Genomic DNA, 70,914 nt, shown 5'->3' with positions numbered 1-70,914 from the left:
TTTCAAACTATCCAAATAAGGTCTTTTAAAGCCTAACTATAATGCAAGAAGAACTAGAATTTTCACTTTTTTAATGCAGACTTTTTTTGGTGACTCACTCACATACTAAGAGAGTTCATAGAGACCATAAATGCGTTCTTAACAACACCTTAGCATCCTGAAAGCAGGAATAATAGTGATACCTGAAGAGTAACAGTTTAAAACACAAATAGTTTATAAGTCTTCCCCTCATAAAAGTCACAAAGAGTGGGCCCAGTTACAATCAAATTTAGAACAAAATGAGGGTTTTACAAGCAGCAGCATTAAAGGGCCATGGCATAAGACAAAGCACAAATAGAGTGAGTGTGTACAGTGAAAGAATGACACAGGACAGAAGACTGAAGCATTGAGATGACCCAAATACCAAAGCCTCTGATGCACATTCAGTAAACACTACACTTGGATACTTCAGAAGAGTTCCCAGCATCATTTCTCAATCTGGCTATTCCAGTTGAGCACCTGGGCAGGATAACCTTTGGCACAGAGTGTTCTGAGGTGCTGTTTTCTTTGGCATCTTGTCTATTTCAGGAGGACTTAAAAGAAGATAATGTTAAAATGCTGTAGGTTTGAGATTTGCAGGATTCAAATGCTATGTAGTTCAGTTTTATAAAGGCTGGGCTGTTGTGCATGAGTGCAGCCAATGATTTAATCATCTTGCTCTGGAAGACAGAACTACAAACAGGCACAACGCTCACTCACTGTGATGGGATACTTTAAGATACAAAATATTATGGTGTCCTTTTCCATTTCATGGATTTGCAGTTGAACTGAGGCCTCCTTTTCTATTTTGTTTGTTTTGTTAAAAAAACCTGTTTCTTCAAATGCCCATACCATGGTATTTTGGGAAATATTCACAACATTCATTATGCCATTAATGAGATGACTAAAAAGTTACCACAAACAAAAGTTACCACAAACAAAAGTTACCACAGCTTCTGGCCTTAGGCAATTTCCATAAAGTGAGTAGCGTCAAGCACCTCTGCTAGTTAAATTCTACCAAATAATTTTATTGATTCATTACCCAATTATTTATACAGTGAAACCTTAAACAGGTATGATGTAACAATTCATGTAAATTGGAACATGATGAAGAACTCCTAGACTGCAGAGAGCTTAGGGACCATACTTGTTCCAAGTGCCCTAGTCCTCATCCCAAGCAGCTGTGATCTGTTTTGGAACACCATGTCCTAAAGAGTGTTAAGACAGGGTGGAGGAATGCTAAACCTCCAGGTCTGTCAATTATGTACCTGCAGATAAGTAGTTCTAGTGAGCTAATGATGAAATAAATGTCAGAGGCCTGCATTGTGCGACCTTGCTGTGAATGTGTGGCTTTAATCAACACCTTTCAAAGCCCTCACACACACCAAGCAAAACCCAAGCTCTTCTAGGCAAAGACTTGGTGAACACTCCCTTGGGCTCGCTCCCTAGGGATGCCTGTCCCAGGGTGAGGAATACTGCAGCCATATTCAGCAATCCCCAGAAGAAGTCTTTCCTCTAGGACAGCATAACACGAATATATTTTCCAATGCCATGCCTGTCCCCTGGATTTTTCCAGCAGAAAGTGGGCAACATTTTAATTGGCTTGATTCTGAGTGTCGCCTTTTCTCTACCTGGGAATTCTGGAGTGTGAAAATATGCATCTGGGCACAAATTGTCAACAACAACTTTTTTAAAAGTCTGACCTTGACCAAATTCTGTCTTTCAGTTGCAAGGCTGATTTGGTTTTTGGAGATTTTTTTGTTTGTTTGGGTTTTTTTTAAAGTTGCAACAACATGTAGATTAAAAGCATCTGAAACATACAGATTGCTACCAATTTCCTGTAAGTGTTGGTATAATCAAGCCTGCTTGGAGGCCACTTGAATGGAGTGCCATGGAAGAAAGACTTCTGAATGGCTGCAGTAAACATCAGTGGGCTTTCAGTCATCTAGGAAAACACTCTGCTTAAGATGAAATATATTCTTTGAATTTGGTCATTAGCATACTGAACTGGAATGAAGAACACTGCCAGAGAAGAAAACTTCATTCTCTGCTGTGGAAAGCAGCCAACTGACACAGAAGACATAAAAAGTGGACAATTTACCTTGGTTTCCCAACATTTTTCCCACCACCAGTTGTATAACCCTTTACAGACCAAAAGAGCCTTTCTCAACCTTAAAAATTTTACCTGGGCTAGAATCCAGCATGAGTGAAGAGACATGAATCCAGCATGAGTGATGTGACGAGACAGCACCTAAAAAAAAAGTTCTGCTTATGGAACCTCAATACAGTTCAAAAATTATTAATAAAGTACTTCTAACAGATCTTGCAGTAATCAAGAGGCTAAGTTTCAGCTTTCATTTGGAGGTTGCCAAATCAAAACCATCTGAAACTCTATTCATTACAGACCCAAAACTTTGGAAGACAATGAAAAGAACACAAGGCATTGTTTATTACACATGGTTCCATCAACTGCATATTCGTTTGAATGGCTGAGTTTTTGAATGTTTGAGCTGGTAACATTGCAAACAAGGTTCCTCAGAGGAGGGTGAACATTGCAGTTCTTTGATTTCTGCCTGGCACTTACTTCCAGTACATTTTTTCATGGCTCAGTCCGTGGAGATCACTGTCACTTCTCCTGTGGAAGTGATGAGAGAACAGGGACACACACAGCAGGAGGGACAACAGGCAGTGTCCAAGCAGGCTGGAGAGCCCAGTGCTGTGTGCCCCGTGCTGCTCTGTGCTGGCTTTCTTCGGAAGGCACCATTTCATCTGTAGCAAAGACACTGGAGCCAAAATATACTAGTAGTCCTATAGTTTGAGAAAATGTTGCAGTAATGCAGCATTATCTTTTGGGATTGATATTTTGACTCTTTTAACGTGATCAGTCCATTTTAATACAGGCAACCAGAGGTCACTGAAAAGTAAACAGTTCTAATAATATCGCTGGAGGTACTTTTTTGACTTTTGCATTTTAAAGCTGAAAATAGCAGTGTGGCATGAGTCAGAATAGCCTCTACTGGGTGGACTTTGTTCTAGTGTGTTCTTTCCAGGAAGTGGCAACAAAAATAAATGACCTGTTGCAAATTTCCCGATTGTACTGCAAGATACAAAAAAAGCCCCGGGGCTTATCCATGTCCTCAAGTGACATATATTCCCATTTCCTCTCAGCTGCAGTGGCACAGGAAAGCAGGTAGCAAAACAGGCAGCTCCATGGCAGACGTTGCAAAGGAAACATTTTTAATTCATGCAAAAGCTGATAACCCCTCACACTGGCAAGCCTGGGGAAAAGCCCGTGGTTGTCCCAGGTTACACAAATGCCAGCTGTAGGCTCAGGTCCTTGATTCTGAGGAACAACTGGCATTAAGTATATTTGCACATCTCCAGGGCATGTTTTCCTCTTAAAGCAAAATACAGCAGCAGACATTTGGCAGTGTGTACACCAAACTCAGAGGCTCTCTGGATTAATAGGGGTGTGCTGCCCCTCAGAAGCAGCTCAGGAGAATGAAGGAAGGCACAAACAGAAGTCAGTGAAGGTCAGAGGGGAATGTCCAGTGCCACAGCCCAGAGGGTGTGGGAATATCCCTGGGCACCAGTACATGCTTGGGAATATCCCTGGGCACCAGTCCATGCTGGCAACAACCAGGTGGAAAGGAGCCCCGCAGGAGAGAACTTTGGGGTGGGAAGCAGCTGAATGTGAGCAGCAAGGAGCCTTTGTGGCAGATGATGACAGCCATCCCGGGCTGTGTTCAGAAAAACACTGCCAGTCAGTCAAGAGAGATCTTGCTCAGCGCTGGTGAGACCACATCTGGGGTGGCATCCCCTGCTCTGGGCTTCCCTGTGCAGGATGGACATGGAGTAAATCTAGCAAAGGGGCAGGAAATTGGTCAGATAATTGGATTATCTAACATGGGAGGAGAGGCTGAGAGAATAAAGATTGCTTAGCATCATGATAAAGTTCAGAGGGATCTTTCTTATGTATTTAAACACCTGATGGGAGGAAGCAAAGATGGAGCAAGACCCGATGAATGCACAAAAAACAGTAAGAAGAAATTGGAAGTACAGGAAACTCTTTAAACATAAGAAAACACCATAAAGGTGATTGAACAGTTAAACAGGTTGTCCAGAGAGGTGGAAGTCTTTAGAGGTGTTTAAAACTCAGCTGGACATGGTCCTATAAGCACAGATTGATTGAATTCTTTGGGTTTTTTAAAAAAACAACTTTCTGTAAAGTAACTGTGAAGTTTTGCTTTAAGAAAGGATGTGACATCAAAGACTTTCCTGTGCAATGTCCAACATTGTTTTTAGCATTGCACAATTAGAAAAAACCTCCACTGGACCTGTTAACCCCATTTGACTTGAATTCTTAATATGGCTCCATCATATAACCAAAATAAGCTTATCTAACAGCTTTATAAATGTTTTTTCCTGCCCCATGACATTATGAGGAAATTGAGGTCAGAGGCTCATGGGTTTCATCACTACTTTTTCTTGCTTGCCTGTAGAAAACAATTGCTTAATTTTCTTGTCCTGTATCTCTAATAGGATCAAAAATTACTTGTGCTATACCTGGTCTTGCTTAGCAATGGAACTGGTGACTTTGCTGTGCTACTGTAACTGCAAAAACTCAGTTCCTGACACTGAAAGAGAACCAGCTGATTCTCTCGGCAGTGAAATAAAAAGGAATAAAGCTATCAGAAGTGGTGATGATGGGAATAGACAGAAATGTTAAGTCCTGACACACCAACAAAGCAGCTGAGGGTTTGAGCTTAATTCCTGAGCCAGTGGGCAGAGCACATGGGTGAAGTCCCAGATGAGGTTGATGAGGACTGGGGGATTCTTGGTGCTCTCAGGCCCTGACAGAAGATAAATCCCAGTAGTCACAGCTTATCTTCCCTTAAAGGTAGGCTCTTTGAAAGTACTGTGTTTGTATTAAAAGGTTCAGTGTAGATTTACTAGGCTGTAATGAATTTTTAATCTGTGATTGTTTAGTAGGCTTTGGTAGGATGTGTTTCTGAATGTCTAACACTAATCTTGAAAAGAATAATTTCAATAGCACTGTAAACCATAATGCTGCTTTCTTGCAGTTCTCATTAGATGTTGGCCAAAGCTACAGAATTCAATACTGTTATCTCTTCTGAAAAAGTCTCTGATTTTAGTGCTCAGGCTTCTCCCTTCTCTTTTTGGTGATAAGCCTAAAAATGAATATTTTGACACACTAGTGAATAAGTTTTGTTCCTTTTAGCACAGGGAGTGTTTCACTGACATTGGAAGCTTTGTGTCTGTAATTTCCTTCTAGAGAAAACAGTTATATGATTTATTTAGAGGAACTTCATCAGCTGGCAGAAAACCATGAGGAAAGTATCAGAGAAAAGACGTTTCTGATGATAGTTTCTGATAGGCTTTGTCTGAGCAGGCTTCTTCCCAAAGCAGGAGTTAAGTCTCTGGAGACCAGGAGATGACGTTTTTGTTCTGGTACATGACAGTAGGTCAGGTCAGTGTGTAAAATCACAAAACCCATGCCTAGGATCAGGTTTGATGTGAGAATGGTGTCTAGAAAACTCTTCATGTGACTGTTTAGCAAAGCCATCTCCAGACTTCAGTGCTGCTTGGCAGATGGAGAAGAGCTGAAGGATTCCCCTGCTCAGGAGCCTCTCTGTGCAGGCACAGTGGCCACTCAGTGGAGCCTGCTGGCCACCACTGACCTGTGCTGCTGGAAGTTAAATACTCCCTGTACAGGATGAGTATAATCAAATAAAAATAAGTACTTAAAGGTGAATAAAGATGCTAAAAAATAAACTAACCTTGCCATGTGAATATACTATATTGAGGTTTAGACATATTATATCCCATTTGCTACTCTGTTTTTTCTCCAAGAAAATACTTTGAAAAATCAGAGTACATGCTGGATCTCAAAGACAACAGTGCTTTACTCTGATGAGGTCACATATGTCAGTTTGAGAATTAAAAACTTTGCTTATTTTTTCAAGCCACTGAGTTCCCAATGTTGCAGTCCACAAGAATAAAAGGTGTTGAATGAAATTTATTTTACCTCCTTGCAACTTGATGTAATTTAGTTTTGTCCAGCTGCCACATTATACTACTTCACTCTCATCCTTTGAGTACTGGGAAAAATATGGTTTTGTTTTTTTTCTGATATTTCATAAGTGGGGGTTTTGGCTGAATTTTTGTAGCCTAACTTGCAAACATCCACTTTCAGCATGTGGGAGGTAATTTCAGTTTCACTTCAGAGGGATAGCTCTCCCTTTCAGCATAGGGGAACATCACTGCTTTTCCTTTTTACCAGCTCCACTTACAAATTGAATCTCAAGATGCTTAGCAGTGTTGTCCATGTAAGGAGGAAAATAAGGACTACAGCAGTTTAAAAAACCAGTTTGGAAAACTGTTGGTTTGTTTTAGGCAGGCCCTGGAGCAGTTCACGTGTTGAGAGCAGGGTCTCCCATTCTGGGCTGTATTGAGTAGCTGCTGCTTTCTCTTGCTTCCCACAAATTTGCTTTCTCTTCCCTGTTTTTACCTCATTGCCTGGGAAGATTATAAACTCTAGCTGAAGCAGGGCTGATCTGCATTTACAGTGCTCAGCACAGGGAGGTTCTGATGGAGATCAGAGAGTCCCTGCAGCAGTACTGAACAAAATGAAAATTACAGAGATACACCAAGTTGTGTCACTACCAATAATGATAACAACAGTGAGATTTGTAGGGGAGTGGGGGTGACATGGTAAACAAGAATGTGGTGTTTTCTAGCATTATCTAAGGAGATATTTAAGCAGGGAGGCTCACGTGAACTGCATTTGGAGCTCACAGCAGAGCTGGTAGGTAAGGAAGGGAGCAGAAATCATCACTTCTGAGGTCAGAAGAGATGATTTTTGTAAGGCTGTAGGAAGCAGAAGGATTAAAGGGTTCCAGCAGGCAGCTGGGAGGGTGCTGGGTGTGGGCAAAGGCTGCACAACAGCAGGAGCCTTAAGGGACTGCAAAGTGCCAGATCAGCACAGGCATGAAGGATTCTGAGGAGAACGTGTCCCTCCCTTGTCTGAGTGTTGGAACAGCTTCCAGGGCTCTCTCAGGTTTGTCAGACACAGCCCCTGCCTGTGGTACACACATTCCCAGGGTCAGGATGGAAATCATCCCCCTGTGCCCCCAGGAGGTGCTGAGGAGTGTGCTGTGCCTCCAACTGAAAGGATGCATCCAGGCTGCTAAAAACCCTCTCCATGTGCTGCAGGTTGGATAGGACTGCTGGGGTGCCAGCTTCAACCTCCCTGACGTGATGGGCACTGAGGATGAAAATGGTGCATTGCTTTGTGTGATCCAGAGCATAAAATAAAAAAAAAAAATTAAAAGAAAAGGAGGAAAAGAGCAGGCCTGTTTCATTTTAGTCATGGGGGGGGGTGGGAAACTTATTTGTAATACAGAAATCTAAAACCTATGTACAAATCAATTATTGTGTATTGATGGTGAAAGCAGGAATCTGATTGCCTGTATAAGCTGAGGATGAAAAAACACATTAATTGTGATGTAGACATAGAGACTAATAAGCAACATCAGGTGTAACATTCTTCATTTGGCTGTGAATCATTTGCCACCAAAAGTTCTCAACAAAGCTGCTGAAGAGATCTTGAATCTCCAGATGCTTCATTTTGCCAAATCTTAGAGAAATGCATTTGTTGTCTACGAAAGATTTAGTATTTTTTTATTGTTGTTTCGAAAAGTCAAGCAGCCATTTACTGAGTTCCTAGATGAAAGATATAAGCTGAAAAGCCACCACTTTATCTGTTACTCCTGGAAGAGGGATGGTATCACAATTGCTGCTATGAACACCAGGCTGACACCAGGCATGAAGGAGACCATGGATCCAGCAAGCTTAGCAGGCACATTTGGAACTCATTTAGGGGACAGCACTCAGGAATGCTATGTGAATTTACTTACTGGTACAGAGTACATGCTTAGTATTCTTAAAATAATATATTCATCCCAGATTTCTGGGTTATTTTTACACTGAACCCCAAGGAATGTTACAAACACAGTGCCAGTATGGCAGAAGTACAAAGCATTCTAAACACATAAATCCAGATTATTATTTGGCTCAACCATGAAATATGTTGCAAGCATTAAATGTTTTGTAAAAATTCCAGAATTTTAAAGTGTTGGTGCCAAGATTTACAAAAGGTGAATCCTGACTGACAGGATTAAAGGGAAAATGTGACTACAAAGGAGTTTGGTTGATGTAAGTTTTGAAAAAAATCACAGGGAAGTGAGTAAAGGATTCAGTGAGAAGCAATCAGAATATGAACTCACAGAGTAGCTGCATAGATAAACCTTGTTAAAAGTTTCACTATACCATGACATTTCAAATAAAAGGTTTTACAAAAGTAAAGAGATCCTTTATAGCATAAAGCAGACATGAAGGGGAGGATGAGCTAGTTTGCAGGAAAAGCTAAGAAAGCAGCTGCTGGGGAGAAGTGCCATTTATTGGATTTGTCACTAGTGGAGCTTCACAGTGGTTTGTAGAAGACTTATTATCCCTGTCTTCTAATCTGAGAATGTGAAAGCTAATACAATTTTGTGACTGATACAACAAAAGTGGTGAAATATTTAATACAGAAGAGAACTAGGTTGTTTGCTTGCTGTGCTCATTCTGGCAAAAGACATTTGTTGTAAATGTAGGGCTGAAGCTACTCCATCATGCAGGAAAAAAAAAAGTGAGCTTGCCTGGACAATAAGACTTATCCTGGAAGTCAGTTCCTCCAAAACTGAAAGGAAGGCAAGGGAGATAGAAACAGGATGGTGATGTTTGTGTAGAGAGCACCAGCAAGGTGGAAGTCCATACACAGCTCCAGCACATCTCTGAAAAGAATGCCAAAAATAACTAAATAAAGCAAAGAATGGTTTGCCAGAAACTTTCAGGTTCAGCAAAAGCACTTCACAACAAGACACTGGAGAATCGTACACTTCATTTATCAAAAAGAGAACAAGAGCTTGTTTAGGGGGTTAAACTCTTCCATAAGAAAGGCAAATGGAACTTTGACAGAAAAAGTAAGAACACAATGATGAACAAATGCCTGAGACAGAACCACATTGTGAAATAGGGACACACCATTTTAACACTGTGATTGATTACAGGAATCTGCTTTGTTTTGTTGCTTGTGGCTGGGGGGCTTGGGTGCAAGTTGGCTCTTGCTGCAGCCTGGTTTCACCACCAGGGTCAGAGTGAGAGCACACAGCTCTGCTCTGTGCCAGCAGAGCATTTGTTCATTACAATTGAACAGTAATTGAGCAGTAATGCTGGGCCAGTGCAGGGCCAGACTCAAATCCCTCATCATGAAATACCCAGTGCCGTGGAGGACTGAGTGGAAAGAGAAGATTTAGTCATGGGAGGGAAGGAGAAGGAACATTTTCCTTGCTGCCTCTGCTGACTTAGCAGAATTTGTGGTTGCTCATGAAGATGCTTTAGGACTCTGTATTCTTACATGATCTGGTAGAGTCACAAGCCTCCTGTTTTTCCAGTTTGTGTTGCTTTTCCTTGCCACATGGATGGTGTGGAGCATAATGTACAGGCATTCTGCTTTTTACAGGAGGTTGATGTTCTTCTGATCTGGGACAGGAAAGGGAAAGTGTCACCCTGTGGTGAAAGAATTTGGCTTGAAATCATTATGTCCCCTGAAACTGATGCCTCTGCCATAGACTTTGGGTGTGACTGTGAGCACAGCAGGATTTGTGCCTCAGGTTCCTTCCCAGCAAAATTAACAGAATTGTTTTTATGAGGGTAGTTCAGGGTTCATTTAATGCTAATGCTATGCTCGATAAGCAGTGAAAACATTCAAAATAAGTTGTGGTATCTTTATGCCAGTAACTTCAAAAAAAATCTTCTGGGGTTTGAAGCCCTCCTCTTTATTAGGAAAAAGAGGAATGTTCTTAACTTGAGGCAAGTATGCTTGTTTTTGAAAAAAAAATAGTTTTAACTTATCTGAAAGAGTACTAACAGCAGGTTTAATTTAGCTGTGAAATAGCATCAGCTGTGCAGCAGAGGTCACTGCTGCATTACTTGAATAAATTCTACCATGTGCCTGATAGGTCTGATCAAAAGGATTTCTAGTCTGCAAGAAATATTGGATTTCAATGAAATTAATATCCCCTGAATTTTTATTCTTTGAAACAGAGAATAAGCACCAGGCGAGCTATATGTACACAACTTGTACTGCCAGGATTCTGCAGCTATTTGAAAAACCCTGGACAGTTCACAGATGTGTAAGGAATTCTCACAGGCAGATATAGCACAGGCAGATATTTTCACATCATGTCTTTTACTGTTAACACACAGAAAATTGGCGTGCTGAGCCAGGTTAGTGTTAAAGTCAGTTTCTGGGCTTCATTACACAGGTCTGTGTAATGAATTTAATTCTGGCTCCAGCCTGGGAGGTTATTTAACTGTGTCCCCAATCTCCCTGAGGAGGGTGGTGGAATTCAGGAGGTGCACTGTGAGATCAAGAGCTGAGCTCTCCAGAGAGGCATGACCAAATCTGCACTCTGCCTTTCTGCATCCCATCTCCAAGCAAGATTTTCCTCCTGTGACTGATTCTCTTTAGGTACTGGTCAATAGAATCATATCTTTGGGCTGTATTTTCCAACAGGAAGCTCTGGATTATTGGATCCTTAGCCCTTCAATACAAGGCACAGGCTTTCTCTTCTCTTTGAGTTAACACTTTACAGCTCTGTTTGGTGCTGTGAGTTCTCAGGCTCTCTGAAAAGCCACTCCAAGTTAATTATCAAATGAGCCACCAGCACCAACAGAGAAAAGTATCAACATAAAACTCTAACAAATGTGGATCTGCTCATACCACTGGTAGTTCTGCAATGGATGCAGAGGATAGACCTCCAGTCATTATGGATCTTGCTGGATTCAGTTCTAGCTGAACATTGCTAAAGCAGGATTGAATTTGGATTCCATCATCAGTTTATACACGGAGCTTGTATAACTCTTTCCTGGAACTTCACCAGATTTTAGAAAGTAGATTTTTGCATACTAGGATCACACATAAGTGTTGGCATGAGATAAAAATTCCTACAGTTAATAAATAAAACCAAAATGTCCCAGGAAATCATAACATAAGCACTGTTCCAGAGTGATTCTGGCACTTGTCCCTGGCCTTAAAAGTCCTTTATACTGTTCCATTATAGTCTGTTCTGTTCCTAATTTTTTAAGAAATGAAACACCTTGGATAAATTCCCACCTGATGCTATAAGGGCTGTGGAGACCCTTACATAACTGTCCTTCAGCTGTGAAAGACAGCAAGCCATTGGCAGCAGAGGCTGAAGAGCAGAGTAAGAGCTTTAATCAAGAATGGGAGTAAGTGCAAGAATGTGTTGGTGATTCAAGCAAGTTGCACTGGAGCTGTGCTGCAATCACACTTCCAATTAGCCAGGAATGTCGGGAGCAGATGAAGTGTTCAGCAGCACTGACCCTGCAAAGCAGCAGAGATGAGCTTTTCTAGAAGCATCCAAGGGACCCGTGTGCTTTCCAAAACCTTACCCAGAAACTTCTGTGTGTAGGAAATGAGCTATTAAAGATTATATAAAAACAAACAAACAAAAACATTGCTTTAATATTTCAGTTAGCGCTTAAGTAAAGCAAAAAATGTGAGATATTTCCTGAGTCAATAGTTATTCTTGCCAAAGGCTACTATCAGCACTCAGCCAGGAGTGGTACTTCTTCCTCATGATCCCTGACCATGCTGAAATAGTTTTAAAACCTCCTGCTCCTTGCCTGTGGTGTTTTCCTGCTCATTCCCCTTCCTTCTGATCATTCCCCTCAGCTAACTTTAGTAGTTCTTCCAAATCTTTTCTCCACTTTTCTCTATGTGGGAGGCCCAACTGCTTTTCTGCTCTATTTTTTGCTATGATTCATACACAAAATTATCCACCATCACCTGTTGAGGACTAAGAAAGCTACCTTTTAATTTCTGCCTTCTATCCAGATGAGAGCCTTAGCTAAAAGTTATACCTGTGAATAATTTAACCATGTGTGAAATTCAGCATGGCTGAGCAGAATGATTGAGGCTGAAAGGGTCCTCTGGAGTCCATCTGGTCCCACCCCCTGCTTAAAGCAGGGTCAGCTAGAGCAGGGTACACAGGGCCATGAGCAGTTAGGCTTTAAATATGTGCAATAGTCTACAAAACACATTCCAGTGTTCAGCCACCTTTACCATAAAAGCAAGGCTTAACTGTCTCCCACCTTCCGAGAGTAATTTTATTCAGGTCCCTGTGGAGGTCGTTGTCCTGCATGTCAAAGAGCTCATTTTGGGTTTAGCTTGGTCTCTGGGTTCTCACTCATTCTTGCTGCAGGACAAATGGAATAGCTAAGTCTTCACCAAGACTCATTCTCCAGCTGAATTCTTAGACTGAGATATTTTCATCCTTTCCCTGATAAAAGTAGGCCGGGCAATCCAGAAGGGTTTATGGAAGTGTGTTTCTTTCAAAGTCTTCCTGCTAAGTTGACTTAGTCTTACTCTTTTCTGTCAGTTCCTAAACTGAGTCTGCTTCAGTAAAAGTGCAGAGTGCAGAATAAAGAGCCAAATCAAGAAGCTTTGATTTTACAGCATTGTCCTGTCTGGTCTCCACAGAGCTCTGCAACAGCCTTTAATGTTTTAACACTCATAATCATGCCTCAGCCCCTTCCTCTCTGGAACGAGCAATCCTAATTCTTTCAGTCATTGCCAGTGTCACACCATTGTCAGCTTCCCTTCTCCATGGACTATATTTTCTGTGTATTATTATGTAGAAACTAAGCACGTGGCCTGGTTCTTGAAAGTGGGAATAAATCACTGATTTGTCTCATGTTTTCTGGGTAGACTGGAGAGGATCTGAAGGCAACTTTGAGAAACCAAGTGAAAGGACAGGATGGAAATTCTTAGGGTTAAGTTTGGGAGACCATTTCATTATTCTTTGTTCTGCACTAAGCACACCAACTATTCCAGATTATCACTGATGACATCTAGAGCAGAACTGACCTTTTCATTCCTACTGGAAGTTTGTGGTGTTTTACTTTGAAACCAGCATATACTTAAGTCTTTGTGGTATCCTGTGCATATCATACTGGATGGAAAAGGCTTGCACTAGCATGTGAGTGAGATCATTTGTGTAGTTAAATGCCAAATTCATGTCATGAGCTATAAGCACTAATAACAAAGTACATCCACGGGCAGATTTATTTAAGTTTCTCTGGACAGGTTTAATGTTGGTTTGCCTGCTGTCTACAAAGTGCTACATACTTGAAGTGACTAAAAGGACTTTTTAAACCCAAGTAGTGAATCTATGGCATATAGAATACATATTCCTAATCTGTTTCTGGACCAAAGTCCCAAGCAGAAAGGTGGAGAGAGCAGGGCAGGAGCAGTGAGGACTAAGCTGTGCACAGCTCAGGCTAGGGCTGACAGCAAGGGCTGGAGCTTAAATGCAGCTCCTGGGCCAGTGGACAGACAGCCCCTGGATGGACTCCCCAGATGATGTTGATGAGGGAAATTAGGACCTGTTGGTGCTCTCAGGATCCTCACCCAAAAAAAGGTTTTGCTTTTGTAAATGGAAGTCATGTGTTTAGCAGTGGTCTAAAGGAATGTGGGTGCAGCATTAGCTGAGAGAGCAGAACCAAATCCGCTCCATGGTGCCAGAAAAGTTTTGTACAAGGGGGATTTGTAATTTAGAATGTTCCAAGGACACATGGTTTTGGAATGCTTTGGAACAAGAAAAATAAGTTATTTTTCTGTGTGGTGGTTTTGTATTTTGCAGAGTTTCTTTCCTTCCCTCCAGTTACCTAATACTGTTTTGAGCAGGCGAACTTAAATTACCTTTTTCACTATCTAAATTTCTGCAGGAAGGTCTTTTTTCATCTACATTTCCCTTTTTGCTATATATCTACATTATTATAAGTATATTTTCAGCTTAACTCCACAATGCTTTTACTTGGACACTGATCTTTGAAAACAAAAAGGATAGTGACTGTTATTTAGCACAGCATACTAATCTGGGTGTCTTTTATCTTCCACTACAGTAACTATTTAATGGATAGCAAATAAGATTTCTGACTAAAAAAATCCTTGCAATGAGGAAGATGTAGAAGGATAAGGAACAAATTGAGCTGAGACAGAAATGTCAGTTATTTAAATGTTTGTGTGTTGTGGGAAAACCGTTCCTCGATCTAACAAATTTTATTTCTCAAAATATCTGTTCATACTCTTGTCTCATTTAGAATGAGTATGAACCTTCTTCAACATAAAACAATCCATGATTTCACTAGTTACTGGAGGGTGCAAACACATCTTGTAGTACTGTGCTGAAGTTAGTAGACTAGAAGTTAAAGAAGCTGGCTATCAATTTCCCCAAAACAAAAGGCAGAGATAATTTCAAAACAACTCTATGAAGAAAGTAAATTATTGGAGGTGCCAGTGAAGGAGTCTTAGGAATTCATAGTGCCAGAAGAGCTTTAGAGGGTCAGACAAGGTGACAGGGAACAGCTCATCCTCCCATGAGGCCTGAGGCATTTTGTGTCTCTTGAGAATAACTGAGACCTTCTTAGTGTTTGCTGGCTTTGCCATGTGCTCTCTGCTTTGCCCAGAGCACATGTCAGTGGGAACCCGTGGGAACTGAACTCTGTTTTAGTGTTTGCTGGCTTTGCCATGTGCTCTCTGCTTTGCCCAGAGCACATGTCCCATGGGAACTGAACTCTGTTCTATTGCAGGAGCTCTACAGCCAAATTCAGCCTCCTCTTGCCCAGAGAATGAGACCAGGTTCTGCTGTGCCAGGCAGGCCACAGCCCAGTTTTCTGCTTTTCTGCTTCAGGAGAGTGATGTGATGAGGTAATGAATGCTAACCTGAAATTCAGGGACCTGTCTTACCTGTCCCAGAATCCAAACTTCAGAACATCAGTGTCAAGTTTATGTTTAAGGTTTTTCAAACCCCAAATTACAGTTATTACATTGTTCAGAGCACTGGCAGGACAGCAGAAAGGACTCACTAGAGATCTTATTTCACACAGAAGAAAATTGACTTTATGTTTGACTTACATGGTATAAGCTGATCTTTATGCCTATTGGTATAACCAAATTTTTCTGTAAGATCTAGAACTGTTCTGGAGACAGTTAAATCTATCTGAGCTGAAAGAAATATTAAAAATGCTGAGTTGTTTCTGAATCCACCTCCAGCATGCCCTAGTCTCTGCCACAATTATTCCTTCAACAACTTCTGCTGCTCCTGAAAACCATGTTGTCTGTGCTGCTTTCAAGGGACAGCAATCAATACTCAATTCCACACTGCTAAACTTCAATTTTTTATTTATCTCATGCTGTGAAATTTTTAGGGACTCTTACTCAAGAAAATCTTATATCTTTCCTTCCTTTTGTTCTTCCTTTGAGCTTTATTTAAGAGTTCTGAGGCATGATTCAGACTGAAGTGAATAAATTAATTTTTGTTGATTTTATTGTCCTTCAGTTAGGGCCTGAGAGCTTGAGTTAGATGCCAGTCTTTCCAAATGCATACATGTGTGTGCATTTATAAAAGCAAAAGCTTATGCAGTACATTAATAACCATGGAGATGGAAATCATCTGTTCATCCATACAGCACACAGCAAAATGAGGAAAAGTTAGCCACATTCTCCTGAATGGGCTTATTTTGGTGTGGAAAATGAGTTTCAGAGTATTAGGGTGGTTTTGCTGAAGTGGTTTATTTCTTTGCCCTCCTGGACAGACTGAGAGGAGTTACTTTTACAACTGTGAGACTCTGAGGGCAGGTTTAATGCCTGGGCAGCCTCAGCTGGGATCTCCACAGCCCCAGGAACCTATTTAAGCTCAGTTCTGGGCCCCTGGTCCCTGCCTGAGCTGTGCTATTTTCTGTGCCTATCACTGGTGCTTGCTGCTCCTGACCTGGGCAGTGATTTTTTTACTCTGCCCTTGTCACTGTGGTCCTGTTCATCAGCCACTGACCTGCCCCTGACCTTGGTTATCCTCACCAGAGCTGAGCTGCAGATTGAATTCTGGGCTTGACCTCGGGCTGGCCTGGTTACCATGAGCCTTTCTCATGCTCAGGGCTCTCAGATGGCCCTGCCTGTCCTCCCGCGTCCTGCTCAGAGGTGCCTTCAGGCAAAGTTTCGAGATCATTCTTACAATTAACTAGAGATTTTCATGAGCACCCTTGATATTTTACTGCTCTCACTCAGGTTGGAGTCAATGAAGTATTAATCATGAAGCATAAAGCAAAGTAAAACCCCAGCTTGTGCTCTGGTGACTAATATTGTCATTGGAGCCACAGAACAAAGTTAATTGCTGTTCACTGCCTTGGAGAAGGTGCAAACAAGGTTTTCTTTCTAAAAAGGTGTTTGCTCCTATTCTAATTGACTGTCACAAGAAACAGTGTGTTGACACAACTGAAGGCAGAGAGTGGGTAGGGTGCAAAACCACTGACAGGAAAGGTGAACAAAAAGAATGTCAGCTTTTTCTGTTGCTGATGGTTTGCATTATTAATCATGTTCTGAGAATTCTTTTCTTAACTTCAGCATGGCTTTGGAGGAACATAGTTTACAGAAATGATTTCTGAGTTGAGATTTGAAGGTTGTTCACTGTGGGTATGGATGTGTACAATAAAATTAAATTCACTGCAGGAGCACAAGGAGGTTGTTTCTTCCTCTCAGTGCCAAGGCTTCTTCATCATTTAACTGCAATGATGACTTGATTTTTAAATATAAACATTAATTGAAAGCAAATTATTTTAATGGGTTTTTAATAGCACTATAGTACAAGATCAAATATAGGTCAAATAAATATAGGGCAAATAGCTCTTGAAACTCCCCTGGAATTGCATAGTAGTGGCAAAATCTGTGACAGCGTAATTGGATCTGAATCTTCTGCTGAGTGATCTTCTCTATAAATAAGTTCTTATTCCAGATGTCAGGAGCTGAAATCAAGCCTTAGATAGCAGTGTTAGAGTTGCAGTAACATCAGCTGTAGGTTGTACTGTTATCATAGGTGAGACAAACTCTCCTATGTGAACACTCCAGTTAATCTTTAAAGCAATGTCAGGCAGCTGTTGGGAACAAAGTTTTGGTTTTCTAATTGTACCATTCTGCCAAAAACCTGGAAGTGTGAAGTGTTAGCAACTTGAAACTCTTGCCTGTGTTTTTGACTGAGAATGCCATATGACAGCACTCAAGTTTTCTTTTGGGCTATTTTTAAAAACTATTTATTCAGTGATTCTCAAAGCACTGATTATACTGGAATCCATAACATCTGCCAATTTGTAATATCTGAAACCAGCTGAGGATTTTCCCAGTTAGGTGACTTGAAATCACATCTTTAATGTCTTTATGCACTTAATAATGACAAAAAGCAAAGGATTTCTGGTAGGTGAGAAGTGAAATGTGAGATAATACAAAGATTCTCTAGTGTAAAACATGCTGATCTTTCTAGTATTTCCTTAGTGTCTGAGGTAAACTAGTTAGTTACCTTTGGAGTGGTGTGTGTGTATATTTATATTTGGGAATCATAACAGCATTACGGCTGTGCATAAACAACAGTGCTATCACCCAGAAATGAACACTCCTCATATTGGACTGGAATGTTACAAAGTGTTTGCCCTGTAGTACAGAAAAGCAGATATGGTAAAAAAAACTCCTGCAACATTACTGTTGTCTCTGTATATTTTTTAAATCATAAATTTAATTGCTTTTCTTGCTTGCACTTATGCTGCATGGACTGGAGATGAGTTTATTATTCATGCTGTAGTTGTGGAGCCAGTTCCTGCATTGGTGTTTTCTTGAGAACATTGTGGTGTAGTGTGGGCACAGGATTTGTTCTGTCTGCTGCATCTGATGCTATATTATTAATATAATTTCAAATGCAAACTCTCCTACATAGTACCTGTCATCCAGAAAGTACTCCACAGCAATCTAGAACTGTCTTGTCACACCATATATTGTTTTAGGGCAGGGGTTAACTTTTTGGCTGCAGTGGAATGGTTTCTGATTAACTGGGCTCGGGAAACAATCTTCACAATATTTATGTATCTATAACGCAAACAACACTGGAGTGACAGCCAGCATCTTATTGAATGTTGCTGTATTTTACTAATTCCTCAGGCTGTAATGCCAAAATCTGAATTGGACCATGATATTATATCTGAGCTTCTCTTGTAACTGGACTTAAAAATCCTTCTCTGGTTCTTTTGGTTGCCAGTGTCTCCCAGGAGCTCAGACTGACCTTCCACAAGATGACCTCCCACCTCAAGTATCCCCATGGATTCTTTTCACTACTTAAAGCCAGATACATTATACACCTCAATTTATAATGTGCTGCCTTTGACCTTTGATATTTCAGTGTTTTCAATCTGGAGTCAGGATGGACATCTTCATCCCCAGGTGCCAGCTCTCTGCATGCAGATACACTGTGTCATCTCATCCTGCTCAGTTTTTATGCTTGTGATGCTGTTTTTCTTGGAAATTGCATCTAGACAAGGTTGGTCAGTCCTGTTGTGAAGCTGTATGAGGTGAAAGCTTCAGGAGATATGGCTGCAGGCCACTCAACACACATGTCAGTCCTCTGAGGGTGCCAGCTGGAGTTCACAAGGACCACGCTGGGTTTAGAGGAATGACAATGAAATACCACTGGAAAAGAGGCAGTGTTTTTATGGAGGGTAATGTACCTCATTGCTCCAATACTAATGTAACTGTATATAACTTTAAAAGCCCTCAAGAAACCATGAATATATAATTCTGAAATATATCAATTTCTTTTGTGGTGTTAATTTACCAAGTGCTGAGATTTTCAGACTACCCAACCAGAGGCATGAGTAATTTTTGAAAAAGGCCTCTAATTATGTGGTAAAAAATCAGATGCTCTTCATTATATGTCTGTAGAAAGGATCTGTTTAAACTGTTTATGTTAGCTCTTGAAGCTGTAAAAGGAGTTGTGATTTTTTTTCTCAGTGCTGTACAAACACACTTTGAAAAATATTCCTTGCCCATGCAATAGAACTGCAATCAGAGGACTGGAAATTCAGAGAATTCAAGTGACTTCTAAAATGTCACTCAAGTGTGGAAATAACCATCTAGGTTGTTTTTATCTATCCAGGTAATGCTTTTGTTAACTAACAATGTAAACTCTTCCTTTCACATAGATTCAAGAGCCTTCTGTTACTTCTCTTCATCTTTCCACTGGTTGTGGCATCAGGAAGTAACTCAATTCTAGAGTGATTTTGTCAAGACATAGGACTTTAAATCTTTCTGCCCATTGCTTTTAAAATCACATTCAGAGTTTAAATTAACACATTTAATATCCAGGTATAGCTGAAAAGTGCTCTGGAAGGCAGGACAGACAGAAGAAAAGCTCCTTCTGCAGCTGTGAGGGGTCTGTGGCAGAGTTTGAGTGCTGGACAGTGAGCAGAAAATATCCAGGGAGTTGTAATGAGCTGTGTAGCTGAGCTAACCCCTGACAAGGACAAAAGCCTTTTTGTCCCTCTCATTGCTTGGTGCTGATGTTTCTGAGGATGCACAGGTCAGTAAGAGACCACAGCCCTGGGCAGAGCAGGTGCCCAAGTTTCTGTCTGACACTGTCCGCTCTCTTGGAAAGCTGGATGCCTTTGCAGAGCAACAGACCCATTCCATTTTTGAACTCTTAGATAGGAGTTTTTAATCTTTGATTATGTAGTGAAACTGAACTTGGTAATGAGGGGAATGTGATTGCAAAACTGTAGATACTGTTGTCTTTATTGAGTTCAGCACTGCTTGCAGCTGAGCTTCTTATCTGAGTTGCCTTATAAAAATTTTTTCCAGGCCTTTTTGCACACCATTTTTTTTTATTTTTTTTTTTTTTTAGTAATAAAACACCCTGAATGGGGCAGTTAGAATAAGGGTAAAGGTAAATGGAGCTTGCTGGCAGACATTTAAGGAGACAGGGAGGAGGAAACCAGACAGAACACACCTGACCAGTATGGTCTCATCAGCATGGGTGAGGGCAGCATCCCAGTTTTGTCAGCAGGAATAGAGCCCTGGAGCTGAAAGGTGAAAAATGTACCTGCCAGTCTCAAACTGGCATGTCAGAAGTTGCCTGCCCTTCTTTTGTGAGGGGCTAAAAATGTGCAGATGCTAGGGTGGAGAAATTAGAGTCCATCTGTGCTGCTCTCAGCAGCAGTCAGGGAATTGAAAGAGCAGCTGAAGATGTTTCCAAAGCAAGAAAGGGATCTCTGAATGTCTGTTAGCACATAAATGGACACAGCATGTGGTGGGCTGAAGCAGACTGTTCAGATCAACTCTAAATTATTTGTGCAGGCTGCTGCTGTGAGCCAGAGGAAGAAAAGACTTGCAGCTACAACTTAAAGAAGCTGCTACCATAAATACAGCTGCAAGCACATTGAGGTTTCTATAATCTATTTGGTTTTATTTACTAACTCAATGTTTTGCACAAACATTTCATATTCTTGCATCATGTAGGGCTGTGTGTTTACTGTGTGAGCAATTGTGCACCTTGTTTTAGTTCTCTTGGTTTCTGAGAAGAGTCTGAAGAGGTTATTTCAGGACAGGCTAGGAGTACATCCATAAGAAATGGAGAGGGACTGGCAGTCCACAGAGCTGTAGGATGTACTTTTTTAACTGGTTAGTGTGACTGTGTTTTACCTCTGCACATGGGCTTATAAAGTTTCTGGACATTCCTTTGATAAATGTAAGATGGAGAGAAGCAAGTCTAGCTTAAAGCTCTAGTAAAGATGTATGCCCATGTTTAGTATTAATTTTTTTTCCATACTTAGAAGCTCAAGTATTGTTATTTAGGAAAACTGTAAAGTCTTACTATAAAAGCAGCAATCTGATCCTAGTTTGATTAATCTTCTCTTTACCAGGTTTCTTCCTAAAACTGTGAGATTACTGCCTTGGTGCATGGAGAAGCATTGTACCTTTTCCTATATTACAAAAACATCGTGACATGTCAATTATACAGGAAGGCTAATCCAAATGCCCTTGAGGCTGGTTGGAATGTTTACCTTGCTTCGACAGGCCTTTCTGTTTATGGTGGTGTGATTTGGCTCAGACCCCTTCTAAGAGCAAAAACCACAAGATGTTCCAAAAGTAAGGTATTGGTGATGTTGACAGACACCTTACCCACCAACATCCTCCCTCTTGTTAGTGCTTCAGATGAGGAGATTGAAGTGAGTAATTAACCTGTATGAGCTGTATTTACATGCTGAAAAACTTTATTGTTTTTTGCTTTAAAGACTGACTGCCTTGCTCAACAGTGAATGAAACCTGTAAGAAAATGATCCTAATTTTTGTGATAAATGGAAGGAACTAACTAGGTAAGGTTGTATGCAGTTCTGGCAAATATCTTATGGTATCTCAGCTAACAAATTCCCTTTCATCCATCACTGATACTCAGCCAGAATGAACCTTTGTGATACCTGATATTAGATTGCTATCATGAAACTCTGTAAAGCTGAAATTCAGGCTTGTTTTCATGTATTGCTCAGACATCTCTTGTATGTTTTGGAGTTCTTTCAAAACAGCCTCATGTTTGCAGGGTTACATAAACCAGCAAGGTTTTGTACAAGTTAGAGGGAGGTGGGACATGCTGGTCTCCCAGCAGGTGATTTCCTCAGTGGACAGGAAGGCATCTCTGGAGATGTGGGGTGGTGTCATTCAAATGCAAGACACCCTGATGTGTGTTTCCAAGTTTTAGAGTGACTGTGGAGAGCAGTGTCCTGTGGAACAGGATGTGCCGTGTGGCACCTCTGTCTGCTGGTGGAAGCTGGTTGCTGCTGAAACCAGCAAATTTCCTCCAAGGAGTTATTGCACCTAATCAGCTGGAGAGATGGGTTTGTTTCCCCCAGGCTCTTTTCTCCCTCTGCCAGCTGTACTCATTGAAACTGCCTTCCTGTGCAGGCACATTCTTGTGATGCACCAAACACTCCTTCAGCAAGTTGCTGAAATATCCGCTCTGCACCGGTGGATGTGCCAGTATTATTCCCAAAGAGGTATTGGGCAACTGATTTCCAAAGACCTTGGCAGAATCTACAGAAAACTGGAGCTGATATCAGGCAGGAGAGGCTTGACATGGAGTTTTGCCTGACTCAGTTGTTTCATTTCCCAGCACAGTCCCAAATGCAGGCTCTCTGCTTCATGCCATGTTACTTTTGACAAGCTTGTACCTGTACCATGGCACAAAGCCCTCTTTTGCAAGTTTTAGAAAAGAATGTTGCCTCTTGGATGAAGAAATAAGGAACAAGAAAAAAAAAACAATTTGGCAAGTTTAGTGAGGAATTTTTGTAAGGAAAAACCCTTGGAGGCAGCATAGTTGCCGTATATGAGTCATCTGAAACACATAACATGAATTGGGTAGTAAAGTAGTCATCCCCATCTCAGAAAATTAAGTTAATTATTATTTCTAGATGATTAGAAAGAGTAGGGGAGAATGGATAGATGTTTAACAAGCTGACCTTCCAAAGTTCATGGGAGTAATTTCTCTGTACAGGCTGAAGATAAGATCAGAAGCTGTGAGACAAGCATGTCTCCAGAACAAATGCAGCATACAAAGAGTTTTAACACAGTCCAACAAATATGCTGGAACAGACTACTTGTTTTAGCTATTCCCACATATACTAGGAAATAAATGCTTGTATATTGGAAAATATGCAAATTTTCTGTAGAAACAGCAATTCTGTAGGAAATTGCAACATGTTGGAGAGATGTGAAACTGCGAAACAAAGATGCAGAATATCTGTGTCACAGGCTGTGCCTATAGAGACACAGGGGTTGTTGGGGGTTTTGGCAGGAGCTGAGTGCTCTGAGGTGCACTCTAGCCTAGTGGTGCTGGAGGGTTTAGCCACTGCAGCAGAAGAGATGCCCATGTACAGAACATGCCTGAGCAGAGCTTGGGTGTGTTCCAGGGTGTTCCATGGCCGAGGGGACTGGCAGATGTCTCGGCCCAGAACGAACCCACTGAGAGCTGGGAAATGTGAATTCTTTCCTGGGGGATCATGTGCTACAACTAAAAATGAAGCTGTATTGTAAATAACTATAAATCACCTAGTCTATTGACTTAGAAAGATTAGCACTTTTTAACGAGGGGCTCGGTACTTGTGATCAGGCACAGAAAGGTGTGACACAGGTTGGTCACCTATAGCACAGCAAGAAATCTGGATAACTTTTGTCCTAGAGCAGCCCTGTGGCTGAAGCACAGGCCAGGAGATATGTGTTCATTTCTTGCCTCTGTTACGGCAATTAATAAGCAGACATTTAATCTCTGAACTTTTTCTGTATCTTTAAATGATTAAAAGTATCTGTTTGATAACCAGTCACACCTAGACGTGAGTCAGATGGGACAGATTAACACCCTGTTAAGATTAAAGCTGTTCCTTATATTATATAATTCTCTTATTATTTTGTAAGAGTATTTCTGCTATTACATGCTCATTTGTGTGCCACTTGGTTATTTGATTGGGTGTTTTTCTTTTTTGGACTAGACTTCTGTGTGTTTGAGGGGAATGGTGCAAGCTGAGAGCACTCTCAGGATGCAGCTCAGTAATGACACTCCAGCTTTTTATTGTGTTCCAAGACTAACAGCAGTTTGGTGACAGCTGGGCAAGTTTGTTTACACTTTCCCAAATGTCAGAACAAGGAGAAAGCCATCAAGGCTTTATACTGAATGCACGTCATTTGAAAAATATGAAAGCACTGCAAAGCTGAGTGGACTCAAAGTCCTCTAGCAAGGCTTTATGGGAAACTAAAAAATAAATTTTAAAAAAAGACATTTTCTAAAATTGTGTTCCATTGCAATAGTTTGTATTAATAACACATTGAAAGGTGTAAAATTTCAGAAAAAATTGAGGTATGTATGGCAAGCTTGCATAAATAAGTACAACTAAAATTATTTTCTAAAGTTACTTTTTTCTCATTCTGTTTTGAGATCATTGACTAGCATAATAATTGACCTCATGGCTGATATTTTTATTCACAGGCTGAGCTGATGAGTTGAATGAAGCATCACGTGTACTCAGGCACACAATGGTAGAGCATCAGGGGGGTCAGCACTGCAGTGTGGTGGCAGATAGAGAAGCTTTGCAGTCCCAGGCCCAGGAGTCTTGTCTATGTTTCCCAGGCACACTAAGCACAGGGAGTCTTCTAGAAGTCGAGGACATCACCTTTGTGCTGCTTTATATCCATTGTCCCCATTCCAGGTGAGGGAAAGGTTCATTGCACTCCTGGTGGTGCCTGTACTTTGTCTCTTTCAGAATAACAGCCACTCCTGAGGCAAACCTAGCAGAGGCTTTGCATAAGCACCCCGTGAATGCTTTATTCAGGTGAGAGGATAAGAGCAGATCAAGATCAGGCCGGGGATGGAGTGCAATGAGAGCTCTTTGAGCTTCTCTGCTGTGTTTACCTAAGGCCTCCTCCCTGCTGAGGTACCAGGTGAGAACTTGCTTTTTCCCACACACATGCCCTTCAGTCATTTTGTTGAGGTTTCTTTGTGAACAAGGAGTATCCAGAAAGTCTCCAAGGTTTGCCACTTTGCTTTTTATCAGGCAGGTGGCTGGCTATATTGGTTTGAAGAAAAATCTGTGCAATGCTTCTCTACTGTCCTATTACTTCACACTTTTGCACAATTCCTTTGTGTTTTCTCATCCTCTGGCACAGGTCCAGGCAAGGAAGCTCAGTCAGAGCAGGGACAAGTCTGAACTTGAATCTAAGGTGAAGAGAAATAGTCCAGCTCAGTGCTAACTGATGGTGAAATTAAGTGCTAGGAAAGGATGGAGGCCAAACCAGACAGCTGATGCATAAACCTATGGTTCATCTGTCCTTAGATTGCTGGATTACATGCTGTTTTTCTCATCTCAGCATACGAGATGAGCATCTGGAGAAGATAAAACAGGTTGATATGGAGTATGGAACAATTTCTGTATTTGGAATAAGTCAGAGGACTGAGAGAAATAGAATAGAAATGTATAAATATGGTGCTGTGGAGAGGGATCCCTTGTGTAATCTCTCTTTAGTACAAGTACTAGAGGCCACATGTGAAATCACTGGGAACCAGATGAAAACAGATGGAAGGAACTAGCAAGGGAACAAACCTCATCAGACTTGAGCCACTTGGCTCAGCTGCACATACCTGGAGGCAGGGGAAGACAAAAGACAAGCATCACATACATGTCCTGCTCCATCCCGTGGGTGACTGCTGATGGCCACTGCTGAGGCTGGGACAGGAGGCTGGAGGGACCTTTTGGGTCCTTCTGGCCTGGCCTGTGCATGTCCCAAAGGCAGAGCAGCCACTCTGAGCTCGGGTCACCCAGAGCAGCTCAGGCACACGCTCAGCACAGCGAGCTGCAGCAGCAGAGACAAGAGACAAGGGCAGAAGTTTGTGTGACACACCTCTGATCTGCAGTCATTGCTGACAGCCCTGAGTGTGCCAGTATAAAAAAGGGCTGTGGATAATGCCCCAGTCAGAGCTGCCAGGGACAGACACCAAAGATAGCCCACACTCTGGTCACCTTGGTGCCACATCGTTCTGCCGTGCCAGGCACATTTCAGGCTGGGCTGATAAGCAGAGCCACTCAGGCTCTTCTCTGTCACAGCCCTGAGGTAAAGGGTCACTTCATATTGCAGTCCCCAGGCTCTTTGGCAGAGGTTTTGCTTGATGATTCAAACTTAGCATTTTCACAATCAAGACAAATATTGACCAGGCAATGAGAAACACCTCCTTCTTTTCATCTGTGCTTGGGACAGCTCCTCTGTGGAAAAAAATAAAAACTGCAGCTGGCCTGACAGCTGCCAAAAATGTGAGTGGATTAAAAATAAGTTATTTCACATGATAAAATAATTATTGACAAGGGTGTAAGATTAATCTAAAGTCTCTCAGCTCTCCTCTAAAATAAGCTGCTCGAAAGACAAAAAATAAAGCACACTAAAAAAAACCAACAAAAAAAGCCACCACAAAAACACCCAAACCAACCAGCCAACCGAAAACCCAGAACAGTAACAACAGAATGTGAGCTAAACTAATTCAAGCCAAAATACACCTGCAACAGAGATGGTAAGTTTTTTGTAGAGTAGCTGGGAATGAGAAACATGGAAGATATCTCTAGTGAAATTTCTCCAAGAAACAGAAATACAACTTGAACAAGATTTTGGGGAAATTGGATTTTAATCTGGTACAAGCTGAGTATATCTATTGACAGATAATTCAGCACTGCACACTTGTTTCAATGACCTATGTTCAGCTTTAAGCTTTGACATGGGCAAAAATGAGTGTCTATCAGTTAAATGTGGAATTACACAAATTGCAATGTATTTCTAAACCAAATGTTTTGGGAATTACTTACTGAATAGGTTTATTCTTCTGCAGAAATCCTGCCTCTTTCTCACCTGTAAATCCACTGTGCAAAATCTTTACAGGTGAGAAACCCTGACCTCTGAAATAATTTTGTTACACTTCAATGCATTACTGTTATATTGTGACTAAGTGATAAGATTATCTTTGTAGAAGATACTGGCTCACCCAGGTTTAATGCAGAATAGTCCCAGGAGACTTTAGATTTCACTCCTGCCAGTCAGTGTTGGAGCTACTGTGAAGGGAAATTGGTGTCTAAGAAAATATCACTCCAATTGACCTTTTAGTGTGCATGAAAGGACTCTTAAGAAGGAAGGACTTGCCTGCAAAAAGCACTTTAAACTCAGACTCTTAAAGTTATGGCAGAAAGGAAATGTTGCAAGTCAGGGATATCAGATTGGCTAACCTGGATCCGAGCAGCTGTTATCTCTGATAGCATCAGGTGCTTAAGAGGAAAATGAAAATAAACCCTGAGGGTAGGAAGCTGCAGGATAACTCTAGTCCAGTCCTCTTCTAAACCTTCACAGCTAAAAACTATTGTGCTCTGCTAGAGAAAATCTTATTTTTCTTTGACATAATTGAGAATGCCGCCTGGCTACCTCTGGGTGCCCTTAGGTGTACATGTTTCAAAGCCATTAAGGAATGCTACAAAATCTTTTATCTTGATTAAATGATTCTTGGCAAAGTAGAGAAAACTAAAGTTGGATTAAAGACCTGCAGAATGGCTTTAGCTGTGGCAAAGAAATGAATACAAGAAACTCCAAAGGCTTGCTGCAACCCTGTTTATGAAAGTTTGTGTTGCTGAGTTAAACAAGCTCATAGCATCACATGCTCCTTTTCCACCTTTGAATTACTCACTTGTACTTGGAAACTGCAGTTTTGCCCTAAGGGAAAGTACATTCAGAGAAGATGCTCAGTGCTCACAGTTCAGCTGCACCCACTACTTCCAGTTTTCTTCTCTGTTAGTTATTCCACTCAAGAAACTATGAACATTAACTTTTGAAGGATATTTTGTGGCTTGGGACATACACACACACCATAGTATTCTACAGCAGTTTATTCAATTAATCAGTTGCTAAATGCTCATGTAGACTAAAAGAACATAACTAAACCATGACTGTATGACTGTAGAAGCTAAAGGCTGTATCTTCAAATCATGCAGCTCTCCAGAACTCATGTAAATATTTTGAATACATTGACATTTAGATAAGAGGAAAATTCCCAACCAGTTTAATGTGTGGTTTAATCTTTGACTAGGTCATGGATGCTGTTTGTTTACATGAAAGTGTGTGTGTTTACTTTTCCCCAAAACATCGATATTGAGCTCACAATGGAGCTCTGAGGGCAGAGCACATGAGCTGAGCTTTCCTCTGCCTGTGACATTTGGGAATGAAGAGCCTGCAATGATCCACTCCTGGGAAACCTGCGTGGCTGTAGTCCCTGGAGCCTATGGACTGCACCTCTTTGCATCCTACTCATTTCTGAAAGGAAGCACGTGTGTTGGGGAGTAGAAAGCACCCCAGATTTGGCTACCATCCAGCCATCTGAGGAGGGAAATGGTGATCCTGGCCCGTTCTCTGAGGAAATGCCTGCACAGCCGCTTGGCACTCTACTACTTCTCTACACGGATACTTCACATGTAAACTATTCTTGCAAAATATCCACAGTTGGCTCCCAGTGTAGTACTGGGAATGTCTCTTTCAGGGTGTGCTTATAGGGACCCTCTTGACCACTGCAAACGCTCTCTGTTCTTGCTCCCTAAGCCTGGACAGACAGTCTGGGGAATGTCCCAGTGAGGCACTGGCCCTAGGGCACACTCTGTGTGCTGTGCACAGGCCCTTGCTGCAGAGTGGCCAAGGGCATGGTTAAATGCAGCCAGGAAAGCTTTGTAGCCCTCCTGGGTATTGTGATTGATTTTCACCTCCCCAAGTCTATTTTTTAACAGCTGTTTTTAAGACAAAGTGGTGGAAGTGGCTGATGCCCCTGGCCAGTGAAGGATGGTGAAATTCTTTGGTTTCATCTCATTGCTTTAGGAAGACAACCCTCTCTGAACAGACAGGGAATGATTTCAAGGTAATGAATTGAAAGCAGGGAAAAGAAAAAACCACCATCTTACAATAGTTCCAGCAAAATGTAAAGTTTTGCTTTTTACATTCCTCAAACAATTTAGCAAGTTACTAAAACAAAACCATTTCAATCATTTATGTGACTGGGAGGTCAATGTTCCTGTGAACAACAAAAGGGTGCAGTGAACCTTTACTTCTCTTCCTTTGGACCCAGCTGCCTAAACAGTGCAAAAAGAGGTATGAACACATAACAGATATTACTTTGGCAGGGACATGGGAAAGTTGGGACATGTGGTCTGGGCCAAATCTTTCTTTAGAGGAAGCCATGTGAAAGCACAAACACATGTAGGAAGTCACAAGTTTAACTGAGAGCAGAACTGGGTCTCATACTTCCAGCGTTGCCTAAGCTGCTTTTTCTGTCAGACCTAGCAATTGTCTGGGAGTTCCAGCCTTTTTTACCTCTGTCATTCAGCAGAGCAAGTCACATTATCTCAGACGTCCACCTGCTCTCAGAATTTGTAGGGCCACAACTTGCTGCTTCTGACTGGGGGCTGCCACAGCATTCACAAGGAACATCTTGCTGATGTGGTCTGGGCTGTGGTGTTGGTGACAAATGTAGGTTTTCTTAGCTGAAGCAAAAATAAACCAGGTAAACTGCCACAGTATTGATGTCAAACCATTTATTATCATTACATATGTGGGTCCTAGTTTGGTATCTAAGCTCACATGTAACTCTAAGTGTAAGCTTTTCTTGGTTACAAAAGTGGAGATGCTTTAGGCAGCAACAAAGTGAAGCTGGGTTTTAGGTTCTGCACAGAGACCGTGTGGAACCAAGATACTTGATCAGATTTTCCAACATTTGATTTTGTATTTTGTCTTAGATTAAATGATGTGCATTCTGTGTGTGAGTGAGTGAATGGAACACTTAATATTCTCTTAAGGCAGAAAACATGCAGAATTTTAGATTTCTGGTTTGCCATAATTGAGAAGAACACCAAAGCATCAAAGCAGTACTGTGGCCCATGGAGGATCACACTGGGAGTGCTCCCCTCTTTATGAAAAACCAACAGAACATGAAGTTCTAATGAATGAAACAATGTAGTTTGTCAGGATAATTTAGCACAGTCTGGCACACCTTAAGGCTGGCTAGAGGGAAGGGTGGATGCTGGAGAGGTGCTGTAGGAAAGGTTCTGCCATGAGCTGTCAGCAAGGAATTCTGACACCAGAGCTTAAGCTCCCCCAAATCAGGAGACAGCAGAATCTGACAGGTTTCATAAGCAGGAGACCTGTCAGATTCTACCTGTTCTATGGACAGGTAGAACTTACATAACCTGAGGTGAAAAGTCAATAAGTAACAAGGAGATTTCTTTCTAAGGAAATAGGGGTTGGTTCAGGTGCAAAGTATTCCTCAGTACAGTGTTATGGCTCTGATCTTAATTCTGTGCACCAACAAAATGGCTTTGTCAGTTCAGGAAAAAATAGAAGTGAATTGCATGAGTTTGTAGGTCAAGGGCTGGCTGCAAGGCCAACTACATATTGCTCAATTACCTCTTCTTCTGGAAAGTTTATCCAAAGAGTTGGGCTGAATCATTTGTTTGCGGTCAAGGTACACAAGGAGAAACAGTTACTTTGATATATGTCTATTCTCTGTGATGTGTTCCTTGGGATATCAATAAAAAAGAAGCCCCCAAATTACTGCGTTCAATGGTCTTATTGTACCAGCAAATAAAGGGCAGTGGGTTATTGTACATAAACGTTTTCCTGTAAAGAATTGTACTGTGCACAGAACTATATAGAGCTTGTGGTGTTGGGAAGCCATCCTGGCTTTATTTGCAAAGGTAATAGAGATTCTAGTTTTACAAATTCTAGTAGGAAATGGACAGGATCTCCTATTTTTTACAGAGAAGGCAACTTTATTTCTGCAGATTTGCACACACAAGAAGTACTCCTTATATGCCAGCCAAAGCATCATATATGGTTTTGTCTTGTATCTATGGTATCAGCAGGTATGGACTTGAACATCTTTGTTCTACAATGTTTGACATGCAACACTCCAGTGTATTGAAGACAGATTTGAAAAACCTAGTAACAGGGCAGTCTTAAATCACCTAAGCAAACAAATGCCTTATTTTCTCTGAAAGCTTAATTTTTCTGTGGCTGACATGGACACATTGGTTACATGCCAATAAATATCTGAATAATGCCTATAAAAGCCCTTGCTGTCAAAAAATCAGTGTGAGTTATTCAAGAGCTCTGTGCAAATGCTACCTTGGATAAAGGCCCAGGAAACTGGAAAGAGTCCTTACCCCTCTCCCCCCACCCACGTCAGTCTGACAGCATTTACTGAGTCAGACTTTTTAAAGGATTGACTGGTAAACTTTGAGTGAAACAGTTGCTTCACATTAATTAAAACAACTTATTCTGGTGGAATTAAAACAGAGTTTTATGTTAAGTATTCTGCTCTGATGGGAGTCATGAGAGCAGAGAAATCCTTCTCATGAACTGCTTTTATCTTTTAGATCACATGAATGAAAGTACGCATTTTAACTGCTATCAGCAGTCCTGATTTCCTGGAAATTGTGGTTTCCAAACAGATGGCCTCAGAGATAAATATGTGCTTCATTTACTACTTGAACTGAACACTTTGGGATAAAGGTATTTAATTTGTGAAGGGCATTTTAAATTTAGCAAACCAGATCAATTATTCTCTGAATTGAGTAAAATACCTTGGATGAAACCCCTGGTGGGTTCAGAGTTTTATGCAAGCAGTTTGACTCATTTTACTGCTACTGTGCAAAAGGCTTATAACACTTTATCTCACTGATTTGAAGAAAAAGAAACACAAACTGAAATCAATCTTTTCAGACCCACTATATATCTGTGTTGTCCTGAGGGTTAAAAGTGGAAATATTTGTTCAGTGCAGGACTTCTGGCAGCCAGGGGTCCTGTAAGCCTGCTTTGGCTGTAGTCACGTTAGTCAGCTGAACATTACTAAGGAGGTTTCTCTGCATTCATTCAGGAGCTGGGAAGGGAAATATTCCTGCTGACTCATGCTTATTGGTATTTTCCTTGCTCCACCTCCAGTCATCCTGGCTCCTCCTCTCCTCTCTTGCTGCTGGTTGCCTACTATATTTAAACAGCTGTCTTGGAGCAGAGAGAGGATTCCAGGCTTTTAGTGTGGTTGGCTCTCCTGACTGTACAATCACTTTCATAAAGATTCCGCCTCTCATCAGACCTGCAGCTAAAGGTAAGAAGGCTCCAAATAAGCACAGAGAGCTCTGTCTGGTGTACCCTAACATCAGTTTCTGAGTATCACAGGGGTGTTTTTGGAAAGGTGTTATTACATACCACAAAGTTGAATTTTTTCCACATAGTTTAATTGTGTTTGGGGGGTAACTGGCCTGACATGCAAGAGTGATGATACAAGGAGAGAACAGCTTCTGAAACTTGTAGGGAAGTATAAAATGAGTATAAAATGTAAAAGCTGTCAAGATCTCTGGTTTTTTGTTACTTTTTTTTAAAGTACTAATTAATTAAATAGTAAACTGGTGAAACAAGTGAGTTAATGAGGAAATTAAGCTGAAGAAAACTATTGTTGCATCTGTGTTAGAATTGTTCTTTAAAACTGAGTGTTGTGGTACCTTTTTTAACCTCCCCCAGTGTTTGTACCCCAGCTGCATTGCTCTCTTGAGCTCTCCCCATGTGCTGCTCAGGCCACACTTGGTGATTCTGACTTCAGCAAAATCTCCTGGCTGTTACAGGGAGAGCTACCTGCATGTGGCTGATGTAACCTGGCTTTCCCTTTCTCCAAGGATCACAGGGTCTCCTTGTCTTGCTCAATGTGTCTTTGCTTTTTCATTTGCTCACTGAAAACCTGTTTCAGGCTTGCAGCCTGGAAGGAGTGAGAGCCACACTGGCCGAGTTTGTGAGTTACAGTCCCTGCAGACAGAGGCTGTGTCAGGAAGGTATGCAGAGCCTGGCCCAGAGTGAGCTGGGAGCTTTCCAGCCAGAAACAATTATGTAACATCACACTGACGCTGGAATGCTTGGGAAGGAGCAAGAAGCCAAGTTGTGAAACTTGCTGCACTCTCCCAAATGAGGAGAAGGAAAGGGACATTCATTTCCAGCAGGAGGCTCAAAGCAGGAGCCAAAGCCAGTGTCACTAAGCTAAGTGTGAGTGCCCCTGAGCAGTCTTAAGTTTCTTGCTATCTCAGGCTTTTTCCTGGACCTAACTAGTTCAGTGTAGATTGGCAATGAACTTCAATGTCCTGCTGCTTTCCAACAGCCTCTGCAAGAACAGGCTTTCCTCTACACTGTATTAGCTGCCCCAAGAGTCTGACTGCAAAAAAAACCCCAAAACAGTAATTAGAATAATCCACCTTAACATCTAATGGCAGGAAAGGTGAATGTTTGGCCTGAAACTAAAATGCCTGGGATGCTCTGAGTTTTACCCCCAGAAGTCAAACCTTTAGCCTACAGGATGGGAATAGCTATAAACAGGTTCAGCACCTGATTCACTTTCTACTTGAAAATAAGAATTAATAACTATGAATTATAGAGATGAAAGCTATAGGATGTGAAAGGGACTTCTTCCATTTGTAGAGAGATGCTAGGATGGTTAATCTTGTGTTGATAGAATTTTCAGGGCCAAATCTTCAGGAAACAAAGTGTGTAGCACTAAAATGTCATTAGGAGTTTTGTGACCCCAGGCACTGAATAAATCCATGGTTAAAAATGCTCACATATGTGTACAGATCCAGTAATTTAATCAGACTAATAATTGTGCTCCTCTAGCTATTAAGGTTTGGTCTAATTGCAGAAAATGCTCCTCTTTCATGTGTCCAAAGGTGCAGAAGGGGGGGAGGGTGGCACAGGGAGTTATCAGTGGCTTGCTGCTGCCTCTGTGCTTTATCAGGGTGGAGAGGGGTGGCACAGAGCAATGGCCAGGAGCCAAGGCAACCTTCCTCTAAAGCAAACAGCACTGCCAGCCTGTCTTCTCCTGGCTCCTGCCTCTTTTGTCCCCTTCAGGCTCCCCCAGAAGAACGCTGGCACCCAGCAGCGTGAGGCTGTGCTCACCCTTCCCAACGGGCTGGCAGGCTCCTTCCCTGCGTGCTGGCTCTGCCGCTGCCCTGCAGCTGCTGCCAGGTGCTCTGCTGGGCTGAGCAGGCCTTGCTTCCAGCAAAAGTCCCTCGGATGTGCATGCAGTTTTGCCATGCATGCTGCTGCAGGGAGCTGTGGAGCAGAAACCTGGAAGATTGCTTCTGGAGATCAGGCTCCCAGCAGTTTCACAGAAATAAGATGTGTACTCTGTGTTAGGAAAAATGAATAAGAACTGGTGTAATACAGTGATGGAGAGGGGGTTATTTGTTATCATGGAGAAGAAACTCCTGCTGACCTGCAGCTAGGTGCTGCAGTTTACTGGTTTGAGGGGAGCACCTGGCTGGTCACACCAGTGCCCTGTTCCTTTGGTGTCTCTGGCAGTCCCAGCTGCTAGTGCTGAATTCTACTAATTGCACCTCTGGAGCTTTGTGAGAAGGAGTTATCTGGGGGTAAACTTGCACCACAGTCTGCTGAAGGTGGTGCAGGTTTTGGTTAATGTGGCAGGACCTATCCAAAAGACTAAGGAGACCCTTGGTTGGTTGGGCTGTGCTCCCACAGCATCCAGGGCTGTGGGGAGGCCTTAAGGGGAGTTCATCTTCTGTAGTGAATACAATTACCTTCAATTAAATTGGGAACATAAGTTTTGTTGAGATCCAACTCTCTTCAAAGCTTGATGCTTCCAATTACTTAAATTAGAAAGCACAACTATAATGTCTTTTAAATGGTTCATGCCCTGTCAGGCAAAATGCATAACAGATTAATGCTTAGTTAAGTGGTAACAGGCAACCAGTAAGTGTCACTAAACTGTGTCCAACAATTTGGACAAGGCTGCTGGTTTTGAGTTCATTTTATGTGAAGAACCCAGTTGCCTTGGAATTGAGCTGCTGAGCCCAGCCATGGCTGAGCACTGGTGTGCATGAGAGCTGTCACATCCCTGCAAGCAAATGCAGCACTCCTGCTGGAGCCTGGGATCTGTGATCTGTAAACTCACTGCTGGTTTCCTGGCTGCCCAGGCAGTCACTGCGCTTTGCTGGAGCTGCTGTGACGTAAATGTCAGCCTAAAGAGGGGCATTACACGGGCAGGAAGACATCTGCTGCAATTCCTGTGTCAAAGGCAGTGATGGGCCAGGCCTCATGGAAGTGTGCAGAGCACTTGCCAAGATCTGTCTGCACTTGGGAAGGCTGTGCAGAGCGTGCCCTGCTGGACAAAGTCGTGCCATTCCGTGGATTTTGCTTAGCTTTCCAAAGTGACAATAAGGTTTTTATAAAAGAAAATATTTTCTGTAGGATAACTTAAACACTTATGCTGAATTTCAGAACTCTCAAGTTTATTGTGGTAAAAAATAACTTCTCTAGGTTAGTGACAGTAGAACTGAATTCCGTGGAAAACTCAAGTCATTTGACATGGTAGGATTCCTGCAGGAATGGCAGAAACATTCACTGTTCATTGGATGTTTGCATAATGATTAGATTAGTTTTGTAGATTCCACTCTAATGACACCTTAGTCTCCAAGATAATTATGATGTATATTTTATTCAAAGACTTGTTATTTACTTGTTCAGACCTAGAACTCTCCATTTTCTGGAAAATTAAGAAAGAAGGTTCCAGAACTAAACTAGCACTTCTCAAAAAACCCTGTAGTGATAGAATGGTACCTATTTGAAAATGCAGCCAGGAGACCAGGTTTACTTCACTTATCAGTAAATGCACAAGATACTTCAAAAAGTGTTTGTGATAATGATACCATTTTCTACAGAGTATGGTCACAAGTGAAGTTTTTATTAACAAGCTGCAACACTTCATTTAATGTAGTGAGAAGGTTCCTAAAATTGCCAGCTGCCCTGGAATTCATGTCTGAAAAAGAAAGATAACTCTTGTGTCCCCCTTTTGTAGTGCATAATCAGAGAATCATCCTTTGATTTTGAGGTCAGGAGGCGAAAAAGATAAGGAGGTCTGTCCTGAGTGTGGAAGTGTAATTGACAGTCTGCAATGCAGGATAATAATGCTTTAGATTAGCCTGAGTTAGTGGGATGGAGAAAATCTTGTGGTGTTTTTCTTGTTTGTTTGCTTGTGGATTTTTGTCAAAAAAATGAAAGTAATTCAAAACATATTTGTTTCAGCAGGTAGATTCCAGAGCAGAAATGCTTCCAGATGGGAAGATGTATCCATTAGTGACCAGACCCTCAAACAGGAGTGGGCTCAAGACACTGCCTGTTGTGATCATAGGTAAGCCTCCTCCTGCCAGCATTGCTGTGTTCTCTTGACTCTCTATCTTTAATTTCAGTTCCACTTCCACATGTTCTCACTCAAACCAGAAATGCCTGACTACTGTTTCTGCATCCTTTCCCAAACAGCCAGACTTCCTATAATACTAAGAGACCTCTAAGAGTTGTGGAACATAAGGAACAAGATATTTTACAAATTAAAACACATATCTTTAATGGTAAAATTGGTAACCTTTTGAGCATCAGTTCATCTGAGCCTGCTTTTTCTCTGTTGGATATTTAGAAAGATTTGAAACCTTTTCAGTACAGATAGGTAATTGCCTTGCTGTAGTTATCTGTAGTGCTTGAATTGAAGGTAGCTTTGTGTGAGTTTTTTCACCATTTTGTCTGTTTAAAAAGTACTCCAGATGCTGTTAAGGTTTCTTGAAATTTCTCACAGATTTCTTTTAAAACATGAGTGAGCTACGCTGATTTTGTACAGATTCAATAGACTTTTAAAATGCAGGTTTCTACCAGTTAAAAAAGCCAGGTTATACAGTAACTGTCTTGCCTCCCTTGCAAGAGGGAGCTTGCAGTGTGAGGTGATTCTTGGAGCAAAGAAATGATGTCAGAGCCTTCCCCTCTGACCAGCCAGGAGCTGTGGGGGTGTTGGACCTTGCTCATCTGAGCCTGTGTGTCGTGCCTTGCAGAGCTGGCTTCCCTCCTTCTCTGGCATCGAGTTCAAAGCACCCGAGGGAGCAGCTCCAAAGTTAGAGCACTGCATAAATCACCCCTAATCCTTGCTGACAGCAAGTTTGACAAGGACACTACTACCAGCAAGTTCTTGTCTGAGAATGGCTTTGTGCTGCTCAGTTGTACAAGTCTCTAGGTGGGAAGGAGGAAATTTTGGTGCCTCCCTGGTGCACCTGTGCAGGGAGCCAGGGTGGAGATGGCACTAAAGCCTCAGAAGCAGCAGTGTGAAGAGAGGCACTCAGGGGAGGCTGCTGGAATGAAGCAGCCCAGATGTTTCACTGCAGCTGGACAGCACTGCATGGAGATTCCAGCTACTTCCACAGGCCCTGCTCCAGGGAGGCTGTGTGCTGCCTCAGCTGTGCTAGAGCCTCATGGAAGCAGTTGAATTTTAAAATATCTTGAGCCCCAGATGTTCTTGTGGCCATCCATATCAAACTTAGACACACTCTGTGTGTTGCCGCTGAGTGTTGAGCACTCAGGTGATGAAGTTTGGCTTAGGTACCTCCTTGTACTGCCTAAAGCAGTGACCTGAAATTTGTTGTATTTTACTATAGCTGCAGTTTAGTTTGTTTTTAGTGTCTGTTGCTGTTGGTTTTGGCTAACTTTCCTGCAAGTGGAATATTCCAAACGCTGACCTGCAGCTGCTGGTTCGTGTCAGCACAGCAGCCTTTGTCCCCAGCTGTGACACGGGCTGCCCTTCACATAGCTCACTGTTGGCTTTGCAGCCATGACCTCCCTCTTTTGGAATCCTCAAGGATCAGCCTTTGCTCCAGTCACCCTTGAGCACTGGCACTGTGTCAACAGGCTGCTGTCACTTGGGCTCTCCTCCCCTCCTCGTCACTGCGCTGCCGTGGGTTTTGGTCACACAGCAGCAAAGCCTGGGCAGCCAGCCAATGTAAAATATTAAACATGCTGGAGAACAGCCACGTGCAGACTTTCCACAGGCTGCTCTCACCAGGCTTTGGAGTCACGTTTATCTAGTTTTTCTCCTGGCTGTTGGGTGGTCAGCCAAAGAGTTCAGCCATCCAGCGATCTGTTCAAAGTGCAGTGTTCTAAGGCTTGTCTTGGCATGGCAGAGAGACTTTCCTTAACACACTGCAGTACCACAGTAGGGCTGGTTCCCATTGGAAAGAGTCCTCAAGACCCATTAGTCAAGGCTGTATTGCCAAATATCCCTTAAAAGATGGAATTTCTTGCTGAGAAGAACTGGTTCCCCTTCACTTCAATAGTCACCATCTTTTCTGGATCTTGTATCCTGTGCACAGTGAACTACTCTGCACTGGTGTGAAATGTGCTTCCAGGAGAGCTGAGGCCCCTGGACAGCCCATGATCAGCTTCTAAACCCCTAATTTTAGAGAAATAACTCCATTCATCACCATGCTAGAGACTTCAAGCTTCAGGTGAGGGCAGCCTCTGACTTATTTAACCCTGTGACTTTTCAGCAAGTTCTAAGGACCTTGCAGTGCAAATAGGAGCAAGTGAGGTGAAGGGTAAAATGACTTCCCAACTCCATCCAATAAGCCCATGCTGGAACAGGAAATCCCCTGTATCCATAGCAGTGTCATGTCTTTAGAATTGGTCTGCATATTAGAAACACTTCTCAAAGAACTGCTCTATCTCCAGAAGTATAAACTCTTCTCAATTGTTTTTTTCAGGGAATGGGCCTTCAGGAATCTGTCTCTCATATTTGCTGTCAGGTTACACCCCTTACTTCAAAAGACACTCTCTTCATCCTCATCCTATTCTTCAGAGAAAACTGGAAGAGGCACCAGAAGTCTCTCTTTTGGACCAGGTTTGTGTAAAGATAAATTATGACATCCCAGCAAAGCATCCCAGGGGTGTGTAATAAGTTATTACCTTGTTTGGATTTTCAAAGTACACAGACAGAATGAGCCTTAAGCAAATAGCAAAGCATTTTGCTTTGTAATCCAGATCTTTGCTGCTAAGATCCTCGAGGCAGCCCTTGGGCAAGAACCGGTCTGTGTGCCAGTAAATGAGCTGCCCCAGCACACCAAGCCCCTGATGAGAGATGCTGGAGTAACAAGCAGTCTGCTGCCTGGCACTACCTGCACTTTGAGCATCTGGTGCTTCTCTCTCTAGGATCTGGAGTATCTGTCTGAAGGCTTGGAGGGACGATCCCACAGCCCTGTGGCTCTTCTGTTTGACACCCTGCAGCGGCCAGACACAGACTTTGGAGGGACAGCAGAATCTGTGCTCACCTGGTGGCATGAGCCTGACAGAGCCATCCCCCACCTGGTCCTTGGCAGAAACGCTCCTGGAGGTGCCTGGCACGTAAGTGAATTGGAGCCAGCTGGGGTCTGTGTGTTGTGTAATAGCCAGATGTGCTGACTGGAGAGAGAAAAGCTCCTCTAAAATCCCAGTCAGCTGTGTTACATCTTATATATATAGACAAGTAAAAGTTTAAAAAGAAAACAAGCCTTTATATTCCCCATCTCTTGTTCTTTTTGGAGAACATGGATGGTTTCATCCCTTACAGCAGATTAGAGGAAATTACTGATTTCATCATCTGTGCCATATTGAAACATGGAAAAGCTGCCTTTCACTTTTTACATTAAAAAATTAAAGTAATTTTGCTCTGCTTCTTGTTCCAGTCTATAGAGGGCTCTATGGTTACCCTGAGCAAAGGGGAATGGATGAGACTCCCAGATCTCCCTTTCAAAGAATGGTTGAAGCAAAAGAGAAGGTGAGATATCCATGTGTGATCATTTGCCAACATCTGGGGGTTTTTAGAGAACCTGGAATGGACTTCTTGCATGTAGCTACTCATCTGTTATGGATGATTTAGTGAGAGAAAGGACACCCTCCTGCACCCCAAAACCAGCCCATTCTATACTGAGAGATTCAGATAAAGTTGCAGTGCTGCTTGGAAGGTGTCCTTCTCCACACCCACTGGGGAGATGAATCTGTGACCAGGAGTTCTGAGTAGAGCTTGAAATCATGGTCACCTGGCTTCTACTGATGACAAGTACAATCAGTTCAGCCACTGTGCATTCTCTGAGGTGCTGCTTTTCTTTATACGTGTCACTATTAATCTTAACAAGTCCAGGTGTTAAAAATGGAATGGAAGCAAGATATCAGAGAAAGGCTTAAATAACCAACCATGTTCTTGGGGTTGGATTAATGCTAGAGAAAGCTGCCTCTGTCCAACAGCTTCTGGACCTCACTGTTAGCTCTGTATGTCAGGAATGACTTTGCTGAAGTCAGGGAAACTAGATCAGTCTTCTCTGGTAGTGCCAGGATAGATGGCTCTAGGATACATTCAGTGCAAGAGGGGACAAATTCCAGTCTCTTACTTAACTGCTGCTTGACCTTTGTTTGTCCTTTATTACAGAGGCCTCAGAAACAATAGAGCCACAGCAGAGGACATTGCTCAATATTACCAACACTATGTGATGAAGAAAGGACTGCAGAAGAATTTCAAATGTGGCACTGTTGTGACCTCTGTGAGGAAAGTGAGTGCAGAGAGCATCTCCAACCACACCCAGAAAGATCTGCAGGAGGACAGTGACTCAATTTGGAGCTCTAATGAAAAAAGTGCAGAGGTCTTTCAGGTGGATGGATTTTTCAAAACTGTGGAAGGTGATAAAGAGCCCTTCTCCATCTGTGCAGAGAATGTGGTCTTGGCTACAGGAACATATGACAATCCTACCTGGCTCGGGGTCAAGGGAGAAAACCTTTCCTATGTCCACCACCAGCTGTCTGCCCTAGAAGAAGCAGTGAAGAACAACAGTGTTGGCATCATGACAGATCCAGTCTTGATTGTAGGTGCTGGTCTGACAGCTGCTGATGCGATTCTCTTTGCTCACCATTGCAATATTCCAGTAATCCACGTTTTTCGGCGACGAGTCACTGATCCTGGCCTTATTTTTAACCAGCTCCCCAAAACGATGTACCCCGAGTACCACAAAGTCCACCAGATGATGAAAGAGCAGACAGCTGCCTGTGCTGGGCCCTACGAGCACTACATCAGCCTCCCTGAGCATCACGTGCTCTCCTTTGGCAAGGACAAGAAATGCATCTTCCAAGACAAGAACGGCTGTCAGAAAGCTTATAAAGTTTCTATGGCTCTTGTTCTAACTGGCTCAAACCCCAACCTCTCCTTTCTGCCAAATGATGGCATTGACTTGGCGCTGGACAGCGAGCAGCCAGTCAATCCAAAGAGGAATCCCATAGATGTTGATCCATTCACCTATGAATGCACTCAGGAGAAAGGGCTCTATGCCCTGGGACCTCTAGCAGGAGATAACTTTGTACGCTTTGTGCAGGGAGGGGCCCTGGCTGTGGCCAGCTCTCTGTCAAAGAAAGCCAACAAAAACCCCCCCTAACAAATAACCCCATCCCTGCACTGCCTGTACTAGGATGGGTTACTGCTCTTCCCATCAGATCATCTGATTTGTACGTCCTCAACTCTAAAGGCCATTCCTGGTGTTCTGCAAGGTTATATGGAGAGTTAGTAAGTTCTTGCTGAGTTATCTGAGAAGATTAAGTGACCAAATACAGGGTGGGTTCCACACACAGCAGTATCTTCAATTCCTGGGAATTCAGCTCCTTTTCTGCATAGCTGTGCATGGTTACTGGGACTGAAGCTTGTGCCTGGAAAAACAAGGGGCAAGACAGGAATTGCTCTTCTATCTAAAACCCTCCAGGTGGCCAAAAATTGGATTGAGGAATCAATGTTAATTATTTTCAGATAGCAGGCCCACAACACTGTGTCTGTTGGTGTCTTACAGTGTTTTGTCATGAAACAAAGTAAACTGACCTGGTTTTATTTACTCCTGTGGTTTGGCTGTATTTTCTTGTTAGGCCAGAAATCACTGCCAGGTGCTGCAGGTACCTCTTTGGCACATGGGGAGTACTCTGTCAGTAAAAACTGACATACAAACACTCAAAACTGTATTGTCTCACTGACACCAGCAACAAGTAATGCATGATTCTTTTTTAAAAAATCAAGAGATTCCTGTGATGGGTTCTTCTCCTTCCTGAGAAGAAATGGTACTGATTTGCAAATACTTGTTTTGCCATCTTGCAGCTCCCTGCTTTCTAAATCCTAAACCTGTGATAGCCAAACTCTTGGCAGCTGCTGTAGGGACAGGCAGAACTGAAGGGGAGCTACAGGTCCATCTTGGAACTACCCACATACTGTATGGGGCTTCTGCTGCATAGAGGATTCTGGAAAGGTGCAATATGTTGTATACTGGGTGAACTACTAATGTATTATGGTTTTTTTTTAAAATAATATTATTTGTATAAGAGGGGAAATGGCACAGTCACTTTTTGGTAGCTTTATGCTATATATATATATATATAAGTTTTTATACTGTTTTTCTAAAAGATTTTTATTGGCAGAATATTTTGTTACAGTCTTTCAGTCTGTTCTGAATCAGCTGGGGTAGATGGCACTGATGCCTTATGTTGTAAACAGCATTCTCAACAGACCTACAGGGGCTTTCATACCTCTCACAGGAAAAATTTCAGTCATAGCTAATTTAATTTGGTGTAAAAACAGGCTCTGCTCCCTGTGCTGCACTGAAACTCACTGACTCAAAAGGCTCTGAAAAACTGAGTGGGGCATCTGTAAATGAATTGGCTGGAGCTGAGATGTGGGAGGGGTTTGTCTGTGAAGTCACTGTATCACTTGAATCATTTTTCTGACGACTACTCTTGTATGAAACTTTCCAATAAAGTGATTTCATACTTACCTTGTGTTAGTTTTAACTCTGAATCTCTGACCCAGAGAAGACCTCATGAACTGTTCATCACCATCGTCTTCCTGGTGAGTACCAGGGTTTGTGCCTGCTTAAATCCTTCATCCCTCTGCTCTCTAGGAGGACCCTACTGTGAATTTTCTCTCTATTTATCTTTGTCTCTCCAGTAGGATGAAAGGACGAAGATGTGAAATGCCTTGTAAAAGATGTAAAAGGCCCTTGTGAAGTGCCATGCCTGTCTCTTGTGAGGCTAAGAGAGTGCCAAACCAGGTTATTTGCCAAGCTTGTTCTTGCCTGGGAGATCTTAGATCTTTTTCCTATTCACCTGCTCACTCCTGTCTGCAAAATAACCCCAGGTCATAGCCTAGTCAGTAAGGCAGTTAAGACAGCTCAGATCAGAAGGTGACAGTTTAGATTTGAAGGTGTCTGGTCCAACCCCACTAAATTGGAGGTTGCTCAGTTAGACCTGGTTGCTCAGTGCCTTTTTGGAGAAAGCTTTGACTATTTCCAGGACAGAGATTGCACTATCAACATTTGATTGCACCGTTCAACATTTTGCCACCTTTGTTGTTGAGAATTTTAGGGTGTTTTCTTAATTAGCTGAATTGTCCCTATTGCAGCTTACCTACTGCCTCTAGGTTTGGTGGTTTTGGTTTTTTTTCACTGCACAGCTCTGAGAGGAGTCTGGTTCAAGGTGTTAAAATACCAATACTCACTCTTCTCTGCAGGCTGAGACTGACGTGCCCTCAGTATTTTGTGAACACAGAAGAGTGGAGGGAATGAGTTTCCTGCTCTGTGTCCTTGCTCACTGGCCAGAGGGATGGCAATGTCCCCAGGGCTCTCTGGCAGCATTACTCTGCATGAGCTGCTACTTTCCCCTGATTCTGTTATCCTGGCAATTTCAAAGGAGGGTTAATGTGGTTCTGTGATCTATGGCAACTAACCTTTGCTAAAAAAAGTTCAGTGATCAATGCTCACCTCTCTGAAAATGCTGGTTTTGGCTACATCTTCCTGTCTCAAAAGCAAATGAGGAGGAGAACAAAAGCCAAAGAGCATTTTAAAAAAAATAAAACCTAGGGGCACTGGTGTGCTGTGTGCTGGGAATGAGGTCACAAGATTGGTGTCAAGTGAAATGCTGCCCTTCCCATCACAGAGATCAAAGTCACAGCGTTCATGCTGATTATTCCTGCATCCCATATTGCATTATGCTGATCATTCCGGCATCCCATATTGCATTATGCTGAACTAATTTACCCTGCACGGGAGAGCTCCTATCTAGGTCAGAGCCTGAGCCTGGGTGGGGGGAGCTGGAGTGTCTGTTTGAAATCACCTCCCTTCCTGCCCAAGAGGGACAAGCTAATTGCCTACCCCGTGCAGGACCAGAAAGGGAAGTGTTTTTCCACAACTGATGCTTAGAAAATATCCTACATTCTGCCCCCGAGGGATGTCAAAGTAGGGAATCTCAATAGCAGAATTGGTGGTTTAGTCATCAACTGCAGCTCCTCAGGGCAAGGCTGTGTGCTTCTAATCCAAGTTGTCATTCAGTTCTCTGTATCCAGGGAGGCAACTATGAATTATTGTTCCAAAACAATCAGCTGTGAGAGTCAACAGATACCGGCTTTGTTATGAGTGCAATTCACCCAGGCATTACAACCTTGACCTGCAGCACATGACAGGGCCAGGAATAAACCCAGGCTCCTCCTGGGCCCTCTGCACAGCCAGCTCTGCCTGCCAGGGTGACACAGCTCTGCCAGGTGACACCCCAAATGCCTCACTTCCATCTCCTCTGCTGCTCAGGCCAGCCTGGAGCTCACCCAGCTGGGTGTGTAACACCTGAGGCCACTCTGCCTCTGTCCTGTCCCCTGCCAGTCCTTGGGTGTCCCCTCCCTGCTGCCCACTGGGGAGCTCCCAGGGCCACAGTGACCAGAGCAGGGCCCTCAGGGGAGCCTCCAGCAGCTCCCTGCTCAGCTCAGTTTGGATAGGGCAGGTTGGTGTTTCCATGCAGAGCTCTGGCTGCAGCTAGGTGATGCTCATCCTGCCACAACACGGGCTCCATATCAGGGACTCCTTTCCTCTTCTTCAGGGCTCCTCAGCCTCCTTTGGTCCCCAGTTGTACCCTTGCAGAACAAGCTCCTGAGACCTGCTGGTACTTGCCAGGAACAATGGAAAATTATGCCTTCAGAACCCAAATGAAGATTTGAAGTTTACCAAGACAAAAAAACAAAATTGTGGGGTTTTTATTTTTATTGTGTTTGTGAGTCCTTGTAGTTATGGCTTATGTATTTTAAAATCACCTGTAGGTGTGGCAGAACTGAGTGTACAAGCCTGAACTCAGGTACATTTATTATGCAATTAAAATACAAACTTAGTGCTTTTGCTTTTTGCTTTGGTGAAGGTTTTGTGAGATGTCAGATGACGTTCATTGGGAGCTTTTGTTTCTCAAATTAAGGGAAGGATGGCTTTAAAAGGAGCCATCTTTTATGTATCACCTAAATTGAAATAATTTCAGTAAAATAATCTTGGGAGCTCCTTTGATTGTTCAGCCTTCCCTTTGTTGGCAGCACTTTTGTCTTTGAGCACAGGACTAAATCCAGCCACATCTTGGCCAGACCACGCTATTTAAAAGGTCTACAGGGCACTATGATACATTGCAAGTCTAATGATTGCCCAAGTCTAAGCTTTAAAAGGGCCCTTAGGGAGCTGTCATGCTGTTGCAGATGTAGTGGTTTAAATTAACCTGCTTTATTTGTGAAACACAGATATTTGTGGGCAGGCCAGCAGCCAGCACATCACTGCTGACTGACAGCTCCTGGGGTCAGGCTAAGCTGCTTCTAACTGGGGACACCTGGGAGTGGATGCTGTGGGAGAGTCTTCTAGCAGAAGAGGTTTCAAGGTGGAACAAACCCTGGAGCCTCCAGGGAAAAATGCCTGACTTCCAGGGCTCTTATGCAAGCCATGAAGGTGGAAGAAAGCTCCTGGAGAGCAGCTAAGTGGGGAGGAAGAAAAAGGAGCACATATTTTGTTGCTATTGTTGGCTGGCTCCTGCCTTCTGCCAGAGCCTGGAAAGCTGCACGGATCCTCTGTCCAGGAAGTTTCCTTTGGCGTTCCTGGGGACAAGCCCTTAGGGCCAGGACAAAACCTGGGTGATTTGATGTGCAACTCAGAGTGATTCTGAGAAATTCTGCTCTGGCATGAGAAGGAAAACCCCTCCCAGGTTTGACTATTTCTGTTTTGCCTCTGTGTGAGTGTGCCCTTCTGCTCCACACGGGCACCCACGTTACACAGCTTGGCTTAGGAAGAAGGGCCTACGAGTATATTGATTTACAGGAGCAGAGCAGGCAGCCCTCATGAACTTTTTGCAAAGAAAGCAGAATGGGTTTTGTTTTCCAGGCCAATTTTTTCTGGTTGCATTCATTTCTTGGAAGCACTGTCAACAGTTCTGCTTTGTTTTACGTCTACACCGCAGCAAGCTGGAAACAAGGGAAAGGAAGGGAATCCTGAGCCAGGCAGCAGCCATGCACAGGCAGCGTGGCCCTGCTCCACAGCCAGCATCCCTGGCAGCTGGGAAAACTACTCTGGAAGGTGACAGGGATATTTACTTAAGTTATTTACCTTGCAGGTGAGTTTCCATATCTCAGTCTCACTGGAAGTGAAGGGGCTGGGAAAAGAAGGGCAGGAGGCTCCTTTAGGGCAGGGGTGCAGCTGCAGGGGCTGTGTGCCTGGGGGTCAGGGTGCTGGAGCACAGCACAGCCCAGCTCTACTGGGGCACAGCCTTAGAGCAGGGCCAGCCCAGGGACACAGCTGCTAATGCAAACTGGGAGTGAAGCTCACCAGGGCTTGTGGGCGTGGAAAGTTACTGCTGATGACAAAAGTGTGGATTTGGGGATTTTGTATTGGGTAAGTTTCCAAATCTGAGTTGTGCTTTTGTAACCCACTGGAGCTTTTGCCAGAGAGGCAAACTTTAACCAGAGGACAAGCAAAAGGCAGGATGGAATCATTCCTATAATGGCAAGTAAATAGAAATCAGGAGAGCTGCGTTTTTTTACGAGACCACAGGCGTTTTAGATCTAAAACATTCATTCTTTTAGAGAGCCAGCCCAGTGGAGCAAACCTCATTTGCAACTTGGCATTAATACCCGAGTTATCCAGCATTACGGTAACTCGGAGTCAGCAGAGGTCTCAGAGGCACAGAGAGCTTTCAAAACTAATAAACCAGCCAATAGGTCTTTGTACTGAAAGAGCCAGGGAATTTCTACCCAGAAAAAAAAAATCTTTGGTATTTTCCTGGGGTAATAAATGGACTTTTCATTTTAAACATTAAGGTCTAGCAGAACCAAGCAAATGACAAAGTGGTGGGAAGCTGGGTGAGATGTCCCCGTGGCTGCAGTGCCCTGGGAGCATCTGGTCCATGCCAGGTTCATCCCATCCCTCATCCAGGCATCCTGCTTGGGCCTGCCAGGCCTTGTCCAGCTGGGGGGAACAGGAGCACACACAGTGTGTGATGAACAAGGTGACACAGAGAGGGATGAGATCTTTGTCTTCCCGAGCTGCAGTGGTGGCTGCAGAAAAGATGGACAGGTCAAGTTGCACAAATTAACGTAGCAGTGTTGTTTCTAAGCAAATCTGAATTGCTGGAAAGTTGATGCCATGTGAATCCCTCGTGCTGCGCAGCTGAATTTTCTTTTTTTTCTTTTTTTGTTTTTCTTCTCTAATCTGGTTGCTGGGATGCCAGGGGTGGATTTACTGTGTTATCAAACCACAGCCTGGGAAAAGAGGCAGCGCTGGCAGATGCTGTCATGGCTCAGGGATGGAGGGATTTCACAGCTGATGCTGCTGCCAGCCCTGAGGGTGGGACGTGCTCTGGGCTCTCCCATGCTGAGGGGAGAGTGACAGCCCTGCCTGAGCTGGCAGCCCTCACAGGGCAGGTGTGGGGCCCGCCTGGGACTGGCACAGCACAGATGGGAGAGGGTTGGCAGGGTCTGACTCTGCAAGTAGAAAATCCAAGGAAAGGGAAACTGGATATACAGGGAATCCACTCCTCAGCAGTTTTCCTGGTTGGGAAGGACAGTGTCAGCATAGCCAGGAAGGCAGAGCCAGTCCTGGGCGCTGGGATGAGAGCATGGTTGCAGGCTCAGATGTTGCAACTGAGCCCTTTTCCTGAGCCCTTTCCAGCACCTGTTTGCCAAACTCCCTTTGAAGTTGCTGGAGCAGCTTTCCTGTAAATGCTGCTCTTGTCACGGAATCTCTGCCCAGGAAATTACAGTGATGATGAACAGTAAGACACATGAGCAGTGAGAGGGAAGGGTAATTCATGTAATTCATTCATGTGAATGAATTACAGGCCATGGACATTGCCTGAAGTGCCCTTCTTGCAAAAATATCCTTCATGCCCCATATTGCACCTTCATAAAACTTGAGCAAGAGATTTCTCAGGAGGGTGAATAACTGGCACTGTTTTTGCTGGCTGGAGTATAACTGGGATGGCTTGGGCAGCTAAAGCATGCAGGATGCAACCTCTGCAATATATTGACCTGATCAAACGTGTAATAGTAAGAAGGTTTTCTCCTCTGAAAAGAAAATCTTTAAAATCCTTCTTCTGTTTTACTTGGAGGGGAAAGCAAGACCTTTGGAAAAGTTTCACTAAAAGCAGAGGCAGAAAGCTGCATTCAATCAGGGACTTACAGCAGAGCCTCAGACATTGCAGTGAGCACTGTAACCTTTGGCATCTTAGGGTGGATTTCTAGTCCCCTTTTGGGCTAATGCTCTGTCTCAAGGCTGGGAGAAATTTCAGAATTGTATTACACCAGAACTGGTTTCTTCCTTTGTGTAATTCTATGTTTGGTGAACAGATGTTTATAAGAAACAAAAGAGGTTCCCAGGCTATGTTGTGGAGCTCTGCAGCAACCACTTGTGCTGATTTACAGTGAAGATGACTGTCATCCTGAAGTTGATCTAATTTATCATTCCTAAAAATATAAATATTAATTTAAGTATTTTTTCAGGGAGCTGGAGAAGCAAGAGTCTGAGAAAAAGACTGAGTTATATAAACAAATATTATCTGTCTGATGTAACACTCCAAATAGCTCATCCACTGAGTAATCTGGATATGACATAACAGGGGAGATGGATGAGAGCAGGCCAAGTGAATTGTTCTCATCCTGAAACAAAGGAAAATGAATCAAAGGGAGGTAGAATTTCCCATTCCCAGGCTTCCCTGTGACCTTCCTTGTGCTCTGTTACGTCCATTTCCACCAAAAATTTCCTCTTCCTTTAAACAGTGTAGTGGATACCCCTCTGTCCCACTGGGAAAAGGCTCATTGCAGAGAAACTGATGCAGCTCTGCTGGAGCAGATCCCCATTTGCAAGTGCAGCATGTGACACTTTCCCAGTGTTAGGTCAGGAAAACTGTGGGAATTTAAAAGCAATCCCACAGCTAAAACAATAAAGTCTGGCTCTGGTCAAATGTCATCACAGATGAACCACCCCTCACGTGTGTGGCTCCAGCAGCCTTTGAGTGCTGCACTGAGAAGGGAAGCAGAAATGCACAGGATAAAAATGTTCATTCTCCCTGGGGCTGAATGTCTGATCCCCACACTCCCAGTGAGGCTGGAAGGTCCCAGTGGCCCCTGCTTGGTGAAAGAACTAATACTAAGCATTTTCATTACAGAAATAGAATTTTCATATTCCTCTGATTCCCTAATACTCAGATTTGTCAGGATGGTATTTTACTAATTACCTCCTAATTTGAAGTTTATTTTTCATAGGGAAGGCTCAATCCATTAGTATAATGACTTGAAACTCACCTGGATGAGTTGGGTTTTTTTTTCTTTCTGACAACTCTTACAATAACAAATAACAATATTCTCAATAAACAGTCCATCCTAGGGAACCTGACTCCCAGCCAAGACTAACTTAGAAATCCTTGCAGTGGCCACGGGCAGGCACCCCCAGGAGGATTCAGTGTGCTAGGGATGGGCAGTGCCTGGAATAGCAAAGAGGGCTGGCCAGAAAAGGGAACTGAAGGAAAATCTGTAGCAGGGCAGTGAAGATATTAGAGGTAAAAGATGGCAAGCCTGAAGAAAATGAACTATTTGAGGAGACTTCCTTGGGTTTGGGCTGGAGCATCTGAGCAGCCCTGCAGCTGCTGAAGGCTCCTTGGAGGCTGCTCTGCTGCTGCTGGGGCAGAAACCAGCTGGACATGGACTGCATTTTTCTTGCTCTCCTTTGGATGAGAAATGCAGCACATGGAGGTGGAGGAGTGATATTATTACAGGGAAATTTTATTGCTTTTAATTAAAGGTGGACATTTTCTAGGGATGTTTAACTGCCCTCCAGAAAAGCCATGTGGCCCTTGGCTGAGGCTGATCCCTGCTGTGTTGTTAGTCTGGGAAGGGCAGATATTTTGTGAAATACCTGCTGGAAGGGCAGTGCTTCACTGACATGAAGGTAGGGGGTTCAAAGAGGTCTTTGTGGAAGGCACAGGTGCCTTTATCTTCTCTCTGCTTTCAGCTATTTCAAGCCTTATTTAGACCAAGAACCCCTCAGGGCAGGGCACGGATGAGCATCCTTGTGCTGGTCAGGAAGCACAGAGTGGTATTTATGGCAGCCTGCTTGCCCAGGGTGGGACTGCTGGCCCCAGCCCCTGGCCAGCTCAACTCCTTACTGACAGCAAGTGGAAGGATGCCCTGGTGCTTGTATTTCAGTGAATATTAAAGGCAATCAGTGTTTATTTGTGTAAGGAACAGCCCCAGATGCAACCTCCTGGCAGTACCTAATCCTCTGTCAGAGCTGGGCTCTGCCCATTCTTCTGAGCATTTTGTGGTTGATACTGGGCAAGGCTGTCACCCAAGCACGTGATATTGGGAGGGCTGTTGATGATGTTGGCACCACAAGACTGGGCATGGACAGCCTGCAGTTCAGGAGGAGGATGGACACATCATAGCATTGCATTGTCAAAAACCCATCCCCAAAAGTTTTTGAGAAAACCTCCCTTGGCAGTGCACTCAGAAACATATGGGACTATTCTGTTAGCCAAAGCTTTGGTATTTTGCCTTGCAAATGGAGCATCCAATGCTTTTTTGCAGCCTGCCAGGGGAGATGAGCCCTGGTGTCTGCTTTGTGGGGTGTGGGAGGCAGCTCTGCTGTCATTGCCAGCACAGACCTTGCCAGCACAACAGAACATGTTCTAAAACAGGGCTGAGGAAGGGGATGGTCAATAACCTAGAAACACCCATACAGCCATTTTACAAAACTACAGAATCACCACAAAAACCTTGAATGGCTTGGATTGGAAGGGATCTTAAAGATCCTCTAGTGTCAAAACCCATCCTTGGGCAGCGACACCTTCCATTGGAGCAGTTTACTCAATGTCCCATCAAACCTGACCTTAAACACTTCCAGAGATGAGATAGCCCCAGCTTCTCTGTGCCAGGGTCTCACCACCCTTACAGGGAGAGTTTCTTCCTAGTGTCCAGCCTAACCCTTCCCTCTGTCACTTTGAAGCCAGTCCCCCTCATCGTGTCACTCCAGGCCCTTGGGTGGCCTCTCCCAGTCCCACTCTACCCTCCCCAAGCCAACAGCTCTCCAGCCTGGTTCTTTGGGACCAAACATGCCTGCTCCTCTCAGCAGGGGTTGTTGGGAGACTTGTCTCTGTGCTGCAATCAAAATGTTGTTTATGTCCTTGATGTTTACAATGGGCCATTAAGGTGTGCCCTGAAGTGCTATAAAACAAACAGCTCTGGTTTATTTTTTTACAAGTTGGTACTAAGAGCTGGGAATGCTCCACAGCCATAAAGGATATCTAGCAGGTCAGGAGCACTGAACTGGTATTCTGCCTGCTGGAATGGTTTTCAAATATAGAACAGGCTCCTGGAATTACTTGACGTAATCCTGGAGGCAAAAGTGAAGCAGTAAATCTGCTGTGACTCAGAGTGTGCACCTGGCAGAGAAACCTTCAGAAACATTACTGGAAGGGGACAGATTTACACTGGATACAGCAGGTGAGGTTCCTGGTGGGAATCCCTCTAAAATTGCTCAGAAAAAAAGGGGAATCCAAATGAGGAGCCAAAAAAACCAATGGATGCAACCCTTAAGCATTGTTTTCTCTGCCACAAAGAAAACCAGAGAGAGATTCAGACAGTTTATCTCACTGCAATTTAAGTTTCTCTATCTCTGAAGCCCAGGAAGCAAGCTGCTATTTAATAGAGCCACTCCTCACAAATCTGAAGTGACCCTGAAGGAACCTGCTGGCAGATCTCTCAGCAGGGAGCCTTGTGTCCTGGTGCCAGGCACCCTGCCCAGAGCTCACACTGCCTGTGTCTGTCAGGAGAAATGGGCTTCTACCACGCAGAAAACCTTCTATCATCCCTTCTTCTTCCTCAGCTGGTGCTGAGAAGCCCCGTGAAGAAATCTCTCCTTTTGAAACTGAGCTTTCTGCAATGAACTCGGACAATGTGGGTGACCTAGGAGTCCTTTCCACTTATAAGTTTAGCATGGTTTCACTTCATATCTCTATTTCTGACATTTTCATGGGGAAAAGTTATAAATAGTTGGCTTCATATTTCTGCTAAATGTCTCATACAGCATCATGTCCTACAAAAATAGATGGTTTATTCAGTACACCTGAACTGGTAAAAGATCTGATGGCTGTTGTATCACTTAAATTTGAGATTTGCTTTGGGTCTTTTTCCTGTGGTCTTCCAGAAGCTGCAAAGTTGAAGCTACCTGGAGTTTAATTGCCACACTGTGTCTTGCCATCTGAAATCACTAAGGAGCAGACAGAGGAAGGGTGAACCCCTCCAGATGTCTCACAATTGTGCTGTAAGAGGGTTTTCTCTGCAAATCTGTGTCTGTGAGCCCTGAGAAGCTGCTGCTCTCTGCTGGGCTGAGGGCTTGGCACGTTGGGCTGGCAGCAGGGGCAGCCAGCCAGGGCTTTGGCAGAGATGCTCAGGGCATCTGCCCAGAAATGGAGATGGTCTCCATCAGCGTAACTTGGACGTGCTGTTATGTAATTGTCTGGCCCTGGGCTGTACAGACATGTTTTCAGGGAAGGGATTCAGCTGTCATGTCAGTCCCAGAACACTGATCTGGGCTGGTAATGCTGTTGGGACAGGTTTTGCTGGGAAAAAAAAGTTTGAGGTTTCTGAAGGTGTGTTCAAACCCCAACTAAAAAGATAAAACCTCTGTGTGTGTGTGATTTGAGATGAAGCTGGAAGTGGGAAGGTCAGAGCTGGGATTTTACATTTTGGTGAAAAGATGACAGGTGGGATGGGGAGGAGCTGTGGGTTCTCAGGGATGTTGGGATGTCACACAGAGGCTTTGTGCAAGCAGGGCAGCACTGAAGCAGGGGCAGCAAGCTAGATAAAAATATGATTTTCAGGGGGTCTGAAGTTATTCATAAACTTACACCAATTTTGGGAATAGCTATGGATTTGTAAACTTACAAAGAGAGAGGGGAAGACAACTAAAAAAAAAAAAAGATGATGCATTATTTAAGATCTCTTTAAAGAAATATTTGAAGAACATTATGCTGCTGGCTGGAAACAGGCTTGCAACCCTGCCTGAGGTGACCCTGTGTCCGTCCCACAGCAGCACAGCTCCCTCTCCTGACTGCAGAGCTCAGCATCCCCAAGATGAGGGGTTTTGTTCTCGCTGAGAAGAGGTTCATTTCTGCAGTGAAATTGTCCTTTAAAGCACAAAAAGATCCATCCCTGCAGCCTGTGGGGATGTGCTAGATACAGACATATTAAATCTGTAATTATTGCAGGTTCTCTGTTGAAGTATGGCCCAGTGGGACCTTCCCTGTCTCCAGCTGTCTTCTCCAATCCTCATTTAAAGAAAATGTCTGTTTTCCAGAGTGAGGGCTGCTGCCTAAGGAGGGGATGGTGGGTAGGAGCATCTGCTGGCAGCACCTCGGTGTGATGAGTTTCTGGTCCTGTGGCTGGGCTCAGCTGGGTGCCTGCCCTGCCTGCTGCCATCCCGTGTGCCAAGGGCTCTGCAGGGACACCAGCAGTGCAGGTGCCATGCACACACAGTGCCCAAACTGCTGATACACCCATGTGTCAGTCTGCAATGCTCCCACCCTTTGTCCCCGTGAGATTGTTTTGACATCTTGATTGTCCTTGTCCACCTTCCTCAACTGTCAACTGCTCAGATTATCCTCAGATATTTGACATTTCTGCTTGTACAAGGGCTTGACAAGCCCTGTCTGTGTTGCCCAAGCAGCTTTGATTCACCAGTTGTCTGTGGATAGCTTTGGACAGGAGTATGCCCTTTGCAAACAGGGCTGGTTTCTCACACTGCAAATTTTGTGGTCAGCTCCACCCCCAGGTGCAGGAGTCAGGTGGGATGCTGGATCTGTGCCAGGCTTTGAGAAGGTCACAGAGCTGACAGAGGACTAGAAAGGTGGGCACAAAGTGGGTGAAGACACAGCTGTCCCATGCCCATCAGCCGTGCTGTGCTCCCTCACTGCCATGGGAGCCGTGGGTGTCAGAGCCCAGAAAACACCCAGAGCTGCCCAGAATGGGGGCTGGCAGCAGCTGACCCAGGCAGGGGGACTGCCAGGCTGCTGGGGAGCTCCAGCTCAGAGACAGACCCCACTGAGACCCTTGTCAGGGCCTGACAGTGACCCTCCTGCTGGGATCCTGCTGGTGCTGCCCCGTGGGGATTTTCATTGCCATGGGGGGATGAGCCCCCAGAAAACCCCTCTGCTGCAGCCCAGAGCCTCCCTGCAGCCTCGGCATCGGGCACTAGATGTCCTTGCATGCCATGCCGTGCATGTGCAGCCTCTGGAGCTGCACAGGCTGCTGGTGGGACATTTCCACAAGGGTGACAGCCGTTGGATGAAGGTGACCCTTTTCCAGCTCTGGCTTTATGGCACGGAAGGGAAGTTGTGGAGGAAAGGCACTTGCTTCACTGCTCATCTTCGTGCTCCTCTGGGAATGCTGGATCAGGGGGTGTCTTACTTTTGGGCATCATTTTCCATGACATCCCAGCAAGCTCACATCCATAAGCATCCCAGCACCTGCAGCTCAAAGTCACTTCTTGGTGATCCCATTAAATTATTTCAAGAGCAGCTTTGTTGTGGGAAATCGATATCTGCCTTGAGGGCCTGTTGATGTCTCAGTGAAACCCATTAAATTACATGAGTTTGATCCCAAAGTGGCAAACACAGCAGCATTTAAAAATAGCTCCACAGCCAAGAAACCAAATAACATGCTCATGAAGTGATTTTGTGTGTGTGTGTGTGTGTGTGTGTGTGTGTGTGTGTCCAGCAGTGAGTCTCCCAAACTCTTGGTGAACAACTGTGGGAGCAGTGTAAGATATAAATAATTTTCTTAGGTCTATCACTTTGAAGACAGCAAATAAGGACAAATAAAATGCTGGAGGAGAAATGAATGTGCCTGGTGCTTGGGCAGTAAGGAGCAGCACTGGGTGTGCTGCCAAACTGATGGTCTGCACCCAAAGACCAGCTCAGTGCTGGAGCTGCAGTGAGTGTCCTTTGGAGAGCCCCTGGCTGTCACTGTGTATGTCCTGAGTCCCATTTGCCACTCTGCATGTGGCAGTGATGCTGTGCCCTGGGGAGCCCCCCCAGGCCTACAGCCAGCAGCCAGCCCCAGAGCACACAGAGCTCCTGGTGCTGGGTGTCCCCGAGGGCACAGCACAGCCACCAGCTGTGCCCAGTGCCAGCAGAGCCTTTTCACAGCCCAGCCTTCCTCCAGCCACCCCAGGGCAGGGCAGGGGTCCCATCCCAGCTCCAGTGGGGTGCTGGCTGGTGTGAAGCAAGCCTGGCTTGTGGGCTCAGCCCCTCTGGGCACAGGGGTTGTGCCAAAATCACTCCTGTCCCGTGGTGTCAGCACCACTTCAGGACAGAGAGCAAAGGAATGCTCAAAAGGCAAGCTCTGTGCCCTTCTGAACCTCCCCCAGGTGTTCAGCCACAGGCTAAACATGTGAAGAATAAGAAATGTTTGTATTTTACCTCTCTGAACTGTCCATCCTTCGAGGCAGCTCTTGGGCAGGGTCCTGCCCATGCCCTGGTGTTCCCTGTGCCTTTCCCTGTGCCCAGGCTTTGTCACCGTGCCTGCACTGGGAACCCCAGAGGGAGTCCTGCTTTCTGTGAAAGCTGTCAGATCCTACTTCCTGAGCACTAATTAACTGTATTTATTGTCAGAAATAAACTGGGGAGATCTTCTTTCCTCCCACAAGTGCAGTCAGAGATGATATCTGCCAAGCAAAGGAGGAAATTACTTTAGAAATTAATTACAAAGGGTATAAGCAATGGGAAATGTGCCAGCCCCTCCCTCCCCACTCTTGTTATGAAGAAGCTTGAGAGCTCTGATCTCAACACATTCTCAGGCACATTTTGACTATTAAGACAGTGCAAATAATCAGTTTTATGTTGTAATTAGGGAGGTTACTTATGAAGAAGCAATATTTTATTTAGGTGCAGTAAATTAAACTTTTTGTGGTCATGCTCACACACAGACTTAGAAGACCTGAAAATCTGTAATTCTCCATTTCCATGTTTTTCTTACTGTTAGTATGATCTGAAATTAGGTATACTGGTCACAAGAAATGAAAGGTAATTTTGAAAGGTCATCAGAAGTGGATTAGCTTGTTCCAGGGTCCTTAATAGTTCTGACATCAGTTGCATATTGAAGGGAAAAATATTTTGGTCTGCTTTACCTGAACACCATTATAAGTAATAAACATGCAAGAAAAACATTGCTGTAGCTCTTCCCTGAAAACCCACAATCACAAGGTCTATCCAGTCAGTGGCCTTTAATCAAGGGTGTGTTAGTTTGGGTGTTAAATGTTAATTTCTTCAATTACCAAAGCAACAGAGCTAGGTAAGGTCCCTTAATAGCCAACACCAAAACAAAATCAAGCACCACCCTCTGAATTTACTTAGCAGCCATCAGCAGAAGGATTTGACCCACTGTTTGCCTACAATCCTGCTCCTCAGAATGACTAAAAGGCAATATTCCTCAGGTTTTGAGGTTTCCACTGAGTGGTGGCAGGATCCTGGGAGCTGAAGGCCATACCTGGAGCTATGGGGAGGCTCCAGCCCAGGTGTCCTGAACTTTACTGCTCCAGCCCAGGCAGGAGCTGTGCTGCTCCTGAGAGGTTTGGAGAAGCCCCATAGCTCCCAGGCCCTCTCCAGGATAAACCTGTGTATGTCTTGGAAGGTGTCTCTTATGAATTAGAGCTTTGATTTTTACTTTATTTTTAAAAATTCGTTTTTTCTTACGATGACAAATCCTCATATTTCTCAGGGGAACCATCTCAGAGCTCTGGGGAAGTCTGGATCTCTGAGAGCTGTGGCATCTTAATGCTGTGTAAGTTTTATTAAATGGTGAGGTTAGTCTCTATAACTCCCCTGCATTCCTGTGCCTTTAGCATAATGACCACCAATAACCAAAACTCTCCAACTGCACCTGGTCTCTGTTTGCAGCAATTGGGTGCCTTGGGTGGGCCGAGTAACTCCCCAGGACAGCTCAGGCTCTGTCCTTGTGCACCCCTGCCTGCTCCTGCCCTGGCTGCAGCGCTGCTCCTGGGGCAGGAGGGGTGTTGGGGTGCAGGAGCCCTTGGAAGGAGAGGTTTCTGTCTCTTAGGGTATCTCTGGAGATACTCAAAGTACAAATCTACATCTTGCCTTAAACAAGAATTTAGCTCTTTAAGATCAACCCAACGTAAAATGGTGCATTTGAAGCGTTTGCTGTCCCTGATTGCAGGGCCTGTGCCACAAGCCTGTGATCCCAGTGATGAGGTGGACTTGACACTTCATTAGTGGGGAGGCCAAGCTGTGTTACCAAACCATGAGCTCTGCTCCCTCCAGCCTGCAGAGGGGAGGGCTTTGTTGTGTTTTTAGGAGCTAGCACATGGACATGGACACAGTCTCCCTGGATCCTCTTCAGTTCAGACTGGGGAGTTACCATGGTGCTGTTGGCAGAGTGGCATTTTCAAGCTGGGATATACATTTTCTGACAGAGTCACCTGGTGATTACATGCTACATTATAATAAACATAAGTTAATAGAGGAACCAAAGTGTCAACTCTGCTTCCAGGCTGGGTGAGCAAGGTTGCTCTGCCAAGTTCCCATCTCTGTGACAGGGTTGCCATTTCCTCTTCCTGCCATTGAACTGTTGCATTAACCTCAATCATCAGTAAATATTAGTAAGTCGTCTGTGACATTTTGCACCAAGCAAGGCTGCAGGTCCTGCCTGTTGGAAGTTTTTAATTAAATAAAGCTGCCTGCTGGGTGCAGATGGATGGGGGGAGAAGGCAGAACTCAAAGGGGAGATGAAAGCCACTGCCTCTGCCCATGCCAGGGTGTGGGCAGGACTTCTGCTCCTCTTGGACCTTCCCTTCAGAGAAGCCCTTGTGTTTTTCAGATGGGCTCTCATCTGAAATTACAGCACATGGTTTGTGCTCCTGCTCCAAGTCTTTCTGGAAAATACTGATGTAGCACCTGAATAAGCCCCAGATGAAAGCTGGCAGAGCAAACTTTGTCAGTGGCAGAAGTAAACCTGTGCTCCGTGCTGAGCTGCAAATGCACCAGGCAAAACACATTGTCAGGTCAAGGTCAGGCTTGAAACTGGACTGGCAATACTCTTTTTTGAGATCTCAGAGTTCCTGAACTTGGAGCTGGGACTGGGAGGGAATAGATCTGATCTCTATCAACCTTCCTGTCCATCACATCCATCATTTATAACACTGCAGAGGTCTGACAAGGCGCGTGCCCGGCCAGCGCAGCAGAGGGGAGGCTCGGTGTTAAATGTCAGGGTGCAGAAGGTGGAGCAGCAGCTGCTGCCTTTCCCTGCAGCTCCCCCTTCCTCTGCTGGGCAGGCTGGAGCTCCGTGCCTGCAGCACAGCGTGGGAAGCAAAATGCCAGCAGGTCAGTGGCTGTGCTGCACGCTGGGCTCTGCTGCCCTTGGTCCTTGCTGGCCTGACCACGCTGAGCCTGCCAGGAGCTGTAATTAATGCTTGCTGCTTTCCCAGGGATGCACTTGCCTGATCTAACTGTGCTCTTTAGTTGCATTCTCTCCCTTCTCTCCTATTAATTCCTGTGCCACTGGATAAAGCTTTCAGGGCAGCCAGTGGCTGTTGGTGGTGCTGCTCTCTCCACTTTTAATGAAATGCAGTAAAGTGTGCTGGATGCCCAGGAGCTGCAGCTGAAGGGGCAAGTAAACCCTGCTGTCTCCACCCGTCCATCACCAGTTTGGTTTTTGGTTTCTTCCTGTGGCCTGGTGGATGCTGGGGTCAGTGCCATGAGCAGCAGCACAGGTGAGAGAGGCTGGCAGAGCCCTGGCTGCAGTTGTGTTTGTTTGCACAGGACAGGCAGTGTCCCCTGTCCCCTGGCAGGAAGCAGGGGATGAGTTTGGCACACAGAGCTCAAGGTGAGCCCTGTGCCTCTGCCCCCACCCTTGGCTGTGGTGTGACATGGGCTGGCACCAGCAGAGAGCTCCTTGCTTTCCTCACCTGGCTCTGATTAGTAGTAACAATCTTCCCACTTTTTCTTCAAAGAGAGACTTCAGCCTCAGGGGAACTGGGGAATAGGCCCAAGTAACACAGCCCAGTACAAATGGTTGGCTTCTTCCTAATGTCTGAATGGCAGAATTTTTTTTTCTATCTTGATCTGTTTAGTAGGAAAAATTAGTATTTCAATGCCACAGAGCTGGTTCTGACATTAGCAAGAAATGGTTTTGACAAAAGCACAGAAATAGCCCCAAACTTGAAATCCAAGTAATGAATCTTCATGGCAAATAGGAAAATCCAAAGAACCTTATTTCTAAATTTATTCAATCAATAGTTTTAATTAGCAAGCATTTATAGTAAACCTAACCTGGATGTGATCAATACAGTCTGATCCAGCCATTCAATGGAGGGCTGTCTAAAGGAGAAAGTAGAATGTGAATAATCTGAGCTTTGTGCAAGTACAAAAGAGCAGAGTAGCTCTGACCATGAGGGGCACAGGAGACTGGCACCAGCTCATGGCAAGGAGGACAAGATGTGGCTTGGCTGGGCTTTGCTGCGAGATGTGACTGGGAATTGAGTGATGGTTGGGTTGTGCACTGCTCTGAGCATCCCTGTGAAAGAGCACAGAGCCATTGAAGTGCTCCACAAGCCATCATAATGCCCTGAAATTCCTGTTTTCCCCCGTGAATTTTGCATTGCTGGAGAAGGAAACCTTGAAAGGCAAGAGCTGGGTGAAATGAGGGGCTCAGCCCTTGGGTGTCCTGACCTACTGCTAGGCTTCTCTGTGCCTCATTTGTTTAAGAGGCTTTTAAGAGCTTCCAGCTATTCTCCATGTACTCCAGCAGAAAGAACTGGGCTCCCACTCACTTTTCTTTGAGCAGCAGCTGAGAGGAAAATGCACATTCCCCACCTGTCACCTCAAACACAGAAAATTCACCCCAATTTACCTGAATACAGATGCGGGATTAGAAGAATAGCTAAAGAACAGCTAAATAATTCCTCCAGGTAGGCTTTTGTGAGGATCTGGGTTCTGATGAACTGCAATGTGTAAGCTCTGTTGAAAGAAACAATTTACTGCTGTTTGTTTCACTGAAGGCAGTGTTGGGCAGGCCCTTTGGAGTGATCCTGCTGCTGCTCAGGCTCAGGGCTCCGTGTGGGAACTGTGCAGTGCTGGCAGGGTGCTGGGCGTGCTGGCTGCTGTGACAGAGCTGTTCAGATCTGGGACGTGGCCCTGCTGGGTCATCAGGTCCTCTAGAGCTGCCTCTGAGAGGGTCTGGTTCCTGCATGTGGGAAAAGCCCCTTGGAGCCTGTGGCTACTCCGGAACTCTGGGGAAACCTCCAAGTTTCTGGGTCTGAGCTCTCCTGCTTTGGTGCCTTTCTCAAACTGGGAGCACCTCCTCAGATGTGGAGTAGGAAATGAAATTATCTAGTGCCATTTTGTCCAGAAGACTTAGTGCCTCTACTGCAGGTCTAAATCTTGCTGATTTAGAGGCTGAAGCTGAGCACAGGAGTATCTCAAAGAAATATCCTCACAATACAGGGTTTATCCTCAGAAATATCCTCAGAATTACAGGGTTAGGAATATTTTCCAGCTGAGCGCTGTGGTTAGTGCTGTAGCCACAGATGCTGAAATACCCCACCTGGAATCTCTGACTATCCATTGAATAGAGGCTTTTTGAAGGAGGCACAGGAGTTCAGGGGCAAGTTTTATTCACTAGCAACAAATTCATTCTCTTCTGCCCTCACAAAGAGCTGCTAAAATCTGCTGTGAGTGTAGAGCGGCTGTGCAGGGGAGAGAACACGGATATAGCTTTTTAGACATAAATCCCTAAAAGGATGCTTTGTGCTGGAGTCTGGGGGGCTGACCTACCCCCACCCCAAAACTGTCCTGCCCCCACCCCAAAACTCCCCCCTTGCTCTTCGGGCTGCGTCCCCCGCGGACCCGCCCGCTGCCCGCCGAGCGGCTGTGCGAGGAGGAGGAGGAGGAGGAGGAGGAGGAGGAGGAGAAGGAGGGGGAGTCCCGGCGGCGGGATGAGGCCGGGCTGAGCGATGTGCGAGCAGGCAGCGCGCTACTGCCGGGCCGGGGTGCAGAAGCTGCTGCGGAAGCCGGCGCCGGCGCTGCGCGGGCTGGACGGGCTGCTGCGCTGGGCGGCCGGCAGGATGGGCGACAAGGGCCTGGCCGACAGGGAGCTGCTGGCCCCGGGGGCCGCCGCCGCCCAGAGGAAGGGCACCTCCGTCATCCTCGATGTGAGTGCTCCCCGCATCCCGCATCCCGGCTCCTGCCTGCCCGCGCCGGCAGCGGGGATGCTCCTGCCCGGGGTGTTCCTGCCCCGGTGCTGAGCTGCCCGGGTGCTGAGCTGCCCAGGGATGCTCCTGCCCAGGGATGCTCCTGCCCGGGGATGCTCCTGCCCGGGTGCTGCACTGCCCCGGGATGCCCCTGCCCGGGTGCTGAGCTGCCCGGGGATGCTCCTGCCCGGGTGCTGCACTGCCCAGGGATGTTCCTGCCCGGGGATGCTCCTGCCCAGGAATGTTCCTGCCCGGGGATGCTCCTGCCCAGGGATGCTCCTGCCCGGACCCGCCGGGCAGGGCTGGAGCCGCTCCTGCAGCCCCCAGCCGGGCGGGCGTGGGTGTCCCGCAGCCGCTCGAGCCCTCGGGACCGCTGTTATTTCCCGGGTCCAGCATCTCCTGGACCAGCTGAGCAGGGGCTGCAGCGCGGTGCTCAGCTTACCTGGATGCTGCACCCCCAGCGGCTCGGCACCAGGGCTGGTCTTGCATCCTGCATCCTCAGCCGGCCGGGCATGGGATGAGCATGGGGTGGGCATGGGGTGCAGCCCAGCTCCTGCATCTCCCGGGCTCCCTGGGTGTAGGGGTGCCCAGATTTAACAACTTCTTTCCAGAGCCTGTGCCAGGGCTGCCTAGGCTATGGGGGTGCAGCCCGGGTCTTGCCCCCGCTTGTCCCGGTGCTGCACAGCTTATCGAGGTGGCCTGCGCCCCCTGTCCCCCTGCCCTGCACTCTCTGGGACAGCTGGGAGAAAGGTTCACCTTGGTTCTGCACCTTCTGGACCCGGCTGGGCATGGGGTGCAGTGTGGGTGCTGCACTTCCCCTCCTGAGCCCTGCACCGTTTTTTACCGGATGGGCACAGAGATGTCGCCTGTGTCCTTCTCCTTGGCAGGATTCTGAACTCTCGGGGCTGGCTGGCACTGGGGTGCCCTGTTCCCTGCACCCTCTGGACGGGCTGAGCGTGGGTGTGCACCTCAGTTCTGCAGCCCTTTTCCCAGGTCCTGCATCTGAGGATGCACTGTAGGTCTTTAATCCTGGTTTGGGGGGCTGCTGGGGATGTGCTCAGTGCCTCGATTGCTGTATTTATAGACATTCTGATTAGGGAGCTACCGAGGCTGTCTGCACTTAAATGAATTGGGAGAATGGGGTGGAATCAGCCGGAGTGCAAATGGTGTAATTACAGTCTTTTTGCAGCATCCAGTAATTAAATACACAGATCCTCTGTTTTGCTATCTCCTAGCTTAAAAAAAAAAAATAAATTAAAAAAAGAAGTAATGAATGCAAAATAAACTAGTGAAGCATTGGCTGTAGTAAAGGATAACTCATGCTCTCCTCAGAGATAGGATAGGCAGTAGTAGCTCTTCAAGGCAAGCCCTTACGTTTTGTAAATAATTTGCTGAGCCCGTAGGCACTGGCGTGGGCTGGAGAGTCTGAAACTCCTTCCAGCTCTGAGCACCCTGAGCTGAGAGGCATTTTGGTTCCCTGAGGAACTGTTGTCTCTAGAGGGTTGCCAAAAGCAGCTCAGAGAGCAGAGCACCTGGTGGATGATCCTGCCCGTGGAAGGGGCTGCAGGTGGGCAGCTGCAGCCTGGGGGAGCGAGCTTGGGGAAACAGAAAGGACAAGTGCAACTCACACCCTTATGTCTTTTAAGTTAACTTGTTCAGGATGGAGTTCCTGGTTTGTTTGTTGGTTTTTTTTTTCCTTCTATTTTTTATTGTTTTGGTTTTGTCTTGTGTTGTTTTTTAATCTGTCCTGAAATTGCCAAAATTTTTACAATCATTTGGAATCTGAGTTTCAGAGCACGAATGCAATTAGGAAGCAGCATTAAATTTATGTAAGAGATTTCCTGAGTTAGGAGTGTTTTGGCACCAAAATGGTGTCTTATCCATTCAATTTTACTATCTTTGAGTGATTTTTTTTTTTTTCACTTTGAGCTTCGAGATTAGGAAAAGAGCCATGAACTTTCAGAATGGGAAACACAGTAGAGCATTGTATTATTTCAGAGGGAAGTACAATAGAGCTGGGCGTGCAGTTCCTGATCATTTTTCCCTTTCACAATGGTACTGGGAGCCCTTTCTCACCTGCTCAAAGTAGAAATGGATTCTGGAAATGTAAGATTTGAGAGCTTAGGGGTTTTTTTCCCCCTCCTTTCTTAGAACTTCATTTTCTCTTTTTTCTCCAGGCACAATAGCAAAGCCAATTGAAGCTGTGGCTTCGCTGTAATGGGCTCTTCAAGTGCACTGCGAGACCCCCCTTTCGTACAAAGGGTTTAAACAGGGAACACCTATTTAGCTTAATTTTCACACATTAGCATGAAAGTAACAAGCATCCCACTGAATGCTCAGGGATGATAACCTGTTTTCCATTTAACTCCTTCACATTTTTGCTGATGGATGTGCTGGGGAAGCAGTGAGTCCCAGCCATGCAGCAGTGCAGCTTCTCCATGGGGGAGGAAGAAGTAAAAGACCTGTAAGATTTTATGTTTAGCTAACACGTTTCCATGAGCTGGTGTGCTATGTGGGCAGTTTCTTGGGGGCTGGGGGAAGAGAGGAAAGCTTGGGCTTGGTTATGAATTAGATAAAATGTTTTTGACACTAATAGTACCTTAGTCACTCCTTCTTCCTCTTCTGGCTTTCTTTTAGTTCATCCATGCCCAGTGTTCCTGTTCTGACTCCTCCATGAGGGTGTCTGGAGTGTCAGAACAAACTTCCCTGTGCTCTTTCCACCAAAGAAACACAACTGTGCTGTTGTGGACAAAACTGAGAGCTGAAGAGGAACAAAACACAACAAGGGGCTAAGATGTCTTCTGCCATCAGCCTGGCTACTGCCACTTGGAGGATCTTAACTTTGGGCTGGCTTCTGTGCTTTCCTTTTACTTTGCCTCTGGCCTTTTAGGTAAAGGATTAAAAAGGTTGAATGGTGTTTACTAGTTCAGCTCGAATGAATGAATGAATGAATGGTCAGCTCTTACATTGGTCAAATCATCATAAGGGGTTGAGTTTGGGCAAGGGCTCTGTACCCATCCTGTGCCCACCCTCAGGCGCCTTCTCTGGGTCTGCTCCAGCTGCAGGAGCCCACGGCTCAGGGCTGGCAGCATGTGCAATCTGCAGCAGGTATTCCCACTCCCAGCACAGGATTTCTGATGCTTTCTGCATCCCACCAGGACAAACCCCCTGTACTAAAAACTGCCACAGAGCTGCTCCAGCCCACAAGAGGAGATGGTGGCATTTCCACTCTAGAACAAATCCTCAGTGTCTCAATGCTTACAAAAAGGAGGATATATTATGTGGGTGAATATTCTCTGTGGGTAAGCCAAAGTGAGATTGTATTTGCTGAGTGTGAATGAGTGCATGTGCAACACAGAGCTGAGGTGGATGGCCCTGGAGGTGAGGAAATGTCTGTGCAGGTGCTGTTCTCTCTGGGAGCACTTCAGAGCTGCCTGATCTGCTGTCCTTGCTCACCTGCTCCTGCCAAAAGCCTGTGTTGACAGCAGGGGTGTGAACTGCAGAGCACCTGAGGCCGGGTCAGTCACAGCAGCTGCAGGTGAAGATGCTCAGTCTTTTCCACAGCTCATCTCCTGCTTGGCATCTAAAGTAAGGATCAGCCTTGGTTAGGAATGGGACTGGGAGCCCCAAGCTGCACTGGCCTCCCTGCCTCCTTTATTGCCAACAGGGACTAAAGGCATTGATTTTTGGCTTTATTTTAAATACTCCTGAAGAACAGGATTCCATTCATTTCAAGCTTTCTGTTTTATCCACCCTGTCTTTTGCTGAAAACTAATTTTGACCTTTATCTGATTTTTTTATTCTTTGACAGAAAGATAATTTCAAATCCATCTCTCATTCTTACGGCTTCTCTTGCAATGTCAGTTACGTGGCCAAATCTGGTTTGTGCTTCTTCAGCCCCATGGGATTGAGTGAGGTGTCTGGTTGTGCCAATGGTGCGTTTCCAAATGTACATCCAGAACTGTCATTTCCACCCGTTCTGTCAATGACAGATTTCCAGTGCAGCCTTTAACAGCAAGGCTCTTGCAGCCACAAGAATCCCAGGGTCCCTTCTCACTCCTCTTCTGCTTTGACCTTTTTTTCCTTCTGTATCCATTTTGTTTGTTGGGGCTTTTTTTCAAGGTATTTCCACCCGTTCTGTCAATGACAGATTTCCAGTGCAGCCTTTAACAGCAAGGCTCTTGCAGCCACAAGAATCCCAGGGTCCCTTCTCACTCCTCTTCTGTTTTGACCTTTTTTCTTCTGTTTTCATTTTGTTTGTTGGGTTTTTTTCCAAGGCTGCTTCATTCCCCTTCCTTTGTCCTTGTTTACCTTCTCCCTGTGGGTGAACTGGGAGGGCTATTTTCCTCCTCCTTTATCCTCCCTTTGTGAAGCCCATGGTTTGATATCTTCCCTTGAGCTGTACCTGCAGGCACAGCTGGAGAGGAGGGCCAGGGCAGGCCAGGCTCTCTTCCTTCAGGAGCTGCTCACTGCCAGGTGCAGGATCACACAGGAGAGTCCATCCCTTCTCCTCTGATCTCCAGGGCTTTGCAAGTGGGTGCTCGAAATGAAGCTGAACAGAAAAGTAACTTCTAGTGCTGAACATCAGCAGGTCAGAACATCAGATGCAGCTCTTACCTTTCTCATGCAACTTTAATTTAGGACAGCTTGGTGAAGTCTAAAGAGAAGGTAAGAGTGTAAGCAGAGGCTGGGACATGGTGTCAGCTGCTCTCCTCTTGGGGAGGAAGGGAAAAAGAAAAAGGATCTGCTTTGAAGTGGGAAAATGCCCAGAGACCTGGAGCTCTGCAGCAGCTTTGCTTTGTGGGGAACCAGTGCAGGTGGGACAGTATTTCTACACCAATGGCATATTCCCTACTGAAACACAAAATAAAACCTTTCTCATTGCATGGGGAACATTCATGAACCTCAGGATGTCCAAAGACATAGTCTGTAGTGACAAAGCTTCAGGTCATTATTTTCTCACATTTTCACCAGAAATAGCAACAGAGAGAGGCTTCAGGAGAGGAGATTCCTACTGGTGCCTCAAGTTTGAGAGGTAAAGGCCATACCTGATATAAAGCCTTGTCTCAGCTCCAAATGAAGTGTCAAGACTTCTAGGGAGAGGCACAGAAAGCCAGTACAGGAATGCAGGAACATAGTATGAGGATCAATAATATTTTTAGGTCTATGTGGGTCTCTGGATGCCTTCTCATCCATAGGCTTTCCTCATGCATGAGACATGATTATGTTTGTCCTCTATTCTGCACCCAGATTATGATAGAAAACAGAATTTCAGCTCAGCTGCTTCTATTTTAAATCAACATCTTATTAACCTGGTGAAGGGATTATAAACTCCACAAACCTTTAATAATTCTTGGACTTATTAGGGGAGTGCTATTGTGAATTTAATAAAATTCGTGAGAAAACCTTCATTAAGGAGCCTCTAGTGTGGCATGTTCTCATCCAGGAGCTTTGAGAAGGCAGAACCAAATGTTTAAATTTGAAAACATAATATTTTTTTTTCAAGTTTATTATTACCACCAGGGTTTTGAATTGCTTACTTCTGGCAGTTAAATATCTGTAGTAGCCATTTGAGAGTATAGCAAAAACATACATTTAGAGAAAACCTATTGGAAATCTTGACAAAAGTTCTTTGCTCTAGAGAAAATAGTGTTTATATTCATCCAAAGCACTGGTAAATGGGTTAAGTATGCCACAGACAGCAAACTGCATGCATTGCCTGTATAAATCCTATGAAATGGGTTAATGCCCATATTGTGGGCATCCTGTGGGCTCGCTGTGACTTAGCCTGTGCTCCAGGAGCTTTGCCTAAAAGCTTCAAAGCACAGCTGATGGGGGAGATGCTTGCTGCGGTGCTTGAAGTGGATAATTCTCAGTTCCCACCTGAGATCCGTGCTCTGCCCCCTCGGTGGGGAGCAGGGGGTGATGGAGCGGAAGGAGCATCCCTGGCCAGGCTGAGCGCTGCTCCGAGCCCCTGGGACACTCCTGGGCCACGTGCAGCACAGCAAGCCAACTGCTGCCGAGGGCCTGGCAGGACAGGGCACTTCTCCATCCATATTTCATTAGCTCCTCTCTCGCTGACCTCCAGAGCTGCTGCCTGGGCAGAGCCTGAGTGGCTTTGCTGCTGGGAGGGGATGGAGCTGCTGGCAGAGCAGCCGTGGGCTGGATGGCTCTGCAGCCTCTGCCTTGGGGATGACACAGCAGCCTCACTGGTGCTCCCTTCTTCTGGAGCTGTCACTGCCCCCAGCTCCCTGGGAGCCTGGCACCATTATGGGTTTGCCCTCTGGCCCATAGGGAAGCTGTGAGGGCTCTGGTTTCCCTTCCATCCCCAGATCCTACAGCTTTCCCTTATGGAAAGCCCACCACCTCCTTCCCACGGTGGAACACCTAACCCAAGACCTGAGCAGAGGGTGTCTTTGGGCTGTGTGGGGGAGGGCACTCTGCTGAGCCAGAACATAAATCCCGGGTCTTCACAGCAGCAGCATTTTTGGCAGCACTGCCAAGCTATCACAGACTATATTACATCTTTATCAGCCTCCCGATGCTCATTCCAGAGCTCATACCTTGATGCAGTGCCTGCCTGTGCTGACAGATGACTTTGTCTTAAATTGTTTTTTCCCTCCAGGTGTCCTAGTTTATTTTTTTTTTAATGTGTGCAAATTTTAGGTGGTTCAATTAAGTTGAAAGAATAAATCCTGCTCATTAGCAATAAAAAAGCCAAGCAGCTTGGTCTTGTAGAATAAACTTTGATAAGTGACACAGCTGATGTGATCTTTCATCAACACATCAACATGTTCATTTACTAATAGTCTGGAAGAGTTAAAGCCCTAAAATATTCACACAGTGAAGCTGGATGTAAATACTTCAATTTCTAAACATTTCTTCCATTTTTTTTCCCTGTTGCTCCAAGTATTCCTTGCAAAGTAAACAGCTCCATGGAGCAGAGCACTGCAGATTGAGCCTTTCTTCCATTTTAATCTACGTTTTGCTTATTGGTTTTGCTTTCCCTTCTCCCTCTGCCAGCTGTGCTTGGTGGGATGGTGATCTCCCATGGGACCTTAGGACAGGCATTGCTCCTGCTGTGTTGGGCTGGCTGTAATACCTTGGTTTCAAAGCAGTGGGAAGAGCAACAGAAGGATGTGTTCATGAAACGAAAAGCCCAGAAATAATCAGCATCCAGGAAGAGAAGAGCCATATAAAGCCTTGTCTCAGCTCCAAATGAAGTGTCAAGACTTGTAGGGAGAGGCACAGAAAGCCAGTACAGGAATGCAGGAACATAGTATGAGGATCAATAATATTTTTAGGTCTATGTGGGTCTCTGGATGCCTTCTCATCCATAGGCTTTCCTCATGCATGAGACATGATTATGTTTGTCCTCTATTCTGCACCCAGATTATGATAGAAAACAGAATTTCAGCTCAGCTGCTTCTATTTTAAATCAACATCTTATTAACCTGGTGAAGGGATTATAAACTCCACAAACCTTTAATAATTCTTGGACTTATTAGGGGAGTGCTATTGTGAATTTAATAAAATTCGTGAGAAAACCTTCATTAAGGAGCCTCTAGTGTGGCATGTTCTCATCCAGGAGCTTTGAGAAGGCAGAACCAAATGTTTAAATTTGAAAACATAATATTTTTTTTTCAAGTTTATTATTACCACCAGGGTTTTGAATTGCTTACTTCTGGCAGTTAAATATCTGTAGTAGCCATTTGAGAGTATAGCAAAAACATACATTTAGAGAAAACCTATTGGAAATCTTGACAAAAGTTCTTTGCTCTAGAGAAAATAGTGTTTATATTCATCCAAAGCACTGGTAAATGGGTTAAGTATGCCACAGACAGCAAACTGCATGCATTGCCTGTATAAATCCTATGAAATGGGTTAATGCCCATATTGTGGGCATCCTGTGGGCTCGCTGTGACTTAGCCTGTGCTCCAGGAGCTTTGCCTAAAAGCTTCAAAGCACAGCTGATGGGGGAGATGCTTGCTGCGGTGCTTGAAGTGGATAATTCTCAGTTCCCACCTGAGATCCGTGCTCTGCCCCCTCGGTGGGGAGCAGGGGGTGATGGAGCGGAAGGAGCATCCCTGGCCAGGCTGAGCGCTGCTCCGAGCCCCTGGGACACTCCTGGGCCACGTGCAGCACAGCAAGCCAACTGCTGCCGAGGGCCTGGCAGGACAGGGCACTTCTCCATCCATATTTCATTAGCTCCTCTCTCGCTGACCTCCAGAGCTGCTGCCTGGGCAGAGCCTGAGTGGCTTTGCTGCTGGGAGGGGATGGAGCTGCTGGCAGAGCAGCCGTGGGCTGGATGGCTCTGCAGCCTCTGCCTTGGGGATGACACAGCAGCCTCACTGGTGCTCCCTTCCTCTGGAGCTGTCACTGCCCCCAGCTCCCTGGGAGCCTGGCACCATTATGGGTTTGCCCTCTGGCCCATAGGGAAGCTGTGAGGGCTCTGGTTTCCCTTCCATCCCCAGATCCTACAGCTTTCCCTTATGGAAAGCCCACCACCTCCTTCCCACGGTGGAACACCTAACCCAAGACCTGAGCAGAGGGTGTCTTTGGGCTGTGTGGGGGAGGGCACTCTGCTGAGCCAGAACATAAATCCCGGGTCTTCACAGCAGCAGCATTTTTGGCAGCACTGCCAAGCTATCACAGACTATATTACATCTTTATCAGCCTCCCGATGCTCATTCCAGAGCTCATACCTTGATGCAGTGCCTGCCTGTGCTGACAGATGACTTTGTCTTAAATTGTTTTTTCCCTCCAGGTGTCCTAGTTTATTTATTTTTTTTTTAATGTGTGCAAATTTTAGGTGGTTCAATTAAGTTGAAAGAATAAATCCTGCTCATTAGCAATAAAAAAGCCAAGCAGCTTGGTCTTGTAGAATAAACTTTGATAAGTGACACAGCTGATGTGATCTTTCATCAACACATCAACATGTTCATTTACTAATAGTCTGGAAGAGTTAAAGCCCTAAAATATTCACACAGTGAAGCTGGATGTAAATACTTCAATTTCTAAACATTTCTTCCATTTTTTTTTCCCTGTTGCTCCAAGTATTCCTTGCAAAGTAAACAGCTCCATGGAGCAGAGCACTGCAGATTGAGCCTTTCTTCCATTTTAATCTACATTTTGCTTATTGGTTTTGCCTTCCCCTTCTCCCTCTGCCAGCTGTGCTTAGTGGGATGGTGATCTCCCATGGGACCTTAGGACAGGCATTGCTCCTGCTGTGTTGGGCTGGCTGTAATACCTTGGTTTCAAAGCAGTGGGAAGAGCAACAGAAGGATGTGTTGAGGAAACGAAAAGCCCATAAATAATCAGCATCCAGGAAGAGAAGAGCCTCATCTGGAAGTGCCCATGGGGAGTGAGGATTTGGGGTGTCCAAGCCATGAAAAGAGGAATATTTCATACAGTGGGCAGGGCACACTGAGCACAGGTGAGGGATGTGTGCTAAAGCCACGCAGCTTGCTGGGGTCCTGCTGGGATTTATTCCTTCTTCCCATGGACAAGCCATGACTGGCTGGCCTTTCAAAACCCAAATTTAACATCAATGAAATCTGTAAGTGTGGAGAGAGGTTGGATTTTCCCTCCAAAACCTTCTAATTGCTCTAAAAAAAATGGAGGTCAGCACAGGAGGAGTTTTGATGTGGCCACAAGCTGAAATCCTTGCAGGCAGTTTCTGTCACTCCCAACACTTTGGTTTGGCTCAGGCAGAGGGGTTTTACCTCTGCTGAAGTACCATAAAGTCCTGCTTTGACTCTGCCCCAGGCTGCATAGCCTCACAAGGACTTTGGACAAAAGAATGATTAATGTTCCTTAATTAAGCCATATTCAGTGAAATAGTATATTCTGCAATTCAATTTGTCTCTTGGGGTTCTTGTTTTGTGCAGCAATTTCTCTTCTGATATTTTTTTTTATTTAATG

At 44.7% G+C, this 70,914-nt stretch overlaps 2 protein-coding genes across 3 annotated transcripts in view; both read left to right on the top strand.

Moving 5' to 3' along the window:
- The first annotated feature begins 31,546 nt into the window (after positions 1-31,546).
- On the top strand, positions 31,547-42,221 carry OSGIN1 (oxidative stress induced growth inhibitor 1). Of its 2 annotated transcripts, none has more exons than XM_039721165.1 (6): positions 31,547-31,691; positions 35,666-35,771; positions 38,158-38,294; positions 38,603-38,794; positions 39,115-39,206; positions 39,855-42,221. In XM_039721165.1, the coding sequence occupies exons 2-6, from the start codon at positions 35,687-35,689 to the stop codon at positions 40,846-40,848; spliced, it is 1,500 nt and encodes a 499-aa protein (XP_039577099.1). In that variant the 5' UTR covers positions 31,547-31,691; positions 35,666-35,686; the 3' UTR covers positions 40,849-42,221. The 2 variants fall into 2 exon arrangements, with proteins under 2 accessions (XP_039577099.1, XP_039577100.1); XM_039721166.1 differs by having other exon boundaries at positions 31,562-31,691; positions 35,669-35,771.
- An 18,514-nt stretch (positions 42,222-60,735) lies between these two features.
- The window catches only part of NECAB2 (N-terminal EF-hand calcium binding protein 2), a 75,925-nt gene continuing 65,746 nt past the window's right edge, over positions 60,736-70,914 (top strand). The window contains exon 1 of the mRNA XM_039721524.1: positions 60,736-60,951. Within this exon, the coding sequence (XP_039577458.1) occupies positions 60,754-60,951 (198 nt within the window). The 5' untranslated portion in view covers positions 60,736-60,753. The remainder of the gene's footprint in view (positions 60,952-70,914) is intronic.

The sequence above is a fragment of the Passer montanus genome, unplaced genomic scaffold, assembly GCF_014805655.1.
Source record: "Passer montanus isolate IOZ18808 unplaced genomic scaffold, ASM1480565v1 scaffold45, whole genome shotgun sequence".
NCBI classification, from domain to species: domain Eukaryota; kingdom Metazoa; phylum Chordata; class Aves; order Passeriformes; family Passeridae; genus Passer; species Passer montanus.
This window is presented reverse-complemented; position numbering and strand designations above follow the sequence as displayed.

Coding starts and splice junctions, on each gene's coding strand:
- OSGIN1 (XM_039721165.1), top strand. CDS start 35,687: ATGCTTCCAGATGGGAAGATGTATCCATTAGTGACCAGACCCTCAAAC. Junction 38,295..38,602: donor AAGTCTCTCTTTTGGACCAG/GTTTGTGTAAAG, acceptor TTCTCTCTCTAG/GATCTGGAGTATCTGTCTGA. Junction 38,795..39,114: donor CTCCTGGAGGTGCCTGGCAC/GTAAGTGAATTG, acceptor TTCTTGTTCCAG/TCTATAGAGGGCTCTATGGT.